General features: G+C 43.5%; 1 protein-coding gene across 1 annotated transcript; it reads left to right on the forward strand.

Annotated features, from left to right (window-relative positions):
* Positions 1-14,236: 14,236 nt before the first annotated feature.
* OSGIN2 (oxidative stress induced growth inhibitor family member 2) lies at positions 14,237-59,838 on the forward strand. The gene is made up of 6 exons (XM_040354600.1): positions 14,237-14,414; positions 42,778-42,916; positions 50,080-50,216; positions 51,625-51,816; positions 55,820-55,911; positions 56,834-59,838. Exons 2-6 carry the CDS (start codon positions 42,850-42,852, stop codon positions 57,876-57,878), a joined length of 1,533 nt encoding a protein of 510 aa, XP_040210534.1. The 5' UTR covers positions 14,237-14,414; positions 42,778-42,849; the 3' UTR covers positions 57,879-59,838.
* The last annotated feature ends 12,251 nt before the right edge of the window (positions 59,839-72,089 follow it).

Consider the following 72,089-nt stretch of genomic DNA (forward strand, 5'->3'; position numbering starts at 1 on the left):
ATCGAGGGACCGTGGAAGGAGGATGGCTAACCCCAGAAAGGTGAGTGCCGGGCGCGGGGGCAATCTGACTGGCAGCATTTTACAGGGCACAGTGGCGAAAATTGATGTGGGCACAGTGGGGACAATTGATGTGGGCACAGTGGGGACAATTGATGTGGGCACAGTGGCTACAATTGATGTAGGCTCAGTGGGGAAAATTGATGTGGGCACAGTGGCTACAATTAATGTGGGCACAATTGATGTGGGTACAGTGGCGACAATTAATGTGGGCACAGTGGCGACAATTGATGTGGGCACAGTGGCTACAATTGATGTGGGCACAGTGGTAACAATTGATGGCATGGCACAGTGGCTGCGTTTGATGGCACAGTGGCTGCGTTTGGCATGGCACAGTGATGACAATTGATGGGCACAGTGGTGACAATTGATGGCATAGTGGCGACAGTTGATGGCATAGTGGCGACAGTTGATGGCACAGTGGCTGCGTTTGATGGCATGGCACAGTGACTGCGTTTGATGGCACAGTGGCTGCGTTTGGCATGGCACAGTGGCGACAATTGATGGCACAGTGGCGACAATTGATGGCACAGTGGCAACAATTGATGGCACAGTGGCGACAATTGATGGCATGGCACAGTGGCTGCATTTGATGGGCACAGTGGCTGCCTTTGATGGGCACAGTGGCTGCCTTTAATGGGCAAAGTGAGGCTGCAATTGTCTTTTTTTTTTTTCATTTGTTTGCGCCCCCCCCAAAATTTTGAGCACCAGCCGCCACTGGCGACTGCACTTCCAAGTGCACTTTCAGTGCAATTTCAAGTGTCATTAGGTCTCGTGCTATCACACTGTATTACACTGGGTGTCATTAGGTCTCGTGCTATCACATTGTATTACACTGGGTGTCATTGGGTCTCGTTCTATCACATTGTATTACACTGGGTGTCATTGGGTCTCGTTCTATCACATTGTATTACACTGGGTGTCATTGGGTCTCGTTCTATCACATTGTATTACATTGGGTGTCATTGTATTACATTATATCACATTGTATTACACTGGGTGTCATTGTATTACATTATATCACATTGTATTACACTGGGTGTCATTGTATTACATTATATCACATTGAATTACGCTGGGTGTCATTGTATTACATTATATCACATTGTATTACACTGGGTGTCATTGGGTCTCTTCTATCACATTGTATTACACTGGGTGTCATTGGGTCTCGTTCTATCACATTGTATTACACTGGGTGTCATTGGGTCTCGTTCTATCTCTTTGTATTACACTGGGTGTCATTGGGTCTCGTGCTATCACATTGTATTACACTGGGTGTCATTGGGTCTCGTGCTATCACATTGTATTACACTGGGTGTCATTGGGTCTCGTTCTATCACACTGTATTACACTGGGTGTCATTGGGTCTCGTTCTATCACATTGTATTACACTGGGTGTCATTGGGTCTCGTTCTATCACATTGTATTACACTGGGTGTCATTGGGTCTCGTTCTATCACATTGTATTACACTGGGTGTCATTGGTTCTCGTTCTATCACATTGTATTACACTGGGTGTCATTGGGTCTCGTTCTATCACATTGTATTACACTGGGTGTCATTGGGTCTCGTTCTATCACATTGTATTACACTGGGTGTCATTGGGTCTCTTCTATCACATTGTATTACACTGGGTGTCATTGGGTCTCGTTCTATCACATTGTATTACACTGGGTGTCATTGGGTTACATTATATCACATTGTATTACACTGGGTGTCATTGGGTCTCGGTCTATCACATTGTATTACACTGGGTGTCATTGGGTCTCGTTCTATCACATTGTATTACACTGGGTGTCATTGGGTCTCGTTCTATCACATTGTATTACACTGGGTGTCATTGGGTCTCGTTCTATCACATTGTATTACACTGGGTGTCATTGGGTCTCGTTCTATCACATTGTATTACACTGGGTGTCATTGGGTCTCTTCTATCACATTGTATTACACTGGGTGTCATTGGGTCTCGTTCTATCACATTGTATTACACTGGGTGCCATTGGGTTACATTATATCTCTTTGTATTACACTGGGTGTCATTGGGTCTCGTGCTATCACATTGTATTACACTGGGTGTCATTGGGTCTCGTTCTATCACATTGTATTACACTGGGTGTCATTGGGTCTCGTGCTATCACATTGTATTACACTGGGTGTCATTGGGTCTCGTTCTATCACACTGTATTACACTGGGTGTCATTGGGTCTCGTTCTATCACATTGTATTACACTGGGTGTCATTGGGTCTCGTTCTATCACATTGTATTACACTGGGTGTCATTGGTTCTCGTTCTATCACATTGTATTACACTGGGTGTCATTGGGTCTCGTTCTATCACATTGTATTACACTGGGTGTCATTGGGTCTCGTTCTATCACATTGTATTACACTGGGTGTCATTGGGTCTCTTCTATCACATTGTATTACACTGGGTGTCATTGGGTCTCGTTCTATCACATTGTATTACACTGGGTGTCATTGGGTTACATTATATCACATTGTATTACACTGGGTGTCATTGGGTCTCGTTCTATCACATTGTATTACACTGGGTGTCATTGGGTCTCGTTCTATCACATTGTATTACACTGGGTGTCATTGGGTCTCGGTCTATCACATTGTATTACACTGGGTGTCATTGGGTCTCGTTCTATCACATTGTATTACACTGGGTGTCATTGGGTCTCGTTCTATCACATTGTATTACACTGGGTGTCATTGGGTCTCGTTCTATCACATTGTATTACACTGGGTGTCATTGGGTCTCGTTCTATCACATTGTATTACACTGGGTGTCATTGGGTCTCTTCTATCACATTGTATTACACTGGGTGTCATTGGGTCTCGTTCTATCACATTGTATTACACTGGGTGTCATTGGGTTACATTATATCTCTTTGTATTACACTGGGTGTCATTGGGTCTCGTGCTATCACATTGTATTACACTGGGTGTCATTGGGTCTCGTGCTATCACATTGTATTACACTGGGTGTCATTGGGTCTCGTTCTATCACACTGTATTACACTGGGTGTCATTGGGTCTCGTTCTATCACATTGTATTACACTGGGTGTCATTGGGTCTCGTTCTATCACATTGTATTACACTGGGTGTCATTGGGTCTCGTTCTATCACATTGTATTACACTGGGTGTCATTGGTTCTCGTTCTATCACATTGTATTACACTGGGTGTCATTGGGTCTCGTTCTATCACATTGTATTACACTGGGTGTCATTGGGTCTCGTTCTATCACATTGTATTACACTGGGTGTCATTGGGTCTCTTCTATCACATTGTATTACACTGGGTGTCATTGGGTCTCGTTCTATCACATTGTATTACACTGGGTGTCATTGGGTTACATTATATCACATTGTATTACACTGGGTGTCATTGGGTCTCGGTCTATCACATTGTATTACACTGGGTGTCATTGGGTCTCGTGCTATCACATTGTATTACACTGGGTGTCATTGGGTCTCGTTCTATCACATTGTATTACACTGGGTGTCATTGGGTCTCGTTCTATCACATTGTATTACACTGGGTGTCATTGGGTCTCTTCTATCACATTGTATTACACTGGGTGTCATTGGGTCTCGTTCTATCACATTGTATTACACTGGGTGTCATTGGGTTACATTATATCACATTGTATTACACTGGGTGTCATTGGGTCTCGGTCTATCACATTGTATTACACTGGGTGTCATTGGGTCTCGTGCTATCACATTGTATTACACTGGGTGTCATTGGGTCTCGGTCTATCACATTGTATTACACTGGGTGTCATTGGGTCTCGTGCTATCACATTGTATTACACTGGGTGTCATTGGGTCTCTTCTATCACATTGTATTACACTGGGTGTCATTGGGTCTCGTTCTATCACATTGTATTACACTGGGTGTCATTGGGTTACATTATATCACATTGTATTACACTGGGTGTCATTGGGTCTCGTTCTATCACATTGTATTACACTGGGTGTCATTGGGTCTCGTTCTATCACATTGTATTACACTGGGTGTCATTGGGTCTCGTTCTATCACATTGTATTACACTGGGTGTCATTGGGTCTCGTTATATCACATTGTATTACACTGGGTGTCATTGGGTCTCGTTCTATCACATTGTATTACACTGGGTGTCATTGGGTCTCGTTCTATCACATTGTATTACACTGGGTGTCATTGGGTCTCGGTCTATCACATTGTATTACACTGGGTGTCATTGGGTCTCGTTCTATCACATTGTATTACACTGGGTGTCATTGGGTCTCGTGCTATCACATTGTATTACACTGGGTGTCATTGGGTCTCGTTCTATCACATTGTATTACACTGGGTGTCATTGGGTCTTGTTCTATCACATTGTATTACACTGGGTGTCATTGGGTCTCGTGCTATCACATTGTATTACACTGGGTGTCATTGGGTCTCGTGCTATCACATTATATTACACTGGGTGTCATTGGGTCTCGTTCTATCTCTTTGTATTACACTGGGCGTCATTGGGTCTCGTTCTATCACATTGTATTACACTGGGTGTCATTGGGTCTCGTTCTATCACATTGTATTACACTGGATGTCATTGTATTACATTATATCTCTTTGTATTACACTGGGTGTCATTGGGTCTCGTTCTATCACATTGTATTACACTGGGTGTCATTGGGTCTCGTGCTATCACATTGTATTACACTGGGTGTCATTGGGTCTCGTTCTATCACATTGTATTACACTGGGTGTCATTGGGTCTCGTTCTATCACATTGTATTACACTGGGTGTCATTCTATTACATTATATCACATTGTATTACACTGGATGTCATTGGGTCTCGTTCTATCACATTGTATTACACTGGGTGTCATTGGGTCTCGTTCTATCACATTGTATTACACTGGGTGTCATTGGGTCTCGTTCTATCACATTGTATTACACTGGGTGTCATTGGGTCTCGTTCTATCACATTGTATTACACTGGGTGTCATTGTATTACATTATATCTCTTTGTATTACACTGGGTGTCATTGGGTCTCGTGCTATCACATTGTATTACACTGGGTGTCATTGGGTCTCGTTCTATCACATTGTATTACACTGGGTGTCATTGGGTCTTGTTCTATCACATTGTATTACACTGGGTGTCATTGGGTCTCGTTCTATCACATTGTATTACACTGGGTGTCATTGTATTACATTATATCTGATTGTATTACACTGGGTGTCATTGGGTCTCGTTCTATCACATTGTATTACACTGGGTGTCATTGGGTCTCGTGCTATCACATTGTATTACACTGGGTGTCATTGGGTCTCGTGCTATCACATTGTATTACACTGGGTGTCATTGGGTCTCGTTCTATCACACTGTATTACACTGGGTGTCATTGGGTCTCGTTCTATCACATTGTATTACACTGGGTGTCATTGGGTCTCGTTCTATCACATTGTATTACACTGGGTGTCATTGGTTCTCGTTCTATCACATTGTATTACACTGGGTGTCATTGGGTCTCGTTCTATCACATTGTATTACACTGGGTGTCATTGGGTCTCGTTCTATCACATTGTATTACACTGGGTGTCATTGGGTCTCTTCTATCACATTGTATTACACTGGGTGTCATTGGGTCTCGTTCTATCACATTGTATTACACTGGGTGTCATTGGGTTACATTATATCACATTGTATTACACTGGGTGTCATTGGGTCTCGTTCTATCACATTGTATTACACTGGGTGTCATTGGGTCTCGTTCTATCACATTGTATTACACTGGGTGTCATTGGGTCTCGGTCTATCACATTGTATTACACTGGGTGTCATTGGGTCTCGTTCTATCACATTGTATTACACTGGGTGTCATTGGGTCTCGTTCTATCACATTGTATTACACTGGGTGTCATTGGGTCTCGTTCTATCACATTGTATTACACTGGGTGTCATTGGGTCTCGTTCTATCACATTGTATTACACTGGGTGTCATTGGGTCTCTTCTATCACATTGTATTACACTGGGTGTCATTGGGTCTCGTTCTATCACATTGTATTACACTGGGTGTCATTGGGTTACATTATATCTCTTTGTATTACACTGGGTGTCATTGGGTCTCGTGCTATCACATTGTATTACACTGGGTGTCATTGGGTCTCGTGCTATCACATTGTATTACACTGGGTGTCATTGGGTCTCGTTCTATCACACTGTATTACACTGGGTGTCATTGGGTCTCGTTCTATCACATTGTATTACACTGGGTGTCATTGGGTCTCGTTCTATCACATTGTATTACACTGGGTGTCATTGGGTCTCGTTCTATCACATTGTATTACACTGGGTGTCATTGGTTCTCGTTCTATCACATTGTATTACACTGGGTGTCATTGGGTCTCGTTCTATCACATTGTATTACACTGGGTGTCATTGGGTCTCGTTCTATCACATTGTATTACACTGGGTGTCATTGGGTCTCTTCTATCACATTGTATTACACTGGGTGTCATTGGGTCTCGTTCTATCACATTGTATTACACTGGGTGTCATTGGGTTACATTATATCACATTGTATTACACTGGGTGTCATTGGGTCTCGTTCTATCACATTGTATTACACTGGGTGTCATTGGGTCTCGTTCTATCACATTGTATTACACTGGGTGTCATTGGGTCTCGGTCTATCACATTGTATTACACTGGGTGTCATTGGGTCTCGTTCTATCACATTGTATTACACTGGGTGTCATTGGGTCTCGTTCTATCACATTGTATTACACTGGGTGTCATTGGGTCTCGTTCTATCACATTGTATTACACTGGGTGTCATTGGGTCTCGTTCTATCACATTGTATTACACTGGGTGTCATTGGGTCTCTTCTATCACATTGTATTACACTGGGTGTCATTGGGTCTCGTTCTATCACATTGTATTACACTGGGTGTCATTGGGTTACATTATATCTCTTTGTATTACACTGGGTGTCATTGGGTCTCGTGCTATCACATTGTATTACACTGGGTGTCATTGGGTCTCGTGCTATCACATTGTATTACACTGGGTGTCATTGGGTCTCGTTCTATCACACTGTATTACACTGGGTGTCATTGGGTCTCGTTCTATCACATTGTATTACACTGGGTGTCATTGGGTCTCGTTCTATCACATTGTATTACACTGGGTGTCATTGGGTCTCGTTCTATCACATTGTATTACACTGGGTGTCATTGGTTCTCGTTCTATCACATTGTATTACACTGGGTGTCATTGGGTCTCGTTCTATCACATTGTATTACACTGGGTGTCATTGGGTCTCGTTCTATCACATTGTATTACACTGGGTGTCATTGGGTCTCTTCTATCACATTGTATTACACTGGGTGTCATTGGGTCTCGTTCTATCACATTGTATTACACTGGGTGTCATTGGGTTACATTATATAACATTGTATTACACTGGGTGTCATTGGGTCTCGGTCTATCACATTGTATTACACTGGGTGTCATTGGGTCTCGTGCTATCACATTGTATTACACTGGGTGTCATTGGGTCTCGTTCTATCACATTGTATTACACTGGGTGTCATTGGGTCTCGTTCTATCACATTGTATTACACTGGGTGTCATTGGGTCTCTTCTATCACATTGTATTACACTGGGTGTCATTGGGTCTCGTTCTATCACATTGTATTACACTGGGTGTCATTGGGTTACATTATATCACATTGTATTACACTGGGTGTCATTGGGTCTCGGTCTATCACATTGTATTACACTGGGTGTCATTGGGTCTCGTGCTATCACATTGTATTACACTGGGTGTCATTGGGTCTCGGTCTATCACATTGTATTACACTGGGTGTCATTGGGTCTCGTGCTATCACATTGTATTACACTGGGTGTCATTGGGTCTCTTCTATCACATTGTATTACACTGGGTGTCATTGGGTCTCGTTCTATCACATTGTATTACACTGGGTGTCATTGGGTTACATTATATCACATTGTATTACACTGGGTGTCATTGGGTCTCGGTCTATCACATTGTATTACACTGGGTGTCATTGGGTCTCGTTCTATCACATTGTATTACACTGGGTGTCATTGGGTCTCGTTCTATCACATTGTATTACACTGGGTGTCATTGGGTCTCGTTATATCACATTGTATTACACTGGGTGTCATTGGGTCTCGTTCTATCACATTGTATTACACTGGGTGTCATTGGGTCTCGTTCTATCACATTGTATTACACTGGGTGTCATTGGGTCTCGGTCTATCACATTGTATTACACTGGGTGTCATTGGGTCTCGTTCTATCACATTGTATTACACTGGGTGTCATTGGGTCTCGTGCTATCACATTGTATTACACTGGGTGTCATTGGGTCTCGTTCTATCACATTGTATTACACTGGGTGTCATTGGGTCTTGTTCTATCACATTGTATTACACTGGGTGTCATTGGGTCTCGTGCTATCACATTGTATTACACTGGGTGTCATTGGGTCTCGTGCTATCACATTATATTACACTGGGTGTCATTGGGTCTCGTTCTATCTCTTTGTATTACACTGGGCGTCATTGGGTCTCGTTCTATCACATTGTATTACACTGGGTGTCATTGGGTCTCGTTCTATCACATTGTATTACACTGGATGTCATTGTATTACATTATATCTCTTTGTATTACACTGGGTGTCATTGGGTCTCGTTCTATCACATTGTATTACACTGGGTGTCATTGGGTCTCGTGCTATCACATTGTATTACACTGGGTGTCATTGGGTCTCGTGCTATCACATTGTATTACACTGGGTGTCATTGGGTCTCGTTCTATCACATTGTATTACACTGGGTGTCATTCTATTACATTATATCACATTGTATTACACTGGATGTCATTGGGTCTCGTTCTATCACATTGTATTACACTGGGTGTCATTGGGTCTCGTTCTATCACATTGTATTACACTGGGTGTCATTGGGTCTCGTTCTATCACATTGTATTACACTGGGTGTCATTGGGTCTCGTTCTATCACATTGTATTACACTGGGTGTCATTGTATTACATTATATCTCTTTGTATTACACTGGGTGTCATTGGGTCTCGTGCTATCACATTGTATTACACTGGGTGTCATTGGGTCTCGTTCTATCACATTGTATTACACTGGGTGTCATTGGGTCTTGTTCTATCACATTGTATTACACTGGGTGTCATTGGGTCTCGTTCTATCACATTGTATTACACTGGGTGTCATTGTATTACATTATATCTGATTGTATTACACTGGGTGTCATTGGGTCTCGTTCTATCACATTGTATTACACTGGGTGTCATTGGGTCTCGTGCTATCACATTGTATTACACTGGGTGTCATTGGGTCTCGTGCTATCACATTGTATTACACTGGGTGTCATTGGGTCTCGTTCTATCACATTGTATTACACTGGGTGTCATTGGGTCTCGTTCTATCACATTGTATTACACTGGGTGTCATTGGGTCTCGTTCTATCACATTGTATTACACTGGGTGTCATTGGTTCTCGTTCTATCACATTGTATTACACTGGGTGTCATTGGGTCTCGTTCTATCACATTGTATTACACTGGGTGTCATTGGGTCTCGTTCTATCACATTGTATTACACTGGGTGTCATTGGGTCTCTTCTATCACATTGTATTACACTGGGTGTCATTGGGTCTCGTTCTATCACATTGTATTACACTGGGTGTCATTGGGTTACATTATATCACATTGTATTACACTGGGTGTCATTGGGTCTCGTTCTATCACATTGTATTACACTGGGTGTCATTGGGTCTCGTTCTATCACATTGTATTACACTGGGTGTCATTGGGTCTCGGTCTATCACATTGTATTACACTGGGTGTCATTGGGTCTCGTTCTATCACATTGTATTACACTGGGTGTCATTGGGTCTCGTTCTATCACATTGTATTACACTGGGTGTCATTGGGTCTCGTTCTATCACATTGTATTACACTGGGTGTCATTGGGTCTCGTTCTATCACATTGTATTACACTGGGTGTCATTGGGTCTCTTCTATCACATTGTATTACACTGGGTGTCATTGGGTCTCGTTCTATCACATTGTATTACACTGGGTGTCATTGGGTTACATTATATCTCTTTGTATTACACTGGGTGTCATTGGGTCTCGTGCTATCACATTGTATTACACTGGGTGTCATTGGGTCTCGTGCTATCACATTGTATTACACTGGGTGTCATTGGGTCTCGTTCTATCACACTGTATTACACTGGGTGTCATTGGGTCTCGTTCTATCACATTGTATTACACTGGGTGTCATTGGGTCTCGTTCTATCACATTGTATTACACTGGGTGTCATTGGGTCTCGTTCTATCACATTGTATTACACTGGGTGTCATTGGTTCTCGTTCTATCACATTGTATTACACTGGGTGTCATTGGGTCTCGTTCTATCACATTGTATTACACTGGGTGTCATTGGGTCTCGTTCTATCACATTGTATTACACTGGGTGTCATTGGGTCTCTTCTATCACATTGTATTACACTGGGTGTCATTGGGTCTCGTTCTATCACATTGTATTACACTGGGTGTCATTGGGTTACATTATATCACATTGTATTACACTGGGTGTCATTGGGTCTCGGTCTATCACATTGTATTACACTGGGTGTCATTGGGTCTCGTTCTATCACATTGTATTACACTGGGTGTCATTGGGTCTCGTTCTATCGCATTGTATTACACTGGGTGTCATTGGGTCTCGTTCTATCACATTGTATTACACTGGGTGTCATTGGGTCTCGTTCTATCACATTGTATTACACTGGGTGTCATTGGGTCTCGTGCTATCACATTGTATTACACTGGGTGTCATTGGGTCTCGTGCTATCACATTATATTACACTGGGTGTCATTGGGTCTCGTTCTATCTCTTTGTATTACACTGGGCGTCATTGGGTCTCGTTCTATCACATTGTATTACACTGGGTGTCATTGGGTCTCGTTCTATCACATTGTATTACACTGGATGTCATTGTATTACATTATATCTCTTTGTATTACACTGGGTGTCATTGGGTCTCGTTCTATCACATTGTATTACACTGGGTGTCATTGGGTCTCGTGCTATCACATTGTATTACACTGGGTGTCATTGGGTCTCGTGCTATCACATTGTATTACACTGGGTGTCATTGGGTCTCGTTCTATCACATTGTATTACACTGGGTGTCATTCTATTACATTATATCACATTGTATTACACTGGATGTCATTGGGTCTCGTTCTATCACATTGTATTACACTGGGTGTCATTGGGTCTCGTTCTATCACATTGTATTACACTGGGTGTCATTGGGTCTCGTTCTATCACATTGTATTACACTGGGTGTCATTGGGTCTCGTTCTATCACATTGTATTACACTGGGTGTCATTGGGTCTCGTTCTATCACATTGTATTACACTGGGTGTCATTGGGTCTCGTTCTATCACATTGTATTACACTGGGTGTCATTGGGTCTCGTTCTATCACATTGTATTACACTGGGTGTCATTGGGTCTCGTTCTATCACATTGTATTACACTGGGTGTCATTGTATTACATTATATCTCTTTGTATTACACTGGGTGTCATTGGGTCTCGTGCTATCACATTGTATTACACTGGGTGTCATTGGGTCTCGTTCTATCACATTGTATTACACTGAGTGTCATTGGGTCTTGTTCTATCACATTGTATTACACTGGGTGTCATTGGGTCTCTTCTATCACATTGTATTACACTGGGTGTCATTGGGTTACATTATATCACATTGTATTACACTGGGTGTCATTGGGTCTCGTTCTATCACATTGTATTACACTGGGTGTCATTGGGTCTTGTTCTATCACATTGTATTACACTGGGTGTCATTGTATTACATTATATCTGATTGTATTACACTGGGTGTCATTGGGTCTCGTTCTATCACATTGTATTACACTGGGTGTCATTGGGTTACATTATATCACATTGTATTACACTGGGTGTCATTGGGTCTCGTTCTATCACATTGTATTACACTGGGTGTCATTGGGTTACATTATATCACATTGTATTACACTGGGTGTCATTGGGTCTCGTTCTATCACATTGTATTACACTGGGTGTCATTGGGTCTCGTTCTATCACATTGTATTACACTGGGTGTCATTGGGTCTTGTTCTATCACATTGTATTACACTGGGTGTCATTGGGTCTCGTTCTATCACATTGTATTACACTGGATGTCATTGTATTACATTATATCTCTTTGTATTACACTGGGTGTCATTGGGTCTCGTTCTATCACATTGTATTACACTGGGTGTCATTGGGTCTCGTGCTATCACATTGTATTACACTGGGTGTCATTGGGTCTCGTGCTATCACATTGTATTACACTGGGTGTCATTGGGTCTCGTTCTATCACATTGTATTACACTGGGTGTCATTCTATTACATTATATCACATTGTATTACACTGGATGTCATTGGGTCTCGTTCTATCACATTGTATTACACTGGGTGTCATTGGGTCTCGTTCTATCACATTGTATTACACTGGGTGTCATTGGGTCTCGTTCTATCACATTGTATTACACTGGGTGTCATTGGGTCTCGTTCTATCACATTGTATTACACTGGGTGTCATTGGGTCTCGTTCTATCACATTGTATTACACTGGGTGTCATTGGGTCTCGTTCTATCACATTGTATTACACTGGGTGTCATTGGGTCTCGTTCTATCACATTGTATTACACTGGGTGTCATTGGGTCTCGTTCTATCACATTGTATTACACTGGGTGTCATTGTATTACATTATATCTCTTTGTATTACACTGGGTGTCATTGGGTCTCGTTCTATCACATTGTATTACACTGGGTGTCATTGGGTCTTGTTCTATCACATTGTATTACACTGGGTGTCATTGTATTACATTATATCTCTTTGTATTACACTGGGTGTCATTGGGTCTCGTGCTATCACATTGTATTACACTGGGTGTCATTGGGTCTCGGTCTATCACATTGTATTACACTGGGTGTCATTGGGTCTCGTTCTATCACATTGTATTACACTGAGTGTCATTGGGTCTTGTTCTATCACATTGTATTACACTGGGTGTCATTGGGTCTCTTCTATCACATTGTATTACACTGGGTGTCATTGGGTTACATTATATCACATTGTATTACACTGGGTGTCATTGGGTCTCGTTCTATCACATTGTATTACACTGGGTGTCATTGGGTCTTGTTCTATCACATTGTATTACACTGGGTGTCATTGTATTACATTATATCTGATTGTATTACACTGGGTGTCATTGGGTCTCGTTCTATCACATTGTATTACACTGGGTGTCATTGGGTTACATTATATCACATTGTATTACACTGGGTGTCATTGGGTCTCGTTCTATCACATTGTATTACACTGGGTGTCATTGGGTTACATTATATCACATTGTATTACACTGGGTGTCATTGGGTCTCGTTCTATCACATTGTATTACACTGGGTGTCATTGGGTCTCGTTCTATCACATTGTATTACACTGGGTGTCATTGGGTCTTGTTCTATCACATTGTATTACACTGGGTGTCATTGGGTCTCGTTCTATCACATTGTATTACACTGGGTGTCATTGTATTACATTATATCTGATTGTATTACACTGGGTGTCATTGGGTCTCGTTCTATCACATTGTATTACACTGGGTGTCATTGGGTCTCGTGCTATCACATTGTATTACACTGGGTGTCACTGGGTCTCGTTTTATCACATTGTATTACACTGGGTGTCATTGGGTCTCGTTCTATCACATTGTATTACACTGGGTGTCATTGGGTCTCCTTCTATCACATTGTATTACACTGGGTGTCACTGGGTCTCGTTTTATCACATTGTATTACACTGGGTGTCATTGGGTCTCGTTCTATCACATTGTAGCTCATTCCTAGCAGAGAACTTCTCAGCAGAGTACAGCCAACACATTCCCCCGAGGCCACGCCCAGCGCTGCTGTCACTGAGACCCCGCCCCCTGGCTTCAGCATCCAGTAAGGTTCTTTGTCTCACCTCTCCCTGTCCGCGGCCCCCCGTGTCCCCGCCCCTCCACATGACAGACGTCCAGCTCCTCAGTGCGGGCCGGTGTCTCCTCCCCCTCCCCCTCCTCTCTCCCTCTCCTCCTCATCATCACCACACATCGGTGCTTTAAATCCGGTGCCGGCGCTCAGTGTGCGGGGATAGCGGGCGGTATGATCCGGGGCTGTGTGTGAAGGAAGGAGCGGCACACCGGGTGAGTAGAGAGGGCGATGAATGGGCAGGGGGCGGGGGCACCGGGGATCCTTCATTCATCACTGCAGGTGCCTTCTGTCTCCGGGGGTGATGGCTGCCTCCAGGCGGGACACCGTGCTCATCCTCCCGGCCATGGTGATGAGTGCAGAGCTCCGGTATATGGCGGTGTGATGAGATGTGGGGGCGGATCTCCTCCCTCCAAGTCATCATTATAGAGAAGAAGAAGAAGATGTCTATTGCATCAGAAAGTCTTCACAGCACAGCAAGGGGCACATGGGGGGACAGGCTATGATGTCACAGCCTCTGACGTCATCACACGTCTCCTATAATCATCATATTGTCAGGTCTAGAGATGGAGAATATAATGAGTCTGATCTGTCTGCACCTTCCCCAGTTCCTGAGCGCCCCCCCCCATCCTCTGCCTGTGACCAGTGTAGGGCAGGACTGGGGGGCACATTTATTTATTTATATATAATTTTATAGATCTCTGCAAAGTAGGACTGCGCTCTCTTTCTACTCGTTCATCTCCGGGATCCTTGTTACAAAGTGACATGAAACAAGAAAGTCTTTATATTGCAGCGTACCGATTCTTAGATGTGGCGGCTGCATCTGTTTCTTTTAAAGACTTTCGTTTTACCCCCCCCAGTGATCCAGGCAGTAAGGCTCAGTTTTCACTCGTGTGACTTGGGACTGTAAAGTCGCATGACGAGTCGTACCCCATGATCTCCAATGAGTCCCATTTATGTCTGCGACTTCAAGGTAGTCCCTGCACTACTTTGGTCCCACTTTGCTGCGACCTCAAGAATACACAGGCATTGCTTTAAGTCGCATCAAAATCGCGCGACATTGGAGGTGCAATAGTGGATACCTAGCCCCCACTTCTTCAGCTTCCTTAACCGGTTAAGCCCCGGACCTTTAGGCAGCAAAATGCCCAGGCCAGTTTTTGCGATTCGGCACTGCGTCGCTTTAACAGACAATTGCGCGGTCGTGCGATGTGGCTCCCAAACAAAATTGGCGTCCTTTTTTCCCCACAAATAGAGCTTTCTTTTGGTGGTATTTGATCACCTCTGCGGTTTTTAGTTTTTGCGCTATAAACAAAAATAGAGCGACAATTTTGAAAAAAATGCAATATTTTTTTACTTTTTGCTGTAATAAATATCCCCCAAAAACATATATAAAAATGTTTTTTTCCTCAGTTTAGGCCGATACGTATTCTTCTACATATTTTAGGTAAAAAAAATCGCAATAAGCGTTTATCGATTGGTTTGCGCAAAATTTATAGCGTTTACAAAATAGGGGAAAGTTTTATTGCATTTTTATTAATTTTTTCTTTTTTACTACTAATGGCGGCGATCAGCGACTTTTTTCGTGACTGCGACATTATGGCGGACACTTCGGACAATTTTGACACATTTTTGGGACCATTGTCATTTTCACAGCAAAAAATGCATTTAAATTGCATTGCTTACTGTAAAAATGACAGTTGCAGTTTGGGAGTTAACCACAGGGGGCGCTGAAGGAGTTATGTTTCACCTAGTGTGGGTTTACAACTGTAGGGGGGTGTGGCTGTAGGACTGACGTCATCGATCGTGTCTCCCTATAAAAGGGATCACTCGATCGATGCGCCGCCACAGTGAAGCACGGGGAAGCTGTGTTTACACACGGCTCTCCCCGTTCTTCAGCTCCGGGGAGCGATCGCGAGGGGGCGGCTATAAACGAATAGCCGTGCCCTCGTCCCGGATCGCTCCCCGCGGGTTTCCGACCGCCGCATGTTACGGGGGGGTCCCGATCGGACCCGCGGAAAGGCGGGGACGTACATGTACGCCCATATGCCTGTACGTGCCATTCTGTGGACGTACATATACATGCGGCGGGCGGCAACCGGTTAAAGCAGAACTGCGGGAAACTTTTTTTTCTATGTCCTTGTTGCTGATCTCCTACCTTCACCGACCTTTGGAAAAAAAAAAGTCCAGTGGTTTACAACTGCTTTAACCTCCCTAGCGGTATTCCCGAGGCTGGCCCGGGGTGAAATTTTAGTACCAAAAGCGGTAACCCCGAGCCAGACTCAGGATCGCATTGCAGGATACAGGGGGAAGTTACTTACCTTGTCCCCTGGATCCTGCGATGTCTCCCGATGTGTCTGTGAGTGACTCCTCCTCCACTCCATTCACACAGTGCCCGAGTGCCGAGCTCTGTTCCCCGCGAGCGCTGCGACACACAGGGACGGAGTTCGGCGCCAAATAAAAAATAAATAAAAATGCAGTACAGTAGACTGTCATCGTACAGATTACAGTACTGTATCAGATTTTTTCACACCCCCTTTTGCCCCTAGTGGTCTGCCCAGTGTCCTACATGCACTTTTATATACCGTATTTATCGGGTTATTGCGCGCTCCGGCGTATAGCGCGCAACCCTAAAGTGGACCCACATTCCTGTAAAAAAAAACATTTTAGTACTTACAGTTTTGGTGTCTTGTCTCATCGGGTCCGGCGTCCGTCTGCGGGTTCGGTGGTGTCCTCCTCGTCGGGTCCGGCGTCCTTCTGCGGTGTCCTCCCTGCTCGATCCCTGCTTCCCCCGCTGAGTTTGAACCACTGCACCGGCATATACCGAGCGCAGTACACTCACGGTCACGTCCTGTGCGTCCTGTACGTCCAGGACGTGACCGCGAGAGAAGCCGAGCCTGCCCGACTATACCCGAGTGTACTGCGCTCGGGATATGCCGATGCAGTGGTTCAAACTCGGCGCGGGTATCGGCGTATATCACGCACCCACGATTTTGCCCTGATTTTTAGGGCAAAAAAGTGCGCGATATACGCCGATAAATACAGTAATAAAAACTGTTCTTTCTGCCTGGAAACTGGAGATTGTCCATAGCAACCAAAAGTGTCCCTTTATGTCAAAAGTGGTTTTAGAGCAGCTAGAAAACAGCGATAATAAATTATAATCACTTGCAGAATTGGGCGATAGCGATTTGTGGGGAAATTCGTCATCAAACACTGAAAATAATGACAGCGACAATTCTACAACTGAGCAAATTTCTGTGTTTTTGATTTTATTACATTATTGAATAATTTTTATTATTATTATTATTATTATTATTATTATTATTATTATTTATTCTAATTATTTATAGTTCTTTATTATATTATAATTTATGATTTTGTGTTTCAAACTTTATCATACCCGGGATGTCTACTAGACTCTTGTTTGAACAGATTTAAAGTGGCTGTAAACCCAACCAGACAACTTGCACCTACCTACCTAGATTAAGGCTTACCTGTAGGTGCAAGAAATACCTCCTTAACCTACACGGCTAAGGAGATAATTGCAGAAAACACTGCACCGATGTCTATGACGCATGTGCACCATAGACAACGGTGCAGGAAAAGAAAAAAACAAATAAACATATAAAGTACAAAAAAAAAAGACAACGGTGCAGGCGGAATGAAGAATCCCTGGTGCCCCCACCCCCTGCCCATGGGATAATGCCAGAAATCCGCACATGCGCGGGGATCGTGCCAGTCACGCACGCATGCGCGGGAATGACATCATCGCCGCTCCAGCCCGTCACAGTGCCAGAGTGGCGATGCGAGGAAGGCGCTCCGAGGGGACATGGCGGTGGAGGGGAACAAGTAAGCGTTTCGGGGGGGCTTCGATCTCAGGTAAGTTCCACGTAATGAGCTAGTATGCTATGCATACTAGCTCATTATGCCTTCTTCTTGCAGGGTTTTTTTTTTGTTTACAGGAAAATGTATTTGGGGTTTTGGAGTTAGGCCCCTTTCACACATGCGGACAGTATGTCCGTATTTCATCCATCCGTTTTTGGATGAAATATGGACATACATTAAAGTGGTAGTAAACTATGTACTACCACTTTTACTTACAGGTACGCCTATAATAAGGCTTACCTGTAGGTATAAAGAATATCTCCTAAACCTGTAAGGTTTAGGAGATATTCCCCCCCGCAATGCGCCGCTGACTGCAGCAGGGCATGCGCAGCGGGGATCCTCGGCTAAAGGGCTGGCAGCCGCCGGACCTTGCCGGAGAGAAGTCTCCTGCGCGCATGCGTGGGAGTGACGAAATCGCCGCTCCAGCCAATCACATCGCTGGAGCGGCGATACCCGGAAGACACGCAGAGGAAAGATGACATCTCCCTCGGCGTGCACCAGGTAAGTTCCTCTCACCTCGTTCCAAGGTAAGTATTTCATAATCGGCTAGTATGCGGGGCATACTAGCTTATTATGGCTTTTGCTTTTCAGGTTTAAAAATTAAATAAATAAATGACAGCGGGTATACAACCGCTTTAATCCCTATGGGATAGCGGGTGTCAGCGGATGAACATCCGCTGAGTGGCACCCGATCTCATCGGTCTCCACTATGGTCTGATTCTGCCGACGGAGGAAATTCCTATTTTTCCATCCGCAGAGCGGATCGGGTGAACACAGACAGACGGTTCGTGTTCATCCGATCCCCCCCCCCCCCATAGGGGAGAGCGGAGATCTGACAGGGTGGTCCATGCACAGTGTGCGGGGACCGCCCTGTCATCTCTTGGCTCAGCGGGGATCAATGGAGCGATCCCCGCTGAGCATGCGGATAATAAAGGAACGGATCCTCAAGGGATCCGTGAATTACGAGCCTACAATATAAAACCCCAAATTTCCATGCAAAACAATTGTACCGCTTTCTGCTTCTCCGGGCTCTCCCGTCCCACCGGGGGCCCGGAGAGATGATCGCCGTCCGCCGGATGTTTGCCATAGAGAAGACTGGTGACCATCTGGTCACCAGTCATCTATCTCTATGACCGTCGGAGGCCCGGGCGCGATGTGATGACGTCACGCCCGGGTCCCCGTAAGTAAACAAACCGCAATTGCGGCTAGTTTGAATGAGATCTGTGAATTTTTTTTTTACAATCTCATTCTTTCCAGCCTGCAGGAGAGATGTGGGGTCTTATTGACCCCGCATCTCTCCTTAAAGAGGACCTGTCACACACATTCCTATTACAAGGGATGTTTACATTCCTTGTAATAGGAATAAAAGCGATTGAAAAAAAAAAAAAAATGTAAAAAAAAGTGTAAAAAATAAAGAAATAAGTAAAATAAAAAAGAAAAAATAATAATAAAAAAATTAAAATGCCCCTGTCCCCGGTAGCTCGCGCTCAGAAGCGTACGCACACGTAAGTCCCGCCCACGTATGTAAACGTCGTTCAAACCACACATGTGAGGTGTCGCCGCGTGCGTTAGAGCGTGTGCAACAATTCTAGCACTAGACCTCCTCTGTAACTCTAAACTGGCAACCTGTAAAAAAAATTAAGTGTCGCCTATGGAGATTTTTAAGTAACGAAGTTTGGCGCCATTCCATGAGTGTACGCAATTTTAAAGCGTGACATGTTAGGTATCTAGTTACTCGGCGTAACATCATCTTTCATATTTTACCAAAAAATTGGGCTAACGTTACTGTTTTGTTATTTTTTAATTTATGAAACCATTTTTTTTACAAAAAAAAGCCGTTTGAAAAATTATTGCGCAAATACGGTGCAAGATAAAAAGTTGCAATGACCGCCATTTTATTCCCTAGGGTGTCTGCTAAAAAAACATATATAATGTTTGGGGGTTCTGAGTAATTTTCTAGCAAAATAATGAGGATTTGTACATGTAGGAAAGAAGTGCCAGAATAGGCCCGGGAAGGAGGTGGGTTTTAAAGCCCGGTATTGAAGTGGTTAAAGAATATTTGCAGAGATGGCAAGACATCACACTCTCCCCCTCATCCAATCCGAGAACACGTTGCATTTATTCTGAAAATGCCTGTACACCTTTTAAAGATTATTTCCAGATATGGCGTGGAGGATTTTTACACGGTCCAGCATGAAGCAATGTAACAATGTAACAATGTATATAACATGTGACTGATGCCCCTGGGAGCTGGAAATCCCTGACAGACACCACTACTCCATTCATCTCCACTTGTTTCCGGGTCCCTTGCTGAGCGGCAGATTTCCTGTATTCACAAAGCATCAGGCCAGCTGCTCAGCAAGTGGAGATCTCTGGAGTGACATTTTCTAATTCAGTCATTTCCGGGTTCCAGGGACAAATATGGTATACATCAGGGTTTGACAAATTTGCTTGGAATCTAGGAGCCAGCTAAAAAAGTTAGGAGCCAGAAAACGCACCCCGTCCCGACGAGCTTGCGCGCAGAAGCGAACACATACGTGAGCAGCGCCCGCATATGTAAACGGTGTTCAAACCACACATGTGAGGTATCGCCGCAATTGGTAGAGCGAGAGCAATAATTCTAGCCCTAGACCTCCTCTGTAACTCAAAACATGCAACCTGTAGATTTTTTTAAATGTCGCCTATGAAGATTTTAAAGGGTCAAAGTTTGTCTGCATTCCACGAGCGGACGCAATTTTGAAGCGTGACATGTTGGGTATGAATTTACTCGGTGTAACCTTATCTTTCATAATATTAAAAAAAATGGGGATAACTTTACTGTTGTCTTATTTTTTAATTAAAAAAAGTGTAATTTTTTCCCCAAAAAAGTGCGCTTGTAAGACCGCTGCACAAATACGGCGTGACAGAAAGTATTGCAATGATCGCCATTTTATTCTCTTGGGTGTTAGGATAAAAAATATACATAATGTTTGGGGGTTCTAATTAGAGGGAAGAAGATGGCAGTGAAAATAATGAAAAATAACATTAGAATTGCTGTTTAACTTGTAATGCTTAACTTGTAATACCAACGGCCACCACCAGATGGCGCCAGCTCACATCTGGTGGTAATAACTTGTAATACCAGCGGCTCACCACCAGATGGCGCCAGCCCACCTTCCAAGCCAAGTCGCCAGGACATTATTTATAGTCGACCTGGCGACCGGGATTTGTCGAGCCCTGGTATACATAGTTCTATTAGTCCAAGCAAGATCAGTGTAACTATGTAAAAATACATTATACCGCACCCGAAGATCATCTTTAGCAGGAGTTTGGCTTTAATTTAGACAAGTCCATCTAAATCTGCTAGTGCATCCAAACCACCCTCTCCCCAGATTAACAATGCTGCTGTCCAAAGGCGTCTCCATTGCTCCTCCACCCCCAAAAAAAAACGCAGTCACCACATTTAGGGTTAGTAAGCTGCGTTATAATAATTTTGTTTTTGAGTAATACAGCCTTCAAAGTGGTGGTAAGTGGTTCTGAAGGCAGAGTTTTTTTTATCTAAATGAATTCTATGCATTAAAGTGTCACTAAAGGAAAAAAATAGGAATTTTAACCCCTGCCTCTCTTGTTTCAAGGTGTTTTGAAGGTACAGACTTGTGTGTTGGTGGGGACACAGGGGCCCAGATTCTTGTAGATGGGCGTAAAACTCTGCGGGCGTAACGTATCTCATTTACGTTATGCCGCCGCAAGTTTTACAGGCAAGTGCTTTATTCACAAAGAACTTGCCTGTAAAGTTGCGGCGGCGTAGCGAAAATCACCCGGCGCAAGCCCGCCTAATTCAAATTAGCCGGGTAGGGGGCGTGGAGCATTTAAATTAATCGCGTTCCCACGCCGAACGTACTGCGCATGCGCCGTCCGGAAAATATCCCAGGGTGCATTGCTCCAAATGACGTCGCAAGGACGTCATTGGTTTCGACGTGAACGTAAATGGCGTCCAGCCCCATTCACGGACGACTTACGCAAACGACGTAAATTTTTAAATTTCGACGCGGGAACGACGGCCATACTTAACATTGGTTGCCCCTCATATAGCAGGGGCAACTTTACGCCGCGCAAACCTAACGTAAACGTCGTAACTTCACTGCGTCGACCGCACGTACTTTCGGGAATTCGCGTATTTAGCTAATTTGCATACTCGACGGGGAAAACGACGGAGGCGACACCTAGCGGTGAAAAAAAAAATGCATTTAAGATCCGACAGCGTAAGTGCCTTACGCCTGTCGGATCTAATGGATATCTATGCGTAACTGATTCTAAGAATCGGGCGCATAGATACGACGGCCCAGATTAGGACTTACGACTGTGGCCAGAGGTGGGGGGCGCTGGAGAGCCTCGGAAACACACAACAAGGCCCGAGGACACCTCGGCTGACCTCAGAAAGCCTCGGGAACAGCGTATTTCCGAACGGTGCAGATTGTCTCAGTTCGGGTCCACTCAGCTCCCGCATCCCCCCCCACCTCAGGCCAAGCATGGTACTGCACACCCCTTTGGCTTAAATCCTGCTCGTGTTGCGAGACAACACTCACAAACTGATTAAGGATTTAAAAAAAATGCAGTGCTTATATTGCGAAGCGCTCGTTAACCGCGTTACTTGCAATCCGAGGTTCCACTGTATCCTAAAGTAGTGTGCATGGACACATAGGATACCACTATTTGGCTTTAAGAGTAGAAAAAAATACTAATAGATTCTAGGAGCTTAAAAAAACGCTGTTCACAGGCCCTAAAATGCTAATGCTTCTAAAAACGACTAAAACGCTACTACAAGCCAGCACAACAAAAATGCTATTATCAGAATTTCTTTTCATCCAACGTTTAGTTCTAGCATTTTTTGAGTTTATAAGCAACACTAGAGGGTACATGTAAATGAAAAAGTTTTTTTCTGATAGAATATGGACGGGTGATAGACGCACTACCAAGTTTTTGATTCACCCCTCTATTTGTTCTGGTGCCCAGTGTCACAGAGAGAAAGAAATTAGAAATCCACTGAACCATAAAAAAAAAAAAAAATCAAAAATGTAAAAGGTGTTTGCGGAATTTTTTTTAAATGAAACTTACTACACCATAATAGCCAGATTCAGGTACGGCGGCGCATCTTTCAGGCGGCGTGGCGTATCGTATTTACGCTACACCGCCTTAAGTCAGAGAGGCAAGTGCTGTATTCACAAAGCACTTGCCTCCTAAGTTACGGCGGCGTAGCGTAAATGGGGCCGGCGTAAGCGCGCCTAATTCAAATGAGGATGAGGGGGCATGTTTTATGTAAATGGATGGTGACCCGACGTGATTGACGTTTTTTAACGAACGGCGCATACGCCGTCCGTGTACATATGCCATGTGCATTGCTCCAAAGTACGCCGCAAGGACGTATTGGTTTCGACGTGAGCGTAAATTACGTCCAGCCCCATTCACTGACGACTTACGCAAACAACGTAAAAATTTCAAATTTCGACGCGGGAACGACGGCCATACTTAACATTGACTAGGCCAGCTATTTGTTTGACTAACTTTACGCCAGAAAAAGCTGTACGTAAACGACGTAAAAAAAATGCGCCGGGCGCACGTACGTTTCTGAATCGGCGTATCTCGTCATTTGCATATTCTACGCCAAACTCAACGGAAGCGCCACCTAGCGGCCAGCCTAAATATTGCACCCTAAGATACGACGGCGTAGGAGACTTACGCCGCTCGTATCTTAGCCTAATTTAAGCGTATCTGTAGGTAGATTCATTTCTGAGTAGATAAGCTGACCTAACTCAGAATCTACGCCGACTTATGTTTAAGTGTATGCTCAAACAGAGATACGCTTAAACATATCTAAGATACGACGGCTTGCGCTGTCCTATCTTAGATTGCAATATTTTGGATGGCCGCTAGGTGGCGCTTCCATTGCGGTCGGCGTAGAATATGCAAATGAGGAGATACGCCAATTTACGAACGTACACCCGGCCGACGCAGTACTTTTACGCTGTTTACGTAAGAGATAGGCCGCGTAAAGTTAGAGCTAGGCCCTAGTGGAATAGTAATGTCAAGTATGGCCGCCGTTCCCGTGTCGAAATTCGATTTTTTTTACGTCGTTTGCATAAGTCGTTCGTGAATAGAGATTTACGTTGTTTACGTCCACGTCGAAATCAATAGGCCCGTACGGCGTACTTAGCCGCAATGCATACTGGGAAATGTAGGCGCCCGGTGCATGCGCAGTTAGAAAAAAACGTAAAAAACGTAAGGACAAGCACAATTAGCATACAACACGCCCCCCTAACACACATTTGAATTAGGTGCCCTTACGCCCGCTTTAGGCTACGCCGCCGTAACATAGCAGGCAAGTACATTGAGAATCATGTACTTGCCTAGCTAACTTACGGCGGCGTAGCCTAAACACGCTAAGCTACGCCGCCGCAAGTTTAGGCTATTGTGTGTGAATCTACCTACTGGTTTCCAGAATACGCTTAAATTTAGGATGGCGTAGATTCAGAGTTACGTTGGCGTATCTACTGATACGCCGGCGTAAAGCTATCTGAATCTGGCTATAAGAGATCTTTTTGTGTGCCCTTGGTGGAGTCTGTTCAATTATCCTCAGCTGCCATCTGCAGGGGGTCACTCAGTGGAGAGATGCATACCTAGGATTCCTCTGGTCCATTCAACCTAAGCGATTTTTGACCTACTGTAAAAAGTGGTCAGACACTTTTTGCGTTGCCATCTATGTCATGGGCACTCGTGGTGAAGCTTTTAGATTTCATTTATTTATGGTGTTTATATATTTGCTTTTTTCAATCACCATATGCTTTTTCTGAATATTGTTCACACTCATGTTGCATGTGTTTAGTGCCAACACCTTATGCCGCGTACACACGATCATTTTTTGGCATGAAAAAACAAAGTTTTTCAAAAACGTCATTAAATGATCGTGTGTGGGCTTCACATCATTTTTCAGGTTAAGAAAAACGACATGATCGTGTGTGGGCTAAAACGACGTAAAAAACCCGCGCATGCTCAGAAGCAAGTTATGAGAAGGGAGCGCTCGTTCTGGTAAAACTACTGTTCGTAATGGAGTAAGCACATTCACCACGCTGTAACAGACCGAAAAGCGCAAATCGTCTTTTACTAACACGTCACGGCGCTTTGCTAGATCATTTTTTAAAAACGATGGTGTGTGGGCAACATCGTTTTAATGATGAAGTTGGGAAAACGTTGTTTTTTGGACATGCTGAAAAACATTTTTTTTCATGCTGAAAAATGATCGTGTGTACGCAGCATTAGATTATTTTTTTATTTTTTATATGGTTCCGTGTTTACACTTTATTGAAGGCGCCTATGTTTTAAAACGATACACTAGGTGCCATTTTCAACCTACTTTTCATCACATTACAGTTAGTAATAGTCGTTTATGGTGCGGTTTTAACGCTCCAAAACGCATGTCAACCGCGCCTTAGGCGGGCATAGGGCGTTTGGGGGAGCTTTTTTGTTTTAATGCTAATTAAACGATTGTCAACCGCAACTACGAACACTAAAGACGTCAGTATTTTGAACAAGTGTGAACAAGCTCTAAGACAGTAATTGATTCTGAGCATGCGTGTTTTTTTTTTTGTGTGCGTTGGAATTGCATACAGATGATCGAAATTTTCCGACAAGAACTGAAAATTTGAGAACCAGCTCTTAAATTTTTGCTGTTGGAAATTCCAACCCGAAAAAGTCAGATGGTGCCTACACACAGTGCCGATCCTGACCTCCCTGGGGCCCTAAGCAAAATAACATGTCACATTAAAGTCGAGAAGCGGGGGGGTGGCGCTCCCGACAGTGACGTGTCACATTAAAGTTGAGAAGCAGGGGGGAGGGGCGCTGCCGACAGTGACGTGTCGCATTAAAGTTCAGAAGCGGGGGGGGTTTTGGGGGGGGCGCTGCCAACAGTGACATGTCACATTTAAAGATTAACGTTGAGAAGCGGGGGGAGGGGGTGTTCTGCTGTCGGAAATGACACCTTACATTAAAGTGAGAAGGCGGGGGTGCTGACTTCTCATCTCTTCTCCCATGCAGGGTGAGGGGCCGAAAATGACTCTAGTAATTTGGGGGGCCCTTCGCAGCTTTGCGGGGCCCTAAGCGGCTTGCATAGTGAGCCTATAGGGCAGATCGGCCCTGCCTACACACGATCGGAATTTCGGACAAGAAAAGTTCAGTGTGAGCTTTTGGTGGGAAATTTCGATCGTGTGTAGGCCCCATCGGAATTTTTCTGTTTGAATTTCCGACAGCAAAAATGTGAGAGTTGTTTCTTAGATTTTCCGACGGGAAAAGTTCTTGTTGGAAATTCCCATCGTCTGTGTGTAATTCCGACGTGCAAAAAAAACATGCATGCTCAGAATCAATTTGACGCATGCTCGGAATCGTTGAACTTTTTTTCTCGGCTCGTTGTAGTGTTGTACGTCACAGCGTTCTTGGCGATCGGAATTTTGTGTGACTGTGTGTATGCAACACAAGTTTGGCAGAGATCATCTAAGGTGAATGATGTGTTTCATCTATTGCAATGTGTAGTAAAATATAGTTTTTTTTTTGTTTTTCTTCAGTGTGTGAATGTTGAAAGCCAAGTCTTTGAGGTTGTTGTTTGATCATTGAATGAATACAGGATATTGTATACTGCATGCTGGGAGATCTCCATCACCGAAGGCATGTTTATTTTCATTGGTCGGGTCTGACATGTGCTTTTACAAATCTCTCCTTTGTGAGTAAGTAAGGGTCATGTGAATGACTCCACATGTAGGAGGGAGTGCAGGGGGTCCGCTGTGCACCAACAAGATCCCGGACCCCCTTGTCTCCAAAAAGTGTCCCAGAAGAGTGCACTGAATCTCCTATTAAGTTTGTAAAACTTTGCAGGTACCTGTAAAACCATTCATTCGTATCGGTATTACTTTTTTTTTTTTTTTGTGGTTGGACTGGATGGACTTGTGTCTTTTTTCAACCTGACTAACTAACCTGACTAGCTATGTAACATTATTTTGAAAAGATCAGAAAGTTATATTATGTGATTACATACGAAGAGAAATGAAATGACTGCATACTAATAACATGAACACCTACAATGACTATATACTTGGGTAGATTCAGAAAGAGTTAGGCCGGCTTATCAGTAGATCAGCCGACCTAACTCAGACTCTACGCCGACTTATGTTTAAGCGTATGCTCAAACAGAGATACGCTTAAACATATCTAAGATACGACGGCTTGCGCCGTCCTATCTTAGATTGCAATATTTTGGATGGCCGCTAGTTGGCGCTTCCATTGCAGTCGGTGTAGAATATGTAAATGAGGAGATACGGCGATTCACGAACGTACACCTGGCCGACGCAGTACTTTTACGCAGTTTACGCAGATACACTTAAACATATCTAAGATAGGCTGGCTTGCGCCGTTCTATCTTAGATTGCAATGTTTCTTTTGGCCGCTAGATGGCGCTTCCATTGCGGCCGGCCTAGATTATTTAAATGAGGGGATACGCCGATTCACGACCGAACGCAAACGTACGCCAGGCCTACGCCGTCGAATTGCGTCGTTTCCGTAAGGGATAGGCCGCCTAAAGTTAGAGCTATGCTCTAGTGGCCTAGCCAATGTTAAGTATGGCCTTCGTTCCTGCCGCAAATTTCGAAATGTTAACGTTGTTTGCGTAAGTCGTCCGCGAAACGGGAGTTACGTCGTTTACGTCCGCGTCAAAATCAATAGGCCCGTACGGCCTACTTAGCCGCAATGCGCACTGGGAAATGTAGTCGCCCGGCGCATGCGCAGTGTAAAAAAACGTCAAAAAACGTGAGGTCAAGCCTCATTTCCATACTACACGCCCCCCTCCCAGTCATTTGAATTAGGCGCTTCCACACGCGCTCGTTTTAGGCTACGCCACCGAAAATTTGAAGGTAAGTGGTTTGAGAATCACTAATAGCCTAAATAATTTACGGCGGTGTAGCCTAAAAAGACTAGGCTAGGCCATCCTAATTTTAGGCCAACCTACGTGAATCTACCTATTTATGTTAGAGATAGGCCGCCTAAAGTTAGAGCTTAGCCCTAATGGAATAGTAATGTCAAGTATGGCCGCCGTTCCCGCGTCGAAATTCGAATTTTTTACGTTGTTTGCGTAAGTCGTCAGTGAATCGGGATTTCCGTCGTTTACGTCCACGTCGAAATCAATAGGCCCGTGCGGCGTACTTAGCCGCAATGCACACTGGGGAATGTAGGCGCCCGGCGCATGCACAGTTCGGGATAAACGTAAAAAACGTAAGGTAAAACACGCCCCCCCCAAACACATTTGAATTAGGCGCCCTTACGCCCGCCGATTTAGGCTACGCCGCCGTAACTTAGCAGGTAAGTACATTGTGAATCATGTACTTGCCTAGCTAACTTACGGCGGCGTGGCCTAAACAAACTAAGCTACGCCGCCGCAAGTTTACACCATTGTGTGTGAATCTACCTAATAGTATTTATGGCACAAATGCACTCCAATGACTGAATACTAAACGCACTAACAAATACACTAAACTATATATTGACAGCACTAAGACCCCTTTCACACTCGGACCGCCCGAGCGCTAGCGGAAAAGCATCGCTAGTTTTACCGGCGTTGTGCGGGTGGGAGCGGGGCGCTTTTAACCCAAATAAAGGGGTTAAAAGCGCCCAAATGGCACCGATTCTGAAACGACTCGGCAGCGCTGCCTATTGATTTCAATGGAAGGAGCGGTAAAGGAGTGCTGTATGCACCACCCCAAAGATGCTGCTTGCAGGACTTTTTTTTTTTTCCCCCCATCCTGCAAGCGCAGCACCCAAGTGTGAAAGCACTCGGGCTTTCACACTGGGGAGGCTTGAGAGGTGCTTTCAGGTGGGGAGGCTTGAGAGGTGCATTTTTTGTGCTAAAATGCCTGAAAAGTGCCTTCAGTGTGGAAAGGGTCTTACAAATACATTACAATGCACAGAAAGTAAAGATTTGACATCCCTCGAAGGCAGGGGTCGCCAAACTACGGTCCTCCAGTTGTTCCGGAACTACAATTCCCATCATGCCTAGTCATGCCTGTGAATGTCAGAAATTTACAATGCCTCAGGTGACGCGTGGTTCTGCAACAGCTGGAGGGCCAACGTTTGGAGATCCCAGCATGGGTGTTTAACTTGTGGCTCTCCAGCTGTTGCAGAACTACAAGTCCCATGAGGCATTGCAAGCCAATGACAATTACAGGCATGGTAGTTCCACAACAGCTGGCGGGCCACAGGTTGAGCACCCGTGCTGTAAGGCCTCTTCCACATGGGTGGCAAGGGGGTGGTAAAAACAGGAGGTTGAACATTGCCCACTTAAAAGAGAACCTAGAGCTGGAGGGGACTGTATACCTGCATCACGGCTATGGCAAATTTAGTGTGGCGTGTTATCTTAAGAGCCAGCAATGCTGTCAAACTCACCCATTCAAGTCAATGGGGTTATGCTGCAACCCTGAGACTAATGCTGGCCATACACTATACAAAAAATCGTCAAATTCAGTAATTTAGACAGTTTGTTTATTTTTTCGGCCAGTTAATGGGCACAAATCGGTAATTGGTTGGGATGTTTTTGAGCCGAAAAAGAACAAGTTTGGAAATTTTCTGCCGAATGAACGATAAATTGAAAGGTTAATGTGTTTCCTATCCAAACTGTTATGTTATACAGACGGTCGTTTTTTGTGATGAAAAAAAACGTTGTTTTTAAAAACGTCATTTAAAATGACCGTGTGTGGGGAAAACGTCGTTTTATGTCTTCTGAAAAACGGCCAAAATTTTTTTCAAACATGCTTGAATTTTTTGTGTCGTTTTTCAAAACGTCTTTTTTTTGTCAATTAAAATGATAGTGTGTGGGCAAAACGACGTTTAAAACAACGTTTTTAAACCCGCGCATGCTCAGAAGCAAGTTATGAAGCTAGCTTCAATGGAAAAGAGTGCTGAACGTAACCGCGCTTTGGTAGAGCATTTTGAAAAAACGATGGTGTGTTAGTAACGTCGTTTTTGAAAATGAAGTTTATTTAATTTCATGATTTAAAACGTTGTTTTATTTCATCACAAAAAACGACAGTCTGTACGTGGCATTAGCGCTAGGCATATGTGGAAAAAAAAATAAAAAATTGTGTCCATTGAACGATTTATCGGTCATTACATGATGGCACTATCGTTGGCTCTCACGGCCAAATGTTTGTTTTTCTAAAATGGGTTCAAAGGATTTTTCGTATAATAAATGGCCAGCAAAACATTTACCTCATGGTTGGTTCTATTGAATTTTGGAGGCAGCAGGACCATCTTTTGAATGGCTGGAAGCCACTGCTTAGTCAAAGTTTGAAAACCGATCCACCATGGTGAACTTGGCCTAACGATGCTAAAACAGTTTTTGTTCCTGAATACAAAATCATCAGTTATTTAAAGTCCTCGTGTGTGTGTGTGTGTGTGTGTGTGTGTGTTCACCTTCACACACCTGTCTGATTCTCATTTCTCCAGGTCGTGGTAATTGGTCACATTCAACTGGACTTGTTCTGTATGTTGTAGACCATGCATACCTTCTCCTCAGGGCTTGGCAAATTGCCTTTTAATTTAGGAGCCATTTAAAAAAAAAGTATTTATTTTTTATTTATTTTTTCATAGCATGGGTTGTCAGCGCCCAGGTAAGGCAAGTAATTTGCGCCCCTTAAGTTGCTAACAGTAGAGAGGCCAGCCAATAACCCAATGTAATGCCACACATCGGGGTTATAGGCTGGCCAAAAAATGACCATCAGGCCTCACGCACACTGGATGTTTTTGACGTTTTTACAGTAACTGTTTTTGGCAGTAGATGTTTTTTTTTTTCAACAGTCATTAAAGCGGGGTTCCGGGCATAATCAATATGTTTATTTATTTTTTGCCATCTCAACTTAACTGATGACCAACTCTCGGGCATGCGTAGTTAAATGGCGCCAGCACTGTAATGCCCACAGACTCCTGAGAAGTGATGACACTTATTTCCCAGGAGGCCAGACGGGTTCCGAAAGGAAGTAGAGCAACCGCGGACTAGGAACTAGGCAGATTAGGAAATCCGCCTAGTAACAGCTATTATTATTATTTTTTTTTATTAAAGGGAACCTATTAATATTAAGTTTTTATTTTTAGGGTGGAACTCCGCTTTAAACTCCATGTTATCCTATGTATCCATGCACACATAGGCTGTTAACAGCAGTTTTGGGCAGTGGCGTTTTTGAGCAGTAAAAAAACCCCCAAAGCTACTGCATTACCAGCCGTCCCATTAAGGTGAATAGGACTGAACCCGATCTTTCCAGCGACTAGAACGAGCCCAGCAGCTCCAGTCACTGTCTCAGATCCTCGTTGGCTCCTGCTGCTGTCAATAAAATCCAGTGACGAGGAGCCATGGATGCAGCAGCAGGATTTAGGAGCATGACTGCACAAGTGCCCCCTTAAAAAGCGGGGAGGAGCCAGGAGCGCCGCTGGGGGACCCCAGGAAAGGAGGATTGGGGCCATTCTGTGCAAAACCCTTGCACAGAGGAGGTAAGTATAAATTGTTTGTAAAAGTGTGTATATATATATATATATATATATATATATATATATATATATATATATATATATATATATATATTTTTATCACTTTAAATCTACTTGATTTAAATCAAATCCACCCTGCTACTACTACTAGAGCCTTTAAACTCTTCATAGGCAGTGCTCCTGAGTCAGCTAAAATGCTTTTATTTTATTGGCAACTGTTCTGCTGAAAATGAACATTCAGTGTGCTGGATTTATCATGGTCTTGATTGATGCTTTGCATGCAGCCGCTGTATTGTTCGCAGGATTGGCTGTCCAATATCATGTTCATTGAAGCGTATGGTAAACAAGGGTTTGGGTACACTGCCACTTGAATAAATGTGGGTTTTGCTGATGCGGGGGATTAGGCTGATCATAGTCGGTGGTGTGCCTTTGACCATTCAGTCTTTATAGTGTAGATGCTCAAAAACAATCATTCTACAAAACGGATCTATTTCGAGGGTTTCGGGGGGGGGGGGGGCAGGTTGATGATTTCAGCAAATATTGGATGGGATTTGCTGTGATGGGGCTGCTGGCACATGTATCGTATCAGCAAGTGTCTGTTGCATGGGACAGTCCTGCCAAAGTTTTGTATAGTTTTGAAAACAATTCAGAAAACCGTGGCGGGTATTAAATCAGAACGGCTGTGGCATCAAGCTCAACTGTGGCATTCAACTGCTTGTGCGTTGCCCAAAGTGCGGGAACAGAAAGTTGTAAATCAATAAACTCTGAAGTTTGGTTCCTGGATATATGTGGCCAAAATCCACAGTTAAAGGGGTTGTAAAATGTTGTTTTTTCCCCTTAATACATGCATTAAGGTGAGAAAACTTCTGTCACTGAGTAGCCCCTCCCCCTTTTTTTTTTTACTCACCTGAGGCCATTCATTCCCCCGCCGGAGACGCGCTCTACCTCTCTGGCCGGGGTTCTCGGCTCTTGATTGGATAGATTGATAGCAGTGCAGCCATTGGCTCCTGCTGCTGTCAATTACCGTATTTATCGGCGTATACCGCGCACTTTTCTCCCCTTAAAATAAGGGGAAAATCGTGGGTGCGCGATATACGCCGATACCCGCTTCCTGCGCTGTGTTTGAACGCTGCCGCCGACATATACCGAGCGCAGTACACTCGGGTACACTCGGCCAGGCTCAGCTCCGCTCGCGGTCACGCCCTGTGCCGCCTCCTAGCCTTTATGCGAGAGGAGCCGAGCGTGCCCGAGTGTACTGCGCTCAGTATATGTCGGCGGCAGCGTTCAAACACAGCGCGGGAAGCGGGGATCGGCTCAAAAACAGCGCGGGAGAAGCGGGGAGGACACCACCGAGGCCGCAGACGGACGCCGTACCGGACAAGGCCGCCGATGGACGCCGGGCAAGACGAGGGGCATTCAAACTGTAAGTATTCTTTTTTTTTTCCTGAAATTTCCCTTCTAGGTTGGGGGTGCGCGCTATACGCCGGTGCGCGCTATATGAAGATAAATATGGTAAATCCAATGACATGGTGCTGGGGGGAGGGGCCGAGTCTGGCATTCTGTGTCTATGGAAGCAAATGCTGGAATCGGGAGCACATCCGCAAGGTTACCCCCAGGGAGAGTGCTTCTCCTAAGGCAGTAGTCTCCAAACTGCGGTCTGAGGGCCGAATGTGGCCCTCTGCTTGCCTTTTTCCGGCCCTTTGGGCACTATTCCTCCCACTGATACAAGACACTATTCTGCCACTGTCCACCAGCAATGGGGCATCATTTCTCCAAATGTTCCACCAACAATGGGGCATCATTTCTCCCACTGGACACCAGAAATGGGGTACTATGTCTCCCTACGATACCAAGGACTGGACACTGTTCCTCCACCTAATATCAAATGTGGCAATGCTTACTCCCGCTGATGCCAGGAAAATTTCCAGTCCCGCTGGCCATAGTCCGGCCCTCCTAGATTCTGAAGGACAATAAACCGGCCCTTTGTTTAGAATGTTTGGAGACCCCTGTCCTAGGGGTTTACCAATGCGGGGAGGAGCCGCGAGTGCCGTTTGAGAACCCCAGAAGATGAGGATCAGGGCCACTCTGTGCAAAACAAACTGCACAGTGGAGGTAAGTATATGTTTGTTTAAAAAAAGAGGGTTTACAATGACTTTAACCACTTGACTATGGGAAGATTTATCCTCCTTCATGGCCAGGCCTTTTTTTATGATCCAGCATTGCGTTACTTTAACTGACAATTGCGCAGTCATGCGACTCTGACTTCAGACCTGAAATGGAGCAAAAGACACACAGGGCTCCAGTGCAAATTCGCATAATTTATTGCCAAATGCGCCTGTTTATGAATATACAGAGGTTGAAATGCAAATGCAAGCCTGTTCTGTATCCCACATCCAATTTGCAATAGTGTGAACTCAGCATAAATACATTTAGCGTGGGGTGGTGGTTGTTGTTTATTTCGGTGTAGAAGCTCTGAGCAGGCATACTAGGCAAAAATGTAAGCAGATATGTTGGCTTTGATTAGCATTCTATCAGTAGCTCCTGCAGATTAGTGATCTGCTGATACTGTCCAAAAACTCAGATTTGTTTTAAACACAAAAGTTTGACTTGTGATGCACACACTGTTTAATGTACATTGTCCCTTCTATTTCTGTATGTGAATGATGGCACTGTAATTATTTTAATAAAAAGAGTGTAGAGTGGAGAGTGACCTCCAGCCTGTGTCTTAGAATAAGAGGAAGGTGAGGCCTCCAATGATCTATATGTAATATCCAGCCCCCATTGTGTTAAGCTAGTTAGTGGGTGGAGGGAGTGGGCTGTCATTTTACCACTGTTTATACACCCACATGTGTGACTCTATAGTCACATGGGCTGCTCAGATGTGATAGGGAGGAGATGCTCAGCATAGATGCTCACTGAAAACTGAGCATGTGCAGAGTTGCCACCACAGCTGCAAAATCCCTCTTGCAATATATTTTGAAGTCAGTCCCACTAGTATCTTTCACCCTCCCAAAAATGATCACAACTGTAGTTGCTGCATAGAACCTATTATACACCACAGAGATTTGTTAGATATTCAGATGACCATTGTCCCAGGGGTGGGGCTCCCTCATCTATATTGTGATGTGGAGGTGTTCTAAACTACATCGGTACTGGGAGGCAATTCTCCATACCAATTATGCTCGCAATACAAGGTTTTACTGTACTTTGCATGCTGTTTTATACTTCAAACCTTTTTTGCTTATTGGGCTTCCCCTACCATGCAAATCCTGGTGCTTCATTGTCTTTTTCAAGCTAGGAAACTCGGCTCAGATGCCTAGCGCCCCGTCTGCCTTCCCATTCTAATTTAATACAAGTAGTAAATGATGCCATACTGAAAGAAACATATATCTATACCCAACGAGGGAGTCCAAAAAAAGTTGATAAGCTTTGAGAGCCTTGGTTGGGGTCTCAGTTCTGGGGTACCCAAACACTAGTAATGGACAGCCTACTAGGGTAGTTCAGGCATTCCCTACATTTGTTTTACTGCTGTGCCATCGACTGGAGACTGAAAACACTGATTAGTTATTAGGCCTGTTATCCTTGGAATGATGTTCCTCATGTTGTAAAACTCTTTATAGTGAATGGTACGCTGCCACCTGGACAGCATGGGCAGATGAACTGAGTATTATTGACAAATGACCAGGCTTCAGCCAAGAGGGCTGCATATAAGTTTCTTTATTGCAGGCCTCGACAAAATCTGGGCGCCCGGTCGCAATTGCGATAAGAAATTGTGACCTGGCGCCCTGGGAAGCTTTGGCGGGGATCCTGTGTCTCCGTGCGCCCCCACCTCCCCCCTGCGCGCGATCACGGCGGGCCCGCGTGTAATTAAGGTCGCAGCTTTGCGGCCTTCTGCAGGCCTAAGCTTCCTTCTGTGATTTGGCACCATCTTGTGGTGGCCGTTGGCATTACAAGTAAAACAGCAGTTCTAATGTGTATTTTTTCACTGCCATCTCCTTCCCTCTAATTAGAACCCCCAAACATTTATATATATTTTTTATTCTAAAACCCTAGAGAATAAAATAGCGGTCGTTGCAATACTTTCTGTCACAACGTATTTGCGCAGCGGTCTTACAAGTGCCCTTTTTTAGGGAAAAAATACACTTTTTTTAATAAAAAAAAAAGACAACAGTAAAGTTAGCCCAATTTTTTTTTATATTGTGAAAGATAATGTTACGCCTCAGAATTGTGTCCGCTCGTGGAATGGCGACAAACTTTTAACCTTTAAAATCTCCATAGGCGATGTTTAAAAAATTCTACAGGTTACATGTTTTGAGTTACAAAGGAGGTCTAGGGCTAGAATTATTGCTCTCGCTCTACCATTTGCGGCAATACCTTACATGTGTGGTTTAAATACCGTTTACATATGCGGGCGCTACTCTTTTGACACTATTCACGTTTATACAGCGATCAGTGCTATAAAAATGCACTGATAACTGAATAAATGTGACTGGTAGTGAAGAGGTTAACCAGTAGGGAGCGGGGAAGAGGTTAAGTGTCTCCTAGGGAGTGATTCTAACTGTGTGGGAACAAGACTTACTGTGACATGTCACTGGTCGCTGCTTCTGATGAGAGGAAGCAGATGATCAGTGTTGTGTCACCAGGCAGAACAGGGAGATGCTTTGTTTACAAAGGCATCTCCCTGTTCTGCCATTCCGTGACCTGATCGTGGGACACTGGTCGGACATCGAGTCCACGGCTCCCGTGGGCACGGTCATGGAGACCGCTGGGAAGCAGGTTCAAAGCAACGTGTGTGTGTGTGTGTGTGTATATATATACACATGGCTTTGCCAGCCCGTGCCATTCTGCCGATGTGTATACACGTGAGGCGGTCGGCAAGCGGTTAAAAGGCTTTTTGGCGACATCCGGAAGGTGGTTGTGCCGGGCTTTATAATTGAGAGCTTGGTGAGCATGTCGCTTACAACCCATACCAGTAGGTGCAACGCTGTGCCAAAAGCCTGCCTGAAATGTCTTTTTATCTTGATGAAGGAATGCAGGTTATATTTGTTTTCTTTAATGGAAAAACCGGAGGCACTCAAACTGGCAAAAGCTGTATACAAAGACTTTTTTCAGCAATTTATTTTTTTCTACTTTGAGATTATTTATTTATTTTTGCTGCTCTATTTGCTCGAATGTACTATTGGATTTGTTCATAAAAAAAATATTTTTGAGTTTCCCCAGATTGCTTGTTGGTGTCTAAGACCATGCCATAAGCGAATGAGCATTTGACTTCTCTACAGTATAATGAATGGCTGCTACCCAGTAAGTAGGCATTGCCTACGGGGCTGTTTGTTTTGGATGGCAGGGGGAAGCTTTTCCTTTTAGAAATCGTAATCTGTATCCTTTCTTGCCAAATGCGCCTGTTTATGAATATACAGAGGTTGGAATGCAAATACAAGCAAGCCTGTTCTTTATCTCCGCCGCTAACCAACAAGTGTAGATGGCAGTCACCTTATTTTAGAACACCTGGAACTTTGTATTTTATCACACCACAAATGATAATGCTGTGCTAATTGTGTTTAGCTAATACAGACTACAGTAACAAGCGGTTATTTCTTTATGGTGACTCCTCCAAAGAGAAGGTTGAAGGGTTCCTGCACTTTGCATATCCTTTTTCTGTTTATATTGCATTATTTACGCTGCAGGCTTTTGTCATTTGCTCAGGCTTTAACTCAGGGGTCCTCAAACGTTTTAAACAGGGGGCCACTGTCCCTCCGTTAGAGGGCCGGACTATAAAAAAAACTATGAACAATTTCCTAAGCTCCCCCCCCCCCCCCCCCCCTCACCATTGCAAGCCCCTCACGATCATTGCAACCCTCCCCCTTCATCATTATAAGCCCCCCCCTCACAATCATTAATTGCAAACCGATCATGATCATTGCAAGCCCCCCCCACATCATCGTCGTTGTCATCCGCCCCCATTCGTCATCATCATCCCCTCATTGCAAGCCCCCATTCGCCATCATCATCATCATCGGCCATCATCATCATCCGCCATCATCATCATCATCATCCGCCATCATCATCATCATCATCATCCCCTCATTGCAAGCCCCCATTCGTCGTCATCATCATCATCATCATCATCATCATCATCCCCTCATTGCAAGCCCCCATTTGCCATCATCATCACATCTACATCATCATCATCATCATCCCCTCATTGCAAGCCCCCATTCGTCGTCATCATCATCATCATCATCATCATCCCCTCATTGCAAGCCCCCATTTGCCATCATCATCACATCTACATCATCATCATCATCATCATCCCCTCATTGCAAGCCCCCATTCGCCATCATCATCATCATCATCATCATCCCCTCATTGCAAGCCCCCATTCGCCATCATCATCATCATCATCATCATCCCCTCATTGCAAGCCCCCATTTGCCATTATCATCACATCTACATCATCATCATCATCATCATCATCATCATCCCCTCATTGCAAGCCCCCATTTGCCATTATCATCACATCTACATCATCATCATCATCATCATCATCCCCTCATTGCAAGCCCCCATTCGCCATCATCATCACAAGCCCCTCATTGCAAGCCCCCCCAATCATCATTACATCATCACCCTCATTGCAACCCCCCCTCACCTTTGCAAGCCCCCCTAACCATCATCAACCCCTCATTGCAACCCCCCTTACCATTGCAAGCCCCTCATTGCAAGCCCCCCCCCCCATCATCATCATCATCATCATTACATTACATCAATATCAGCCCCCCTCACCATCGCAAGCCCCCCCCCCCTCCCTCCCTCACCATCGTAAGCCCCTCACAGCACTTTCTCCTCACTGTGCCACTGCTCATTCAACTGCTGTGACGGTCCCGCTGTGCTCACAGTGTTGGTAATAGTTCTGGCGCGCTGTGATAAATGTCCCGCCCTCCTCCTCCTAGACCAGCTCGTCTGATGGACAGAACACTGGCTCTATCACACAAGCTAGTCTAGGAGGAGGAGGGCGGGACATTTATCACAGCGCGCCAAAACTGTTAACACTGTCATCTCCGTGACACAGCGGGATCGCTTTGTTACAACCTGCAGTGTAACCGGCGTTGCCTGTGCGGGTCGGGTGGGCCGGTTACAAGTCCTCCCGCGGGCCGTAGTTTGAGGACCCCTGCTTTAACCGTTCTAGCAGATATTTTTGCTTTTTAGCATTTTTGTATTTATTTTTTATTTATTCATATTTTTGGCCAGTAGAAAGCTAGTTGCTTGAAAGAGAAAGAAGCCCAATTTCCATTGAAGTCTATCGGTTCAGATAACACTTGTAACCCAAAGGCTTGTGTACTTTTTCAAAGTACGTGCGTCAAGTGACTCTGCTCCAGTTTTGAGAAGACACAATTGGAAACCATGAGGTTTTAGATGTTGAATGGGGCTAAACTCCAAGCTTCAAAGTACAGAGCTGAAATGCTTCACTTGCTTATTTGCCAAACAATTGTGTTCTGTGCAGCTGCCTTTCTGATTCATGCACTTCTGCCAGACCGTATACCCTGATGGGTGACCCTACTTCCTGTGTTGACCCCCCCTCCTGTCTGCAGTCCTGGTTTAACAATAAAAGCAGCAGCAGCACCATCATTGCTTAAAGTGGAACTAAAACCTCCTCCAAATGTATTTACAGCCAAGGAAGCCGACATCTTATGCCCATTTGATCTGCAGTTGCCATGGTGCTGCACATGTAATCAGTTATGACACCAGCCATTTGATGTCTTGAGAGTTTGGTTATCATTCATGCCATGCCTTGAATGTAATGGTTTTGGAAAACAGAGAAGGGTGTGTGTGTGTGTGTGTGTGTGTGTGTGTTTTTATTTTTTTTCTGTAGCAAGACTACCACCAACCAACAGGATAGGTACACAGGCAGTCACCCTGGCGAAATAAAGCGGTGGTTCACCCTAAATAACAAGTTTCTACCATTAAATCCAGCATACTAGCGTGAGCTACAGTATGCCTTTATTTATTTTTTTGGCGCCGTACTCACAGTTTAATCTCGTAGTGAAGTTTCAGACTCCCCGCGGGTAGGCGTTCCTATGCAGAGGGAAGATGATTGACGGCCGGCTATGGCGTGTCACGCTTCCCGAAAATAGCCGGAGTAGGTCTCGGCTCTTCACGGCGCTATACGGCGCCTGCGCACAGACTAGGAGCTGACTGCGCAGGCGCCGCGAAGAGCCAAGTCCTATTTCGGCTATTTTCGGGAAGCGTGACGGGCCATAGCCGGCCGTCAATCATCTTCCCCCTGCATAGGAACGCCCATTCCTCGCGGGGAGTCTAAAACTTCACTACGGAATTAAACTGTGAGTACAGCGCCAAAAAATAAAATAAAGGCATACTGTAGCTCGCGCTAGTATGCTTGATGGCATGCTAGAATTTTTTTTTTTTTTTTTTTTTTTAGAATGAACCCCCGCTTTAAGTACTAACCAGTGTCCACCGGAGCTCCTGATGGAAGGTCAAACAGGAAGTGCAGACCCCTGACTTAAAGGTTTGTTTTTTTATTTTCTAAATAGGTTCCTTCAAGCTAGTGCATTGTTGGTTCACTTACCTTTTTCTTTGTCTGAATTTCTCACTTCCTGTTCCTCCTCAGTAAGCTGTTCTGGCTGACTAACCCCCAAGGATGATGGGGGCAAGAAGGAGGAGAAACAGGAAGTGAGGAATTCAGACAAAGAAAAAAAAACATTTAGAAGGGAAAAGGTAAGTGAACCAACAATGCACTAGCTTAAAGGAACCAATTTAGAAAATAAACGATCCTTTACAACCCTTTTAAATCAGAAAGTTCATGGGAGGAGCAGAAAGTAAAATTTTCAGCAGAAGACAAGGCAGGGTTGTCCAATTGATCAGACAGAACGCTATTCAGCATCTCGGGAAGCTCAGCGAGCAAAGAGTCCTTGCTAGACACAGCAGAGGTCCCAGGTTTAATTCCCAGGGTCCCAGGCCCTGAGGGGTGAATGGGAGAATCTCTCCCTCTGTGTGCTATTGTATATCAGAATACCATGATCCATGCTACGGCTTTAGCTGATAGGCTGGTTGTAGACAGGTCGATAGATGCATCAAGTTGTGTACAATCAGCCGGCCCATACATGAATCGCAATTCGGCCAGTTCCTGCTGAACCATCTGAGTTTCTATCCGTAAATGGCTGCCCTTCGGTTTTTGGACAACAAAGGGATAACATTTCTAAGGATTGTATTAGTTTCTGTCTAACTTAAAATCCACAGTCCTGGCTGGAGAAATTGACATCACACTTCCCATGACCAGGAGACCACAATCTTGGCTGCAATTGGGCTTTCCATCAAAACGTTGTTCTGGGAATTGGCGGCGTGGATTGGGTGTAGCCAGTTCGTTACACCAAAACAGACACCAGGTGTTTTTTTTTTTTTTTTTTGATTGAATACTTTCCAAAGATATCAGTGTACATAATATATAATATTTTTTTTGTACAGTGTGGTTCACCCTCATAATGAACTGCAGCTCATTCAGACCTGCACACAACTACATAAACAGTACCGCTATGCAAAATTTTTAAAACCATTTCAATACCTTTAATTGGGGCGAAATTAGCAGCCACTTTCGGGTATCACTCCCACGGGACTGGGCGTGTCACTTTGTTCCCAGATCGCAATGTCTCCTGGGAGCACAGTGTCTCGCTTCCCAGGAGACGATGTATAACGCTGTATCAGTAATATCACAGGATTTTGTGATCAGCTGTAGTGCTTTGTGAGCTTGTGCTGATAACACTGCCCATGCGCGGGTTAGAATCCCGGAAGTATTTGCTTGTGGGCTTCACAGTGCCCACAAGCAGGATAGAACATGACAGGACACATCTTTTATAAATATTTCTTCACGGCCGAATGTGCATGCGGATGGCTCTAAAATTCAGAGACGTACACTTACAACTATGTTAAAGGCAGTAGATGCACCTAAAAAAAAAAGTTTCCCCGCGGAACCCCTGCTTTAAGTAGAACTAACACCAGATACTTGTTGGCCAAGCTTAATCCATCATCAAAAAGAACTGCCTTGCTGGCTGAGAATGAGTAATTCCAACATCACTCTGCAGGCATTTCTAACTCTCCTATGCACTGGATCCAAGATCTGCAGGCACTGCACTACATGAAATCATCCAAGGAAGCTAGTTTGTTTCCCCAACAGAATCCTGTTCTCTTTGTATTGTTGCCTTTGTGTAAAATCCCTGGTGTTCCTGCCAGTTCCTCCTGCTTTTCTCTTTCAAACTGACTACACTAGGCATAGAAGCACATCCTTCCCAGCATGGTCAGTTCTCTAGCTATACAGGGAACTCCGCCTACTCTACTTTAATGATCAGACCTGTCCTGACACGCCCCTCCTGCACAATCTCAGTGTACTGCTGCTTCTTCTCCCCCAGCTCTTATGCAGCTGAGAACAGAGGGAATGTGATCACTTCTAAAGGGGGGGAATTTTATTGTGTGTGTGTGTGTGTGTGTGTGTGTGTTTATCTATACAAAAAATGTTTTGCCTTTTCATTTCTATTCCAAACTGGGTTGTTTTACTATTGTATTCTTTACAACCACTTTTAGGCCACATTCACACCTGAGCGTAGTGTTTTCGGTCGTTTTGTCGCACGTATTCGCGCGTTTGCATACAGCGTTGTCCGACGTTTTTGAACTTCGTCGTTTTTTATTTTAGCCAATAGGAAAAATGATCATCTCTTTCATCATTTGTTGCTATGTTTGTAGATTTGTTTTTATCTTCCTGGGTGAATGTTCTATTCCACAGAACAGATTATAGTGACAAAACGCCCGTAGAAACGCTTGTTGTCGTGCTAGACGCTTGAAATCGAGCGTTTCCATGGGAATACAAACGTTCAAAAACGCCCAAATCAGCCCGATTTTGAAAGGGTCCAGAACTTGTTTGAGCTTCAGGCATTCGGCTTCAGGCGTTTTGGAGTGGAGATGTGAACCATCTCCATAGAGAATAATGAATTTTTTCCCCTCTAGCTTCAGGCTACAAAACGCTCAGGTGTGAATGCAGCCTTAGTGGGAAACTCTGCAGTTGGTTCACTTCCCAGTGTGTAGGAGCTGTAACACGATGGGATATATAGTATGCTTTAACTTTTTATTTTTTATTTTTTTCAGCCGGTGCCCTGAAACCAGAAGAGCGTGACTTGCTAGGCCAGCATTGAAGCAATAATATTGCGACTTGCAGCAATGCCATTGGCAGAAGAAAACTGTCTCTCGAGCGATCCTCCATTAACTTTGCCTGTGGTTGTTATCGGTAAGATTACCTCCTTCCATCCAAGCAACTCTCCATTCAGGTAGTTGATATTGCAGCTTGCCAATCTAGATTTGGTAACTATCAGTTTTTTCTTTTGAAGGCCTTTTTTTTTTTTTTTTTTTTTCTTTTCTCACCTGGTGATATGGCTAGTAACACACCTCCTGTATTAAAGCTGAAATTTACGCTCCCTATCCTTTATTTTTTTATTATTAATAATAATATTATTATTTTTTGGATCTAAAATGAAGTCCATTTATAATGTGCCTTTAGACACAGGCGAGTAAACAAGTGCTGTGTATTCTTGATTTGAAAAAAAAAAAAAAAAGTGTTTCTGGTCAGTATTATGTGCCAGTGCATGCAAATGCGTGCACATGAGCCTAAATGCTAAAGGATTTTCCCTAGGAATGTATTGCGAATGCACGCAAAAGGAATGCCTAGAATGGCATCCAAAAAAGGAGCTGCTCAAACATCATTACCTAGTGCAAGACGCCTAATACTAATTTAACATGGCCAGCAGCCACATTGGCACACACTGCTGCAGTCACAACTCACAACATGGTAAGTTTTTTTTTTTACAACCAATTATGATCGCCAGGCAGCACTGCCACCAAATGTGACCTACTCAAGTGGATGGGACTTTGTTGCAACTGTGCATAAAACACACACACAGCACGATTCTGCACGATTTTCATTGGTCGATTGGGGTTGATTTACTGAAACTGGAGAGTGCAAAATCTGGTGCATGGAACCAGTCGGGTTTTAACCTCAGCTTTTTCAATTAACCACTTCAGCTCTGGAAGGTTTTGCCTCCTTCCTGACTAGGCCAGTGTTTGCGATACGGCACTGTGTTGCTTTAACGCAAAATGCGATGCTGTACCCAAACAATTTTTTTTTCTCCCCACAAATAGAGCTTTCTTTTGGTGGCATTTGATCACCTCTGCATTTAAATTTTTCATATATAAACAAACAAAAAGACACATCCAGTAGAAAATCGAATTTCTTCAATTTAGGCCAATATGTATTCTGCTACATGTTTTTTTGTAAAAAATCCCAATAAGCATATATTGATGGCGATCCCTCTTCTTCTTTTTTTTTTTTTTTTTTTTTCTCCGGGACTGTGACATTGTGGTAAACAAATCTGACACTAAGGGGGTTATTTACTAAAGGCAAATCCACTTTGCACTACAAGTGCACTTGTAAGTGCAGTCGCTGTAGATCTGAGGGGAAGCTCTGCTCATTTTATCATCCAATCATGTGCAAGCAAAAATGAATTTTTTTTTTCCTTGCATGTCCCCCTCAGATCTACAGCGACTGCACCGACAGAAGTTCTGCATCTTCTTTTTGTAAAATCTATAATCGTGGTGTGGGAAATGTTCAGACGATATTATCCATGCCTGAAATGCGTGATCCTGTACGCCTGTCAGCTGATACTGCCAATCTGTAATATCTTGTTTCCGTATGCATAATGTATAAAGAGAACATACTTCCCAATGAGTCTGCTATGGAATGAAGATAAAACTGGGTTATCTTTGGAAAACCAATTAACTGTGTTAGGAGAATCTCTAATGCATCTGTTCTTTAGTAGGTCAACATACAGGAAAGGTGGCAATAAAATTCTATAACCCATTTCACTCACCAGTACTTAAAGTGACACTAATGGTTTGATTGTTATTTAAAAAAAAAAGTCATACTTGCCTCCCACTGTGCAGCTCATTTTTGCACAGAGTGGCTCCAAAGGCCGTCTTCTGTTGTCCCCTGGCGTCTCTCTTGGCTCCTCCCCCGCATCAGATAACCCCCTCTGGGAAGCGCTCTTCCAAGGGGGTTACCTTGCGGGCGCACTCCCAAGTTCAGCATACGGCGTCCATAGCGGCCGAATTCAGGACTGGGCCCCATCCCCCGCGTCATTGGATTTGATTGACAGCAGCGGGAGCCAATAGTTGCGCTGCTATCAATCTATCCAATCAAGAGCCAAGAACCCCAGGCAAAGATGCAGTGCGGATAAAGTGTGATCAAAAAATGGCGCCCTATTGAATCACACCTCTGCGCTCAAGACAAAGACAATAATAGTAATCACAGCTGTAAATTGGGGGTAAATAGAGGCGCTTGCCAATTAAAATAACTAAAATAACTAAAATGCCAAATATCGCACAGCAACGTATGGATAGTAATGATTAGATCCAAATATATGTTTCACTCCTTGTTTCCAATACCTTCAAAGCATCTAAATTAAGATGAATGAGGTGGAGATAGTGAAAATTAATAATCCAAAAAATAGACTAAAAATAATAATTAATAGTCAACACATTAATATCAATCCAATGGTGTCATAAAACAGTGATAACTTAAGTGATAAATCCGTAGAAAGGACCAAAAACACACAGTGTAAAATCTGAGTGATAAATAATGTTAAAAAATATACATCAATGTTTGTGAATAAATAATCTTCAGAAAAAAATATTATATAAAAAATATAATATGATATAAGCAAAAAATGTTGAGTAAAAAAGGTTGGTGAAAAAATGTGATAAATAATTTCAAGTTAATTAAAGTGTTTCAAGTCAACCTCTATCAGTAGTGGAAAGTTCCAAAAGAAAAGTGCAAGAAAAAAACTTATAGTAAGGTGCCAGTCCAAACTCTTCCAAAAAAAGTGTAAATAGTAATTAAATAAGTGCTGCCATCCACCGCACGAAATTCCAGTGTAGTTTGTGCAGACTCGTGAAGATAATTCCAGCCTCTCACCTCAAAACAGGTTAAACCAGCCTGTTAGATGTATTGAAGGATTCCAGCAATGTAAACTCTATGGGTCACTCCAAAACGTCCACCAAGGGTAAAGCTCCAGACCACTCACATGCAAGTAAATGTAAACTCCATAGTGTAATAGGTTCAACACAATTTTAATAGTGGTTAAAACAAAGTATTACACTCACATTTACCAGGAAGTAAAATCAGCATGCAGCGAGTGTTTGTATGTAAAGAAGTAGATCTCCGCTCTCGGCCGCGAGCGGAGATGACGTCACCGCCGGCACTTTCCTTCACCTGACGCGTTGCGTAGCAGATCAACGCTACTTAGTCATAGGTCCTATGACTAAGTAGCGTTGATGCATGCTGATTTTACTTCCTGGTAAATGTGAGTGTAATACTTTGTTTTAACCACTATTAAAATTGTGTTGAACCTATTACACTATGGAGTTTACATTTACTTGCATGTGAGTGGTCTGGAGCCCCCCGTTTTACTTACCTGAGCCGTGGAAAGTCCTACGCCAAGGCCGCACTGCATCTTTTAAACAAATAAACCACACAATTATATACAAACAGCGCTCAAGTGTGTGTGAATCACACTGTGATAAGGTGATAGGTAATAATAATCTTCAATATAAATGCAAATGAATCAAAAACCCGTGATAAAAGTGTTCATAGGAAAACATAAAGTTCATGGAGGAGCAAAAAGGAAAAAACGCTTCTTTGCTTCTTTCAAGGTGTAAAATCTTCAAATTATATTCAAAATAATCTTCCACCACACCCGATGTGAAACAATAGTGAATCCTCCACCAATAGAAATGGCCACTCACCAGAACAATATGCCTAGCACTCTCGTGTTTTGGCACAGAAGCTTTGTTATAGTTAGTTTAAATCAGCAGGCGAGCTTCCATTCCCAGACAGGTGGACAGATAAAATCCTCAAAAATGAAAAGAGTGTAACATAGTGTGATACCATAAAAGCAATTTTAATCACAAACCACAAACAAAATCTTCAAAGAGTGCACTCACACAGTGCCAAAACGAAAAAAGCGTGATAGATACACATCAAAGATTCCTCAGTATTGTGCGGCTGAAATGCAATGTTCTCGGCGGACCCAAAAATGAACTAGGCAACTCACACCACTCGATCTCCACACTGTATTGGAAATAAACTGAAGCTGGCGTGAAGAGAAACCGGACGCCGGTCACTGGCGAGCAAACATACGACTGGCCTGTCTTCTCACGTTAGCAATTGGTCACTGATCAGATGATAACCAAGCTCCCGATGCCATCCCATGATTAAGTCAAATTTTACGACGAAACATGTCGGGAGCTTGGTTATCATCTGATCAGTGACCAATTGCTAACGTGAGAAGACAGGCCAGTCGTATGTTTGCTCGCCAGTGACCGGCGTCCGGTTTCTCTTCACGCCAGCTTCAGTTTATTTCCAATACAGTGTGGAGATCGAGTGGTGTGAGTTGCCTAGTTCATTTTTGGGTCCGCCGAGACCATTGCATTTCAGCCGCACAATACTGAGGAATCTTTGATGTGTATCTATCACGCTTTTTTAATTTTGGCACTGTGTGAGTGCACTCTTTGAAGATTTTGTTTGTGGTTTGTGATTAAAATTGCTTTTATGGTATCACACTATGTTACACTCTTTTCATTTTTGAGGATTTTATCTGTCCACCTGTCTGGGAATGGAAGCTCGCCTGCTGATTTAAACTAACTATAACAAAGCTTCTGTGCCAAAACACGAGAGTGCTAGGCATATTGTTCTGGTGAGTGGCCATTTCTATTGGTGGAGGATTCACTATTGTTTCACATCGGGTGTGGTGGAAGATTATTTTGAATATAATTTGAAGATTTTACACCTTGAAAGAAGCAAAGAAGCGTTTTTTTCTTTTTGCTCCTCCATGAACTTTATGTTTTCCTATGAACACTTTTATCACGGGTTTTTGATTCATTTGCATTTATATTGAAGATTATTATTACCTATCACCTTATCACAGTGTGATTCACACACACTTGAGCGCTGTTTGTATATAATTTTGTGGTTTATTTGTTTAAAAGATGCAGTGCGGCCTTGGCGTAGGACTTTCCACGGCTCAGGTAAGTAAAACGGGGGGGTAATTCGGATGTTTTTTCACTTTACATAGGATGCTTTAAGGTGAAAAAACAGGCGGGTCTACAACCCTTTAATCACAGCCATAAATTATTTTTTTATGGTTCAAGTAGAACTAAAGTCCGCAGATGCTTGCCTCTGTTCCAGAAATGGAATCGTTGGATTCATCAGAGCGCTGACATCCTCTTCCTGGGCCTTGATTGGCCAGCAGGGGATGACACGACTCCAATGCATGCACACTGGTACAGCGAGAAGAATGTGTATGAGCAGCGCGTGTGAAGCTCACAGTACATTCAGTAGAAGATTGCGAATGGGCGGGTAAGTTAGTTTTTATTGCAGAGGAGGCATGGCCTGTTCACAACTTATGGTATATACTTGAGTATAAGCCGAGTTTTTCAGCACATTTTTTTTTTTTGTGCTGAAAATGCCCCCCTTGGCTTATACTCAAGTCACTGTTTTGCGCCTGATCTCCTGGACTATGGGGACCCGGTACCGGCCGGCTGTAGGTCCCCTTAGTACACATATAGTCCCACTCTTCCTCTACGAGTGTGCAAAGTTTGTTGTCCAGGGACCTACGGCCAAGGAGCACCGATTTTTCAAAGTCGGGCACCCCTTCCATAGACTCCCATGTTAAACGTATGTCTAGTCATGGGGGCACAGTGAGGCATAGTGGGGCATGCAGATGGACACCCTAGGCTTATACTCAAGTCAATAAGTTTTCAGTTTTTTTGTGGTAAAATTAGGTGCCTCGGCTTATATTCAGGTCGGCTTATACGCGAGTATATACGGTATATTGTTTTTATCTTCTCCATGTAGTTTTTACACTTAGTTTACTGCTTTATCTATAGACACAGCAAAGCATGCGACTGCTGGAAGGGGGGCTAACGCACAAGGGGGTCGGCACTGTGTAGCTACTCTTTGATTTAGGAAGGCAGCAAAGGCCATGGCAAAACCTTCAGTTTACGCCTCTTGATGTAATCCCCCGTGGATTTTGAGGTGTGTTTAGGATCATTATCCATTTGTAGAAGCCATCCTCTCTTTAACTTCAGCTTTTTCACAGATGGCATCAAGTTACCAAATTTTCTGAAATTTTATTGAATCCATTTTTCCTTCTACTCGTGAAATGTTCCCTGTGCCACTGTCTGCAATACAACCCCAAAGCATGATTGATCCACCCCCCTCCTTAACAGTTGGACAGAGGTTCTTTTCCCTAAATTCTGTGCCCTTTCTTCTCCTAACGTACCTTTGCTCATTCCGGCCAAAAAGTTTTATTTTAACCTCATCGGTCCACAGAACTTGTTTCCAAAATGCATCAGGCTTGTCTATATGTTTATTTGCAAAGTTCAAACGCAGATTTTTGTGGTGAGGAAGAAGTTTTCTTCTGATAAATCTTCCATGAAGACCATATTTGTACAAGTATCTCTTTATAGTGGAATAGTGTACCACAACTCCAGTGTCTGCCAGATCTTTCTGGAGGGATCGTGCAGTCAAACGTGGGTTTTAAATTGCTTCTCTCACAATCCTGTGAGCTGTTCAGTCTGATATTTTTCTTGGTCTTCAGATCTTGCTTTAACTTCCACTGTTCCTGATGACTGCCATTTCTTAATTACATTCCGAACAGAGGATATTGACATCTGAAAACACTTTGCTATCTTCTTATAGCCTTCTCCAGCTTTGTGAGCGTCAACTATTTTCAATTTTCTAGACAACTGCTTAGAAGAACCCATGGTGCTGATTGTTGGGGCAAGGTCGGATGAGTCTGGGCATTGAAAACCTTTGAGATTGACATCACCTGGTCTTCCCAGACGATGATTGAGAACAATCCATGACACTGGCAGGTCTCAGCTTTGAAAAGGGGGCAGTGCATGCTATAAATTCTGCAGGGTGCCCAAACTTTTGCAGACGCCATTTTTTTGTTTTCTGTAATTTTGAAAGTGTAAATGATGGAAATAAAATCTAACTTTTATTGACATATTATAAGAATGTCTAATCTGTAATTTGATGCCTTTTGGAGATTTTTCCATCTTTCCTTGGCTTCGTTATGCACATTAATACAAATTCTTACCTGGGGTGCCCAAACTTTCGATCCCCACTGTAGGTGGTATAATATAGTCGCAGCCTTGGTTAGGAACTGGAGACCTTCCAGGACCTGTTATCTTCTGTTATACTGCACATGAAAGGAATGAAGGGCCTCTCCAATAGGATGCATAATGGGTCAGGCAATCAGTATAAATGTGTGTTGCAGATCTAAACTATAGTGTAGGAGATGCTTGAGGTTTTCCTTTTTTTTTCTATTACAGGGAATGGACCTTCTGGGATCTGCCTGTCATACCTGTTATCGGGATACAGGCCATATCTGTCTCCGGACAGCCTGCACCCCAATCCAATCTTGCACAGCAAGCTAGAGGAAGCAAGGCACCTCTCCATCCCCGAACAGGTAGATGCAGTGCTGGTTGTACATGTGGTCCTATTTTACTGTACTTTGTTGTGAATATGGATATACTGGGAAACCTGTGTATAGTATGGTCCCTTTTTATAGAAAGCTGTCGCTGGCACTTTTTTTGTGTGTAAAATATTATATACACACACACATACACACGTACACGTGTATAGATGCAATCTAAAAGGCTTCCATCAGATTTGATGAGAAACTGACAACTTTACCTGTTGTGAGATGGATCTAATCAGGGGCAGACTGACCATTCGGGCACTGCCCGAGGGCCCCATGCCACTAGAGGGCCCCATCAGGGTTGCCAGCCTCAGTAAAACCAGGGACAGTATGTAAAAATCTGTTTTAGCTGCCCCGCCTCTCCAGTACCTTTTCAGTGTGTGTATATGTATATTCTATGTGTGTGTATTGTGTATGTATACTGTACGTGTGTATACTGTGTGGCCCCATAATCTATTGCCCGGGCGCCCCATAATCTCCTATTGCCCGGGGGCAAGTCCACCCCTGGTTCTTCATTCTAAGAGTGGGCACCCGGCCGTGACAGCTTTCGGATTCACGGCCGGGCATCCACTGCGCATGCGCGAGCGGCGCGGTGCTGCGCCATCCGATTGGACAGACGATCGCCTGGGACCTGTCACGTGTCCCAGGCGATCGCCTACAGGGAGGGGCTGCCAAAAGGCGATATGACTATTCGCCTTAGCAGCCCCTCGGCGGAAGGAGGAAGTGTGACAGGAAGTTCTACTCTTCCTGAAGCCCCCACTCCCCCCCCCAAAAAAAAATGACATGCCAAATGTGGAATGTAAGGCGGCGAGGAGTGGATTAAGCGGAAGTTCCACTTTTGGGTGGAACTCCACTTTAATGTCTTAATCGCTGGCAACAAAAGTGAGTACACCCCTAAGTGAAAATGTCCAAATTGGGCCCAAAGTGACAATATTTTGTGTGGCCACCATTATTTTCCAGCACTGCCCTCTTGGGCATGGAGTTCACCAGAGCTTCACAGGTTGGCACTGGAGTTTTCTTCCACTCCTCCATGATGACATCACAGAGCTGGTGGATGTTAGATTCCTTGCGCTCCTCCACCTTCCATTTGACAATGCCCCACAGATGCTCAATAGGGTTTAGGTCTGGAGGCATGCTTGGCCAATCCATCACCAGTTTGCTTTGTAGGAATAAATCAATGCTAATGTTGGGTGTCCTATATGTGGGGATCTTTCTGCATTATGTACATTTTTTTTTTTTTACATTTTAGAATGGGGCCCTGACTGTAAAAAACCCTGGCTTATAGTTTGAAGGCCAGCATACTAGTGTATGTAATTTCATCTTTCCTGAATGACCAATATGTTTATTTCTGTTTTGTGTGTGTGTTATATTTTTATATATATATTTTTTTTAACAGGATTTGGAATACTTGTCAGAAGGGCTGGAAGGCCGCTCCTCTAATGCAGTGGCAGTGTTGTTTGACACTCTCCTTCACCCGAATGCTGATTTTGGGTTTGATTACCAATCTGTTCTACAGTGGAAACTGGAACAAGAGCATTATATTCCCCATATAGTACTCGGCAAGGGACCCCCAGGTGGAGCATGGCATGTAAGTTGGTGTTATTGGTGTATAAAGCCGTAGATCTCCTAAGCAATGAAGTCTTCCCACAACGGTGTTGTCACTTGCTGTGCAGAATGTTGATATCTATTGTGACCTGAAGAGACCACTGTTTATTTTTTTTATTTTTTTAATCTAGTATACAGTTGTGCTCATAAGTTTACATACCCTGGCAGAATTTATGATTTCTTGGCCATTTTTCAGAGAATATGAATGATAACACAAACTTTTCTTTCACTCATGCTTAGTGTTTGGCTGAAGCCATTTATTATCAATAAACTGTGTTTACTTTTTTTAAATCATAATGGCAACAGAAACTACCCAAATAACCCTGATCAAAAGGCCTGATAACATGCACACAAGTTGACACAAAGGGGGTTTGAATGGTTATTAAAGGGGTTGCAAATATCAAATATCAAAATATCACCAAAAGAAAGCTCTATTTGGGGGGGAAAAAAGGACATCAATTTTGTTTGGGAGCCACGTCGCATGACAGTGCAATTGTCAGTTAAAGTGATGCAGTGCCGAATCGCAAAAAGTGGCCCAGTCTTTGGCCAGCCAAATGGTCTGGGGCTTAAGTGGTTAAAGGTAACCATACTCGCCTGTGATCTGTTTGTGTGTGTGTGTGTGTGTGTGTGTGTGTGTATATATATATATAAAAGATCAATGCGTTTCTGGACCCCTGACAGACCCTTGCATCTTTCATCCAGTGCTGCACTGATTCTGAATTCTGAGTCACGGGGAAAGCAAAAGAATTGTCAAAGGATCTGTGGGGAAAGGTAGTTAAACTGTATACAACAGGAAAGGGATATAAAAAGATATCCAAGGAATTAAGAATTCCAATCAGCAGTGTTCAAACTCTAATCAAGAAGTGGAAAATGAGGGGTTCTGTTGAAATCAAACCACGGTCAGGTAGACCAACTAAAATTTCAGCAAAAACTGCCTGGAAAATTGTTCAGGATGCAAAGAAAAACCCACAAATAACTTCAGGTGAAATACAGGACTCTCTGAAAACATGCCAAATTTGAGCCTTTTGGCCACAACCATAAACGCTACATTTGGAGAGGAGTCAACAAGGCCTATGATGAAAGGTTCACCATTCCTACTGTGAAACACGGAGGTGGATCTCTGATGTTTTGGGGATGTGTGAGCTACAAAGGCACAGGAAAATTGGTGGAGTATGAATGCAGTATGTTATCAAATGCTGGAGGAACATTTTTTATTCATCAACCATAAATCGTTGCATGGGACCTACTTGGACATTCCCACATGACAATGATCCAAAACACAAGGCCAAGTCGACCTGTCATTGGCTACAGCAGAATAAAGTGAAGGTTCTGGAGTGGCCATCTCAGTCTCCTGACCTCAATATCATTGAGCTACACTAGGGAGATCTCAAACATGCAGTTCATGCAAGACAGCCCAAGAATTTAGAGGAATTGGAGGCTTTTTGCCAAAAACACTCTGTTAACATCTGAGAATTGAGGAGACCAGTTGCTGGAGTGTTGTAAGAGGAATCTTGTCCCATTCTTGCCTTATATAGGATTCTAACTGCTGAACAGTCCTGGGTCATATTTTTTTATTTTCAAGATGTGCCAAATATTTGCAGTTGGTGAAAGGTCTGGACTGCAGGCAGGCCAGTTAGGCACCCGGATTTTTCCACGAATATTTGCGCTCGCAACTTGTATATTAAGACCATAACAAAACAGACTCGGGCAGGACAGAAAAAACACAGCAGCCATCATAAACATTGTTGATCACGATATGAGTATTAGTAGAATGTTCATATGCAGCTCTTAATTGAATGTATGAAACCCAAAAGGACAAATGGAAAAGGAAGGAGGGTCCCCTGCAGCGACTTTAGCGTGTGAGCCCACACGCCACATCAATGTGCCCAGGGCTTTTTTTCAGGGGGAACTTGGGGGAACTCAGTTCCACCACCTCTGGCTCAGACCCTTTGGTGCCTGCTCACAACAATCACTTGTAAACACAGAAGTCTGGTTTCTGTGTTTACAGCTCTGCACTCTGTGTGTAACCACCTGAACTCTGCACTCTGTATGTAATGCAATTCTGGTATTTAATTATTTTTGACTCTTCTACTGTTTGTGAAATCTGAACGGGGTCGTGGTTGAGTTCCTGCACCTATTTTCTGAGAAAAAAAGCTCTGAATGTGCCAATATCAAATGCCCTTACCAGAAAGTTGATTCTCACAGGGCCTCACAGGGAGCTCAATCTTTCTCCAGTAATCTACCAGAATGATCCGACTGCACAGCCAGGCATCAAGGTATCCCTCCAAAGCAGAGCAAATAACACAGTCACAGGATGGACATCAGGATTCCTCCTCCTCTTTCCAGGACTCCAGCGTTTTCACAGATCATAAAAAAATCGATGGATCAAAGGGCCACTGCCATTAAAGCGGGAGTTCTCCCATAAATGTTTTTTTACCCTTAGATGGATGCTCATTTAGTCTAGGGGAATGGGCTAATTGTTTTAAAATCCGAGCAGTACTTACCATTGTAGAGGGCTATCTTCTCCGCCACTTCCGGGTATGGGTCTTCGGGACTGGGCGTTCCTTCTTGATTGACAGGCTTCCGACGGTCGCATCCATCGCGTCACGAGTAGCCGAAAGAAGCTGAACGTTGGTGCGGCTCTATACTGCGCCTGCGCACCGACGTTCGGCTACTTTCGGAAAATAGTGACGCGATGGATGCGACCGTCGGAAGCCTGTCGGAAGACTGTCAATCAAGAAGGAACGCCCAGTCCCGCAGCCCATACCCGGAAGTGGCGGAGAAGATCGCTCTCTAAAAAGGTAAGTACAGCTTCGATTTTAAAACAACTAGCCAATTCCCCTAGACTAAGAGTAAAAATAGCAATTTAGCGGTGAACCTCCGCTTTAAAAAAAAAAAAAAAAAAAAACTCCTCAGCTGTCTTCATAAAAATCGCAGATAAAAATCCCAAAGTACTGCGGTTTATAGCGTGCTTTTGGATTCATCAGATTTTTGTGAAGACCGCTGTATTTTGCATTGGATTTTAAGAAAGAAAGTCTTTTATTCAAGGTTGTCTGGATGAGAAATCTTGTCTGCTTCTACCTCCTATATTGTAATATAAATGAAGATTACATGGAGCAGAATTTAAGCTTTTATTACAATATGGGTGTTGGGCTTTATGGCTTGTTGAAGAGCAAGGAGTGGCCGATTCGGATTTTGAAGTGTTAGAAGCATGGAGGCCCCATACAACTTTATTTTTATTTTTTTCTAATACATTTATTTTTCTGATTAAATGCATTTGTTTTATTTTCCTTGTTTTCAGAGGAGATCTGCTTGTTCCTCAATGGCATTTAATTTTTTCGTGCAAGCAGAAGCTTTTGATTTTGTTCAGGTACATCCGTATTGGCCTGCAATTACCATGAACTGGTGATCTTTAGGCTTCATTTCCATGGACGTTTTTACAGCCACTTTTCTGAGCTTTTTCTGCAGCTTAAAAATGGCTCTCCATGTTAGTCTATGGCCTCATTCCCACCATGACGTTTTTGAGCTGTAGATGGCTGAGACGTTTTTAAGCTGCAAAAAAAAAACAGGTCTAGTGCGTTCTGAAGCTCCAGCCTTAGAGCTGTAAAAACTCCAGACGTTAAACGCTCAAAAAAACGCGCAAAAACGCTAAAAACAGATACCGATGCGTTTTTGAGCTCCAGCTCAAAAAATAAATAAATAAATAAATAAAAATAAAAAAAACATGGACAGGCGTTTTTAAGCTGTAAAAAGGCTAAAAAAAGTGTCTGTAAAAACGTCCATGGAAATGAAGCCTTATAGTTGTACCGTTCAGTATGTGGGTTCTCCATCTCCTTGCCATCTAGCCACTACAATCCAGTGGAGATGCTATTTTAGCCTTATTTTGGTTGAACAGCAGGTTATCCAAAACTTGTAATACTTATATATTTATTTTTCTCTGTATTCTCTTCACCTTTTTGCTTGTCCTTTTTATTTCCTTTGCCCAGGATATGGAAGGATCCATTTTAACGCTTAGTCTTGGTGACTGGATGGAACTACCGGGACTTAAGTTTAAAGACTGGGTCTCTGGTAAGAGGCGGTAAGTTTCTTACATTATTTGTTGGCGATTTCTGCTGGGCCTTGTAAAATGCCTGAAAGTGAATCTGAATATTTTCCCCTAACCAAATCTATTCCTCCAACATGAACATTAAAGGATAAAGTCCACCCCAACACTAAAATGGCTATATCCACAATCTAACACTAACCTAGCTAGCCCTATAAAGAAGAAATTTATGTATGGGTATGTATGTATGTATGTATGTATGTGTATGTGTGTGTGTGTGTGTGTGTGTGTGTGTGTGTGTGTGTGTGTGTATGTATGTATGTATGTATGTATATATATATATATATATATATATATATATATATATATATAAAAATGTAATCCAATCTGGTCTCCAGCAGCAGAAGCTCTGCAGAGGACACAGCCGACAACAGCTGTGAAATGAATGGGAAGCATCATCACTCATAGACTTTCTATGGGGCTTCCGTTGTTGGCTGTGTCCTCTGCACCCACCTTCATAGCGAAGCCACGGCTGACAGATCAGCATGGGATCGGGGTTCAGCTTCAAAAAAGGTATGTATATTGATTTTCATCTTTACCGGGTTAGATAGGTTAGTGTTAGATCAACGATGTCTGTAGATGTACAAAGTTTAGTGTTAGGGTGCACTTATCCTTTAAACTTCAATTCCACCACCAAAAATGTCATGCGCCAATACAAATCTTTGGTACTGCCCTGGAAATACAGGAGTACAATATGGAGGCTGCACAGCCTGATAACTGTCTTAAGTGGGATTTTTGTGGTTGGTTCTTGAGTAGTGTGTTTTAGATAGTATACTGACTTTTTGATCGTTACAGAAGTCCAATATGGTGGTTTGATTGAAAAAACGAAATGGCAACTACTTTTATTTTTTTTTGGAATTCTTGCATATAACATTTTCAATTTCTCCTCTTTGCGCAGAAATACCAAAAGTGACCGTGCTACCCCAGCAGAAGTGGCTGCTTATTACAAACATTATGTTAAAATAATGGGAATTCAAAGAAACTTTGTGGACAGCACCTATGTTACTTCTGTGGCAAGACCCTACCGCGAGCAGGAGGAGTCGGACGGCCATGATTCTGAAGATGTTGCACCAGAAGAGCCTTGCATTGACAAAGAAAATGGAGAGCCCATGCTAAAGAAGAACTGGGAAATCCATGGCTATCGGCGGGCAGCTGATGGCTCTCACCAGCCCTTTTGTCTTTTTTCAGAAACGGTTATTCTTGCCACAGGAACATTTGATGCACCTGCTCGACTTGAGGTTATTGGAGAGGATCTTCCGTTTGTTTCACATTCCATTGCAGAGTTTGAAGATGCTGTTGGCAAAGGAAGACTGAGTGGAGCCGTAGACCCAGTTTTGATTGTCGGGGCTGGGTTGACGGCAGCGGATGCCGTTTTGTGTGCTCACAACAATAACATTCCAGTCATCCATGTTTTCCGTAGAAGACTCAATGATCCAAGTCTTATTTTTAAACAATTGCCAAAAAAACTATATCCAGAATACCACAAGGTATATCACATGATGTGTACACAACTCAGTACTGTTGCTTCCAACTTATATCCCCCTTATACAAGTTACCCAGAGCATGTTGTACTATCTTTCAAGCCTGATATGAAGGTTGTCCTTCAAAGTAACAATGGAATTAAAAAAGTCATAAAGATCTCCACAGCTTTAGTCTTGGTAGGTTCACATCCAAATTTGTTTTTCTTGAAAGAGCAAGGTCGAAATTTGGGGCATATTCCCAACCAGCCAATTACCTGCAAGGGTAATCCTGTAGAAATTGATCCATATACTTACGAGTCCTCCAAAGAACCAAATCTTTTTGCCCTTGGTCCACTTGTTGGTGACAACTTTATCAGGTTTCTTAAAGGTGGAGCACTTGCCATAACAAGATGTCTGGAATTAAGGCAGAAGAAGAAAAGACATCGACTCGTAGAAAGTGGAAGAGATGATGGTGTGTCATAAGTTTACCATGCACTCATGTCTACTTCTGCTACTCTGGAAACCTTCTCTAACACTCTTTCGTGATCTGCAAAGGTGCAGATTTCATCAGTATGTGTTTTTGCACAGTGCAATGTATTTCATAACCTATGGCAAGACTTAAAAGAAAAACCTTTGCTGCTTTTGTAGAAGATCCTAGAAGCCTACCCAGACTTCTTGTGACATGAAAGAATTATATAGTTTATTGTGCAATTTGTTACATATACAGTATATTCTGTTTTATGCATTTTCAGTATCTAATTCCATTGACTGTAAGCTGCTTCTTTTTTTTTTTTTATGTTCTGTTTTATTTTGGGGCTATAGGTTAAATGAAAGGTAGATGCATCTTATTTTTGCATCCATTTGCTCCCCTATTTCAAAACACTAATTCACTTCAAGTCAAGGTTTTGTAAAATGTTATAGGTTTGTGCTCCACTGAGCATACAGAAGAATGAGCTCAAGAGCCTGAAAATCTTACCTAGGCAAGGACACAGATGTACTGAATTCCAGCAATCAGTGGGAGTTCAGCATACATTAAGGGCCGGTTCACACTACAATTTTGCATTCCAGGTGCAATTCTGCATGTCCATTTATATATGTGTGTGCATTTTTTTTACTAGTAATGGCAGTGATCAGCAACTTCTAGCGGGACTGCGATATTGCGGCAGACAAATCGGACCCCGACACTCTTTGGACGGGACCAGTGACACTAATACAGTGATAAAAATATGCACAGTAACTGTACTAAAGACACTGGCTGAGAAGGGGTTAACATCAGGGGTGATTAAAGGGCGTGTGCCTAGCCTTTGCTGTCTCAATGTGGGGGAGGTTCATTTGTTATGGGAAGGCATTGATCCATGTTCCTGCTTTGCAGAAACACAGGCTCAATACCTTCCCTATTGACAGGACGCAAATCTGCCTTGTTTACATTGCCGTTCTGTCAGCATAATAAACAATTGGCGGGTGCCAGTGGAAATCGAGTCCACAGTACCTACCGCTGGGCTCCCCCGTGCGTGCACCAGACCCGGACATGTCAGCTCACGTACTAGGTACATGATCTGGCACATCGCGACTGCCTTGTCGCAGTATATCTGTGGTGAATCTCAATTCAGGACATGTGCACTTCTGCTGCATTTATGTGCTTTTTGATGCATTTTGCCATGTTCCAGATGTGTTCCATACAGAAAAAATATGCAGCATGTCCCACTTTTGCTCGTAGCCCTGCACTGGTGTGAACAAGTGCGATTAGAATACATGGATTTATACACTGCATGTGTTGTTTTTTTTTTTTGTATTTGATGCTGATTTAAAAACACACTGGACTGCATCTGGTGTGAGCCAGCCCTCAATCTGAAGGATTGAACCCCTTTCACAGAGCCGCTGGTCCGTTTCGGCTGCTACCGGGGCACTTTAAACTCCCATTTTTTGCCAATTTCATTCCAATGAATTCAGCAATCCCAACCCAAAGATGCTGATTGCAGGAATTTTCATAATGTCCCGCAAGCGCACCGCCCGAATGTGAAAAGTCACACTTAAATGAATGGGAGGCGGTTTTCAGGCGCTTAGCAGAGGCTATTTCCAGAGCTAAAGCACCTGAAAACCGCCCCAGTGTGAAACGGAGTAGTAGGATTTGCAGCAATTCAAATGTAGAAATATAAAGTGGCGGTTCAGAAATCCATATGTAGGTTTACATGCACTTATTTATCTCCTGCTACCCGTTTAGGAAAATTCATATTGCACTGATGTCATTTTAAGCAGTTATTAGTATGCAGCGTTCCATAATAAAATGTATGCTTTTTACATAAAAGCAGAACTAACATATCTAGATGCTATTGCTCTATCCTCTTTGAGCAATCGGGGTTGCAGAAGTGGAGGTGACACAACTGTTTTCCTTGAAATAGTATTAAACCCTTTGCATTTTTTGGCCTAATGCTTTGAGCATAATGACCTACCAGGGATATGCAATGAGCGGACCTCCAGCTGTTGCAAAACTACAAGTCCCATCATGCCTCTGCCTCTGGGTGTCATGCTTGTGGCTGTCAGAGTCTTGCTATGCCTCATGGGACTTGTGGTTCTACAACAGCTGGAGGTCCACTAATTGCATATCACTGACCTAAACAATCTCCGGGAAAGCCTTTAATATTCTTTCCACTAGCAATTGCAGTTTACTTTTAATGTTGCTTCCCTGACCTTAAAGAGGATTTCCAATCTATTTTGTGTTTATTAAAAGCTGGCAACTAAGTGTAGCTGCAGACTTTTACTAAACGCACACTCGCCTGTCCCAGGATTGAGCGATGTGCTCACCTGAGCTGTCTCTCCCCTCGGTCTTCTGTCCCCCGTCTGCAAGACCAGTCCCTGCAACTTCATCTCCCTCCCACCGTGGCTGTGACATATCCTCTGATGCTGTCAAGTCCCCATTTTGACAGCGACATAGAAATGGTTGGGGACTTTGAATGAGGCATATAGACTGCCGCACCAGCACATGCCTCCATCCCCGAAATTGGAACAAGAAAAGAAGTTGGGACTTTAAATGAGATGCGATTTGATGCAAACAGTAGTAAAGTAATAAATGCGTAATAACCAAGCTCAAACTTACCACCCAAACAGCAAGCCACCTTCAACTGTCTAACTGTATGTTGACAGCGAGTGGGTGGATCTTCTCCCCCTGTTCACTGCCACAATCTAAAGAAAACTTGTCAGTGCAGGGCTTCTCCCACCCGGCCTCGTCATCCATTCACAGAATTCTGTGACTGGGAAAACTACAAATCCCAAGAGCCCTTGTGGCTGACAGCTTGTTTGTTCGCAGTGAACTACCATGGTGCTGTTGTGGTAGTTCATTGTCTCTTCCTGTCGTTGTGTATCTGCTGGCCTGTACGATGTAAGAGCAGACAGATACACTGACAAATCTGCAGGAGTCCTGCAATGCCCCCGCATTCTGCTGATTCAATGCTTTTACAGCAGTGGTCATCAACCCTGTCCCCAGGGCCCACTAACAGGCCAGGTTTTAAGTATTACCTTGGGGAGATGCAGACTGGAATATTGCAATCACTGAGCAGCAAATGATGTCACCTGTGATGTATTTCAGTTATCTTGCAAACCTGGCCTGTTAGTGGGTCCTGAGGACAGACAGGGGTGATGACCACTGCTTTACAGGCTCCAAATAGGGGGGGACAGGGGGAAGCACTCCCCCCCACAAAGATATGCATTTGTTTTATTATTTTATTTCCCCTTTTTAGGCCCTTAGATCTAAGCGAGCATTTACTATTTGAAGTGCAGTGCCAACCCCCCTGCAAGGGAGCATTTTTCCTTTCTTCAGAATGGGCTTTATCTTTCAGACAAAATGCAGAAATAATCTAACATGCCTATGTTAAATTCGACAGATCTATGCCAAAAATAAGTATGTTAGGGAAAAAATGTAAAATCTCAATGAATTGGGGGGGAAGTAATGGACGGGTGATGAATTAATCGCCAAATAATGCAGAAATAAAAATACTGCATGTAATAGACCAGGGATCCTCAAACTACGGGCCTCCGGTTGCTGCAGAACTACACATCCCATGAGGCATTGTAAGACTCTGACATTCACAGACATGACTAGGCATGATGGGAATTGTAGTTCCGCAACAGCTGGAGGGCCATAGTTTGAGGATCCCTGTAATAGACTTATGAGAAGTGAAGATTAGACCTTTTATGTCAAATTGCTGCTCCAAATCTGTTACTGTCACATCTCAACAACCCCCAGCAAACTTAGGAAAATTCGATCAACAGACTTGGTCTGACCTTTTAAAGCAGAAATGTAATTGGCATACAAATTAGAGGGTTGATATTCTGCCATACACTACCAAATATAAATTAGTACAATTTGGTCAGAGGAAATCCATTCCAGCTGTCCATTCTGAATTCCTCCAATGCTTCTATACCAGGGATCCTCAAACTACGGCCTCCAGTTGTTGCAGAACTACACATCCCATGAGGCATTGTACGACTCTGACATTCACAGACATGACTAGGCATGATGGGAATTGTAGTTCTGCAACAGCTGGAGGGCCGTAGTTTGAGGATCCCTGTTCTATATGAACCACGCTCTGCACTCCGTCTCAGGCTGGCTTATAGTGGATAAAGGCCAGCTTAATGCCACCTGCCCCCATCTACTTGTCGCAGAAACAGTCTACCCCACAGCCACCCCTTGTAATAAACAGATCATGTCGGCACTTACAGGCTGGGGACTTTTGTCCAAAGTTACCAATCTTATATCTGTACAATGGCAGCCTATGATCTGCTTTTTGCAGCCTTCATTTTTTTTTTTTATAAAATGTATTCTCTTCTCTCTTAGGCCTCGTCACATAGACGGGCATATGGTAGGCAGTGCTCCCAATGTGATAGCCATGCGGGGGCACTGCCCCATACCCAGACACTGTGTTTTGGGGTCATGCACCAGCACCCACATGGCTGCCAAACTGGGAGCAGTAGTGTCAGTGCAACCTGTGCGTCCCAATAGATATCACTGGGACTGTCTGCATGGGGATGCAAGGAACACGTCTGCATCCCTGTGCAGGCAAGCATGGCCCTCGCATGGGCATACACAATTTTACCCCCTTGTGAACGTGGTCTTGGCATTTCATCCTGTGAGACGGGTCTGACAAGTTTTGGCTTTGCAGTTCTCTGCAGGCATGTCCATTGAGATTTGCAGCCTATGTATCCTGGTCTACATGATGCCTATTTTTGCCTCCTAGTTGGCTGACATTTTGGTACAGAAACATGAATCGTTGATCTGCTCCTAAGGGGGCATATTCAGTATAAATCCTATATCATCATCATCATCGGTGTTAAAGTTTCTGGATTTTGTTTGGTGTCATGAAGTATTAAATACAAGTCAAATAGCAGCATTTGGTTTAAGACTGGCCAATTTAATTTCTCCTGTCTGCACCTACACGGGATCGGTGAACTAGCATGCCAGTAGCCTGGCGTTGGGTTGGTATTTGGAAACTATTAGGTAGATTCAGAAAGAGTTAGGCCGGCTTATCAGTAGATACCCTGACCTAACTCCGAATCTACACCGATGTATGTTTAAGCTTATGCTCAAACAGAGATACGCTTAAACATATCTAAGATAGGCCGGCTTGCGCCGTCCTATCTTAGATTGCAATTTTTCGGATGGCCGCTAGGTGGCGCTTCCATTGCGGCCGGCGTAGATTATGTAAATGAGCTTGTACGCCGATTCACGAACGTACGCCCGTCCGCCGCAGTCGAATTACGTTGTTTCCGTAAGGCCTTAGGCGGCCTAAAGTTATTCCACCTATGAAGTGGAATAACAATGTTAAAGTATGGCCGCCGTTCCCGCCGCGAGGTTCGAATTTTTTACGTTGTTTGCGTAAGTCGTCCGCGAATCGGGAGTTACGCCGTTTACGTCCACGTCAAAATCAATAGGCCCGTACGGCGTACTTAGCTGCAATGCGCACTGGGATATGTAGGCGCCCGGCGCATGCGCAGTAGCAAAAAACGTCAAAAAACGTGAGGTCAAGCCTCATTACCATACAACATGCCCTTACGCCCGCTCGTTTTAGGCTACGCCGCCGTAAATTAGCAGGTAAGTATATTGAGAATCATTACTAGCCTAGCTAATTTACGGCGGTGTAGCCTAAACAGGCTAAGCTACGCCGCCGTAACTTTCAGCCATTGTACCTGAATCTACCTATATATGACTGCATCACAGTTCTTGTTTGACTTTCTGTAAGTTTCTGTTTCCTACAATCTTCTGCATTTATTCACTCTTCTTCCTTTTTTTTTATGTTCTTCAGTTTGAATTAATTCCACGACTAGTTATTAAAGATCACTCTGTACAGGTTTACAGAGAAAAAAGTGCTCTTAAAAAAAGGCTTTTGACTTGTGTTGAAGATTAAGTTGTACACAAATGAGCTTATTTATGAAGGAATTATAATGTGCAAAGTACACGGATCTACTTAAGCATACTGAAATATGTTGTATTAGGTTAACGCATTTTGCATCGTCTTTTATTAAAAAGCTTGCAGTTGGTTTTGCTTTTGTCTAGCTGCTAATGAAGTACATTTTATTTTTTTTGTTCTTGTTCTATAGAATTTTGTAGTGCTATGGTGAATGTTGTATGACTACAAATGGGAGTAGCATAGTTGAATTTGTTTTGATGTTTGTTTACAAATGAAGTCTACGTTCACATTGGAGGCTGGTTCGAAATCTCAAATTTCAAACCTGCATTTCATTGTGAGTTGGGGGGGGGCGATTTGAAAGACACCCGTGCGGGTTCATACACAGATATATATTGCAATTGCGCCTGAATTTGCCAAAAGTGATGCAGGAACTACTTTTGGAATCGGTGCAGCGCCACAAAGTCGGCATCGCACTGATTTGGAGGGTGCCGTTGCCGACAATAGTCTCCGACTTGGCATGTGATTTGTCATGTCAGATCTGCCTGATGTGAACTGGGGCTTTCATAGAAAGTAAACCTCTTTTAGCTTATTCTTTCTTTAACCTGCTGCTGACATTATACTGCGGCAGGGTGGCATGGCTGCACAAACCGCCATAGGTGTACGTTGGCATCTTTAAGAGCTATATGGGGATCGTGCCTCCGGAGCCGATGCTATAAGGCTAACCTATAGGTACTGTGAATGTCTCCTTAAAGGGGTTGTAAAGGTAATTTTTTTTGTTCCCTAAATAACTTCCTTACCTTAGTGCAGTCCTCCTTCACTTACCTAATCCTTCCATTTTGCTTTTAAATGTCCTTATTTCTTTTGAGAAATCCTCACTTCCTGTTCTTCTGTCTGTAACTACACACAGTAATGTGGGGCTTTCTCCCTGGTGTGGAGAAAGCCTCTTGGGGAGGGGGTGAGCAGGAGTGTCAGGACGCCAACTAACACACAACTCCTTTATCTGCAAAGTAGAGTGTCCTGACACTCCTGCTCGCCCCCTCCCCCCTCAAGAGGCTTTCTCCACACCAGGGAGAAAGCCCCACATTACTGTGTGTAGTTACAGACAGAAGAACAGGAAGTGAGGATTTCTCAGAAGAAATAAGGACATTTAAAAGCAAAATGGAAGGATGAGGTAAGTGAAGGAGGACTGCACTAAGGTAAAGGAAGCTATTTAGAGAATCTTTTTTTTTTTACCTTTACAACCCCTTTAAGGTGCACCGTTTAGGAGATACTTACTTGTGGAGCCGGTGATTTCACCAGTGCATGTGCTCTGAAGGAACGGCATACCCGAGCCTTGCCGTAAACGGCGATTCCTGCACACATGCGTGGGAGTGACGTCCTCTGCGCTCCTTCCTGCCGACCTGAAAACCACTCCAGGACACCATAAAAGCGAGAGGAACCATTGAGCTCTGCATGGAATCAGGAGATTGACACTCCCGAAGAGTATGTTTCTCAGTAGACTTCAAAAGAAGACTTGTTTAACAGAACAGCCTTGGCAATTAGAGAGTAAATATTCACCTCTGCCACTAGAGGAGGCTTTTTGTCAAACTCAATTTTTCAACAGTCACTGTGGCATTTTGTGAAGCTGAAATGAGAGCACTAGTTGCTATCTGGCTCCGTTGGGTACATCTGAGGGCAAGTGTGTGCTTTTGTGTCTTACCAAATTGGCTTCTCATCTAGATTTCCAATTCTGTATGGAAGAATCTGATTGCTCTATGTAGCTCTTCTTTATTTGGGTTCTATTGAGGGACAGCCATTTGTTTTTTTGAGTTCCAGTAATTCTTTTGAGGAGTTCTGGAATAAAGGGGCCTTGTGGCGATTAGATGGTGGCAAGGGTTGGTAGCCACTCTTGCACATCTTTCTAAACCTATCTAAAAATTTGCACCATGTATTTAGTGCAATAGATTGTACATAACTAGTTGAATGTTAAGTGCCATAGTTGCGCACTGAATTTTTTTTTGATCGATCAACTCTAATGCAACCAGCCTGCCAGATTTTATATGCAAGTATTGCTAGTGGCTGTTATAGAACATTGGCTCAGCAGGAGGGATTCCCCCTATCAACACTGACTGTGTAAATGAGCACTTTTATTTTTATGGCAACCCATGTTTGCAGGAAAGAAAATCACTCCGTCTAGGACCGACTACTTGAAACCCGGACTACACATCTACATTTTTTTTTTGTGACTTTGAAAAGAATTGGATACACCAGTGGTGCTTTAGAGGTGTATATGTGATCGGTTATTGTAATTTAAATTTAATGACAGAGATCTGAGGTCCACTGTGATTCAATGACAATAAAACATAGGCCAAGGAGGTGGAAACTTTTTATTGGCAATCCAGTTACCTAGAAATCACCACAGCCCCCATTTCCATGCCTTTACCTCCTAGATTTGTATACGTGATGCCTCAGGTTTCTTTCACTTGCAATGTATGCCTGAGGTTCTGATATTGTAGAACGTATGCACTCTGGAGGCTTATCATCCTTGCACTGTACCAGAATTGGCACTTAGTTACTAAGCTGTTGTCATACAGTAGGCAGCACAAAGGTCAGACCTATTCTTAGATGGCTGTGTTGTGCTTTACAGCCTCCATTCGTTTGAAGGTAATGATGCAAAAATACATAATAAAATGTATACTAAAACAGTCATCAATCAAAGTTGTGCTGATGTTATCTTGGCCAAGAATGCATTCCAGATGCTTTTTTCCTTCACTGTACTGGGAAACACTTTTTTTTTTACAGTGTTTCAGTACAGTTGTTTGCAGTAAAAAAAAAAAAAGCATGCTGTACTTTTTTTTGGCACTGGAACGCACTGCTGTGAATTTTGCCATTGGAACCCATATAGCCTACTTTCCATGGGTTTTTGATGCAGAAATAGCACTGCACTGCATATGGCGTGAACGAGCCTTTGGGGCCCTTTCACACGTACGGACAAACGGTCCGTTTATTACAAGTCCGTTCACGGACTTGTAATGCATCCCTATGGGAATGTGGATGTTAGCGAATGATGCATCCGCTAACGTCCGCAAAGATCCGCATTTGCGGACGGAAGAAAATCCTATTTTTCTTCCGTCTGCCGGATCGGATGAAGATGGACATACGGTCCGTGTTCATCCAATCCCCCATAGGGGAGAGCAGAGGAAAGACAGGGCGGTCTCGGCACAGTGTGCGGGGACTGCCCTATCCGCCGACAGCTCAGCGGGGATTTCCGGATGATCCCCGCTGAGCCGACGGACACACACGGGGTGGATCAATACGGATCCGCTCCGCGTGAACGAGCCCTTACTGTTGAAAGCAATGTTGTGCAGTTATCCATAGTGGCTAATCCAGTTGTGCTTTCTCTAAGCTGATTATTTAAGATTTCTGCACATCAGGAAATCTTGTTTTAACCTATAACTTGTATTGGACTTTAAGAAAAAAAAAGTTGAATGACTTCTCTTATCACATATCTACTACATACATCATAGACGTCAGAAGCCGTTATGTTTCAGTTTTACATAAAGACCGGAACATAGCATAAGCAAGGAAGATCCACGGTGGCGGCCATACTGTGGGACAAGGTTCTCAGTGATGGGAAAGACCATTACTAAAACCAGGAAGAGGTTGCATTTCCCATGTCATCAACCTAAAAAACTATCGATAACAAAGCCGAAAAATCAAGTACCGGTATTTTAAAACTCTAATCAACAATTTACTATATTACAGCTTGCCAACCCTTAAACGTAACAGATAAAATATTTGCGCTGTAGGGTGTGTGACAAAAAGTGAAAATAAATAATGAAATTACAAAGTGACTAGTGGGGATAATACTGCTGTGACAATAAAGAAAAAATCCTTAATAGGACACGGCACTCAGAAAAAGTCCAGATCTAGCACAATCCTGCCGTGTATTGGTGTATTTCATCAAAAGTGGATCCAATCGCCAACAGTGTAGGTATTGTGTAAATAATAATACAAAAACACACTCTTAAGTGAAAAACAAAGAAAATAGTTCTGAAAAAAAAATATATATATAAGACCCTTGGATCCGGAGTATGGGTGAGATAGAGTAGTTGAGCCAACACCAAGATCACATGTATACACCTCTGGTGGAGGAATGCGTAAAGTACTTTACGCATTCCTCTTAATGAACATGGATGTTCACGAGCATGTCGAGGAGTCAAGTGAAGATATTAAAACTTTTCGGCAGCTGCTCTCCATCTGAGGCATCGAGAGAGGGAATAGGAGCCGCTGCAAGCCCTTATCAGCTGAGGTATTTCCACACACCGCGAACCATTGGGGAGACTAAACAGCTAGCCTACTACTCCAGAGATCTAGCAGGAGAAAGGATAGAGGGACTAACGAGCTCGGCGCTCGTGGATACGAGCCTGAGATCTCTCACTTACATGTGAGTGCATTCCCACTCGCCAAGACCCCAGCTACCAGCCCCCTCTGTGACGTTATTTCACCATCAGCTTTTTGTTTTCTTTTTGCTTTGTTTTTTCATGTAATACACCGGACGGAGACCTGTATGTGCTACCTAACTGTGGACTATACCTACCAGGACCAGGTTGATCTAAACACAGTGTGTTTAATTTGAGGTGAGCAGCTGGGTCCACCAGAGGTGTATACATGTGATCTTGGTGTTGGCTCAACTACTCTATCTCACCCATACTCCGGATCCAAGGGTCTTATATATATATATTTTTTTCAGAACTATTTTCTTTGTTTTTCACTTAAGAGTGTGTTTTTGTATTATTATTTACACAATACCTACACTGTTGGCGATTGGATCCACTTTTGATGAAATACACCAATACACGGCAGGATTGTGCTAGATCTGGACTTTTTCTGAGTGCCGTGTCCTATTAAGGATTTTTTCTTTATTGTCACAGCAGTATTATCCCCACTAGTCACTTTGTAATTTCATTATTTATTTTCACTTTTTGTCACACACCCTACAGCGCAAATATTTTATCTGTTACATTTGCTTCACCTTAGTCTATCGAGGTAGACCTTTATATTTGCAGCAGTATTTCTAGTTTGCCCTTTGTCCCCCTTTTCCTTCACTTTTAGACAGCGCAGGAGTTCACTTTATCCAACCCTTAAACGTAGATACTGCTGTTTTTGACTTTCTTTTCACCTGGTGATCCTGCTAGTAATGCACTTCCTGCCTTGGGGTGTCTGCATTCTGCATGAAGTAGTAACGCTAACACATTTTGGACGGCAGCATTATCAGTCTGAGTGGGTAGTGTAATGGCGCGTACACCTGATCATTTTTCGGGTTGTAAAAAAACAACGTTTTTTTAAAAATGTAATTTAAAACGATTGAGTTTGGGCTTCAGAGCATTTGTTTGGGTTCTGAAAAACGAAAAAAAAATTTTTTCCGAACAATGCTATTTTTTCACGACGTTTTAAACAATCTTGTTTTTCGGGTTGTAAAAAATTATCGTGTGTGGGCTTTAACGACGTGAAAAACCTGCGCATGCTCAGAAGCAAGTTATGAGACGGGAGCGCTCGTTCTGGTAAAACTACCGTAAGCACATTCATCACGCTGTAACAGAATGCAACTTCCCCTTTATAGTGCCGTCGTATGTCACCGCGCTTTGCTAAAGCATTTTTTTTTTATTGATCGTGTGTGGGCAACGCCGTTTTAATGATGAAGTTGAAAAAAACTTATTTTTTCTAGAGCATGAAAAACATTGTTTTTTACAACCTGAAAAATGATCGTGTGCACGCGGCTTTAGAGTAGCAGAGTAAGACCCATTCCACATGAGCTTGTACAATCAGGTCCACGTTTCAGGCAGACCTGATTGAACTCTCCATTCATCCCCATGAAGTGGCGGATGTCAGCGGTGACACTTACTGCTATCACATCCGACTCTGTCTGAAAAAACCTAGACGCATGGTTGTCCTATTTTCCATCCATCTGGTGCATGGGATTGGATGGAAACGGACGGGTGGTGTTAATCTGCATGTTACATGTTCCACCCATTTTTAGGGTGAAACGTAACATATTCACACTCAATACTCCCCCTTATAACAGCGGGCTGGGGGATCTGATCCCCACACCCGCTGTCACTGTTTGAAAAGAGCGTGGCCATACGCTTGCATCATTCATTCAGTGTCCTCTGAATTATCTACAAGTACCGACAGCCTTTGCAAGTGATGGCTTGTCGCTATTAATGCTCTACCAGGGTGCTGTTGAGCACGGAGGTAATTCATTGATTCTTCCCGTCATTGTGTAACTGCCTGCCTGTACAGGGTACAGTCTGCAGGAGTACACTTTTTTATTTTTTTTTACACATTTTGAACTTATCCTTTAAACACACAGAAAAAAAAAAAAAAACAACCTTGAATCTTTCCAGGTATAATCACACATTCACAAACTCCTAGTTTTGACAACACCGAAGAGAGTCTTGGTCACTCCTGTTGCATTGGTGGCCCACAAGAATGTGTACACGTTCTATAGTCAACTTGGAAAAGCAATTAAAAAAAAAAAAAGTTTAGTGCATTAATTTTTATTCCATTTTATAAAAAGAAAAATACCACACTTATAAAATCAAATATTTGTATGGATTCAGTGTGCATATATAATATGAGGGTTGTCTGTGGACTTTGGTGCAGTAACTGTGGTACAATGCACCAAACCAATTGTAGATATGCCACATTTTGAAGACAATAATATATTTGCCCTTGGTGTGTGTGTGCGTATATGCCAACATCATTAAATTGCGAAGCAAGTAATGGTCGACATCTATGGGGCCCCATGTTTTAGCGGCATTGTCTGCACCCTAGCACTTAAAATGTTACTCATTTTGTAACATGTTTGAATGTCTGACTCATTTTAGATGGCGTAACCTCAAAGAGCCCCAAGTGTATATGTCTGGCATAATCATTATGGTTTCCCTGTGAAACATTCACCATACATCACTCGCACATAATACTGTGTAATATCTATTCAGATGCCGTATGTAACAATTTGCTGTGCAAAATATGGTTGTTGAAATGCAACTTTATATTATGCAATATAAAATTCAGATAAAGAGAAACAATAAAATTGTTGACCTTTTTTTTGTGATCATTTTGATGTGTGTTGTGTCCCCCCCCCCCCCCCCATAACCTTTTCATGTGCATTGAGGGAGCCTCTAACTTGCTTGAAAAAGTGGAAAATCCATTTAAAGCAGGGGTCTCAAACTCAAATTACCTGAGGGCCACAAGACAAGTTTTCATATGCCATGGGGGGCCGCATGCAAACTTTCAAACTTCAAAAACAACAGTACTGGTGTCAGCGAACACATTATTAACCCCCAGCACTGGTGTCAGCGAGCGCATTATTACCACCAGCACTGGTGTTAGTGGATGCATTATTAACTCTGACCACTACACATCACACTGACCACTACACTGCACACTCACCACTACACTACACGATGACCACTACACATCACACTGACCACTCACCATCAGGGCACAGCACATTAGGTCACAGAGCCCAGCACATCAGGGTACAGAGCCCAGCACATCAGGGCACAGCACATCAGAGGGGTACATGGGGCGCATCAGAGCACATGGGGAACAATCAGGGTACATGGGGCGCATTAAGGTACATGGGGCACATCAGGGTACATGAGGGCACAAACAGGGTACATGGGGAACATGAGGGCATAATCAGGGTACATGGGGGCACAATTGGGGTACTGGGGGGCACATTAAAGCACATCAGAGTACATGGGGAACATGAGGTCACAATCGGGGTACATGGGGCACAAGTCAGCGTTTACTTGTCTTTTTTCTTCACATGCAGAGTAGCGCAGGAAGCGTCTCTGTCATAAGTTCACTTCTGTCTCACGCTGCGGCTGCTCCCCGCCCCCCCCCCCCCCCCGACTGCTTTATGAAAATGCTTAGTGCCTGTTCTAAACAAATAATTTTGACTAATCCGGAACCAACATACAGCAAGTAAAGTCTGACATTTATCCACATACCTTGCTTCAGGTGGGTCTGGACCAACAGGGGAACCAGGAAGTGAGCATTGTTCCAGGAGCTAAAAAATTAAAAGCAGCCTACATCTTTCTGCTGTAATAAAGTAGATTTACATGAAGGGTTTCCAAGGCAATATTGGAACCCCATAATAAGTAATCGTAGCAGAATAGTGCCAATGATTATATTTTGAGAGTATCTCTTGTGTAGGGTACCTTTAACCACTTGTATACCAGCCTGTATATACCCCTTCTACCACTACCAGGCCATTTTCCATGGTATTGTGTCGAGCTAT

The sequence above is a fragment of the Rana temporaria genome, chromosome 5, assembly GCF_905171775.1.
Source record: "Rana temporaria chromosome 5, aRanTem1.1, whole genome shotgun sequence".
Taxonomy (NCBI): Eukaryota; Metazoa; Chordata; class Amphibia; order Anura; family Ranidae; genus Rana; species Rana temporaria.

Excerpts from the sequence above, each read along its gene's own strand:
- OSGIN2 (XM_040354600.1), top strand. The coding sequence starts at position 42,850 with ATGCCATTGGCAGAAGAAAACTGTCTCTCGAGCGATCCTCCATTAACT. Across the intron at positions 50,217-51,624 it reads ACCTCTCCATCCCCGAACAG|GATTTGGAATACTTGTCAGA; the intron begins GTAGATGCAGTG and ends TTTTTTTAACAG. Across the intron at positions 51,817-55,819 it reads CCCCAGGTGGAGCATGGCAT|GATATGGAAGGATCCATTTT; the intron begins GTAAGTTGGTGT and ends TCCTTTGCCCAG.